Here is a 68,430-nt window from a genome sequence, read left to right as displayed (position 1 = left end):
TTCTCAGATTTGGACCCCCGGACCGGACGGTTTAGTTGTTTTATTCTAACAATAACACAACAGCGAGCTTCACGAAGTGGAGGGGAGAACAACACAAAAACAAGCTGTTAAACTAACAACGGGGTTTCCCGCCGGTTATGTACGCGTTTGTCTCCGACAGTAATCGACCTCTCTTTCTTTCTTTTCTATATTTTTCAAGCGAGCAGACTCCGAGCCAAATACACCCATTGCCCCTGAGTTCTAGATTGCTCTCTGCTGGCAAACACACACAGAAAAACACACACACACACACACACATTCCAGCAACTGCACTAAGAAAACAGCCACTGGTGTAATTCTAAGCCAGCTGAAAGAAGAAGAAAAAAATGGTCCTGGACCAGGACAGCGTGCCTGTGAGGAATTAAATTAAATTCTGCTCAATTCGATAATCGCTAGTCATCCATAGGGGCAATTGATGTGGCAGGCAGAAGAATCATCCTCGCCATCCAAAAACACATCTCAGGTTGTGTGCAGTGGGCACAGGCAGACTGTGGAGCCCCCTAACTGCAGGACTGGTGTATGGTACCACCTGAGATAACTGGGTCACTTCCAAATGTCGTGCTTTTGGTCCTGATTTTACTTCTTCTGTACAGGTGGATGCATCTTAGAGCAACCGCAAGGTGCTTTACGAGGCAGAAAGGGCAGTATGGAGGATCTGTAGGTGCTGAGAACATTTTCTGGAAGTTCCTTTGAGCAGTGCAAGAGGAGTTAACCCGTTCAAATCTAACAAATATTCTTTTTTACTTACTTTCCTATCATACAGTGCAGGGGAGTAAAATGCACTCGTGTTTGTTCTTCACCATTTAGCTTTTTAGCCTGGCACCATCACAAAGTGTCCGTCAGTTCGTCAGCATCTGGTCTGTCTCATATTGTTGATAAGAGGAATACATATAGAGTTCAGTCTTCATGATATAATCCAAATCAAGGTACTTAGTCAAATTTTTGTTTAAGTCCTGATTCAGTGTCTCCACTATTCCCACGCCAAAGTTTTTGCATTTTCTTTTTAGCTGTCTCAACAATTAAATGAATATTTGGATTGCAAATACATACAAATGATAGATGATAGATGTATGTAGACTATGTGGCAACATGAGAGAGGCTGATATTGTGGTTTACTCCAAGATTCTGGCCACATTCCTTCAAAGACAAGGTGTAGTCCACAAAACATTTCTGGAACTTCACAGCAAAATAAAAGTAGACGGGGACGGAAAAAGATAAAAATGCTCCATGCAGCTGGTCCGGCATAATCCAAGACTCCAGAAGCCTTCAGATCCCAGTTTGATTTGAAAAGACATAATTTACACCCTGGCCGCGCGGCTGAGCTCGTGCACCCACTTCAGACAGGGTGCACACCAATGTCTTGAACGTAGCAGCTACAGTGAAGACTGCAGCTTTAGAAAGGGTAAAAATAAGGTTGTTTCAAATCTATCTGGAATCTTGGGGCTTCCGGAGACTTCAATGACACCAGAAACAACAATTTTATTTTTTATTTTTACGTTTTGAAACAAGTCCCCATCCACTTCAGTTGTTCAGAAGAATCCCACGCCGCTGTTATACTGTGAAGCTCTAGATTTTTCTTGTGGATTTTCACCCGACTTTCCACCGGCATGACGGTGAGTAGTGTTGACAAAATGCTCTTTTTTTTTGGGTGAATCTATCCTTTAATCGCAAAGGAGAAGCTGTAGCTCACAGAGAAAGAAGCAGATGCGTTGGGTAAGGGCTTTTAAACAAGTTAGAAGTAGAAGAACACTTGTGCAATACGGGTCGACATTGCACGTTTGGGAGTCGTGTACCGTCAGTGCGAATGAAAAAAAAAAATAAATCAAGCTGATTCAAATAAATCTGTTAACAAAGTCCAAAGTGGGGCAACGTCGGTGACACATTTGGAGCTTTATAGACATCCAGTCACATTCGATTAGCCCTGTCGAGTTGAGCGGATGAGGAAAGACTGAAGGGAGGCAGATCTTGGAACAGAGATGCAGCTATTTCCCTTGTATGTCGGGGCCAGGCCTCCGCAACCACCAGATGTTTACCACCAACCCAGCTGCTTTCTCTCTCTCTCTCTCTCTCTCTCTCTGTCTCTCTCTCCCCTTCTCTTCCTCGTCTCTGCCTCTCAGATTTTATTTTTTTTCCCCCTCTCTCTGAGGCTCTTTAAAGCAAGCCCTCCCTGTAATCATGCACACTCAGTTCACCAGAGGTCTTTGAAGTGAGTGGAATGTGTCCAGCCATATGATAGTATGTACTGTATATTCTTATAGCACAGAGAAAGCAAAGCAGGAGAAAGCTGGGGGAGAAAAAAAAAAGCGATTGTTGGACCGCCGCCAGCTCTTCGGTGTGTTTTTTTCTTTCTAGATGTTAATTATGCCCTCGCTCTCGCTCTCATATGCATGTGTGTGTGTGTTTATGTATGTATTTATGTGTGTATGTTGTGTCTACATGAGTGCGTGTCTGCATATGTTGGCTGAAACGCTGGTTCTGAGACACCGGGTGATGATAACGGGCGTCTGGCAGCAAGAGAGGACTGTGGGATGTGGCATGATGGAGCGTGTGTGTGTGTGTGTGCGCGTGTGTGAGATGCTTCCTCCCATAGATGTGAGGATGGAATTTGGCTCATCATGAGTTCAAAGGAGTCAACCCAAAGCCCTCTGCACACCAACAAGAGCAGACATGCCTATCTCTCTCTCTCTCTCTTCCTCTCTCTGTCTGTCTTCGTCGACCTCTCTCTACCTCTACCAACCCCCTCATATTCTTCTTCTTTCTTCTGAGAGTTCTGCCTGGGCAGCTGGTTGGACCATCAAGCGTCGACTTCACCTTTTCCTGCGGTGTGGGTGTGTGTACATTTGAGTGCACATGCCCTACGCTGAAGCAGATAGGGGCTTACTGTATATGTGTGTGTGTGTGTGTGTGTGCCAGGAAAAAAACAGAAAAGGAAGCAGGATGTGATTAAGGATGCGATCACTTGCATTACCTCTCATTGCATAAAACGCGTTGTAAAAGACACATCGCATTACGTCACATCACACTCTCCTTTAGGTGACAAATGAGTTGAAAGTTATGAGGAGAAATAACGAAGACAAAACTAGACTAATATAGAATAAAATTGTATTTCCTTCAAGGGGCTTTTCAACCTTGCTTTTGTTAATCGGTGGCATGTGGCAGATTCGCGATGTAAAAATGTGCAATGTACCACTTCTTGTGCAACAGCAGATTTTTGAGGCGATACGTACCAAATTTCTTTACAGCTTCAATGATCTGGGAATACGCATAACTGAGCACTGTGTGCGTCAGTGAGTTGGAGAGAGTTGCAAATGACAAAAACCTCACACAGATCATTAATGCTGAATATACAAAAAAAACAAATTGAGGTAAAATCATGAGATATGTTTCAAGTTATTCTTAGTTAAAGCCACATGTGCTTGATTTTGAATCTTCTGCATCTGGTGCCATCTAGTGCTAGTCAAAATCAGACACTGCAGCAGAACCACATAGAAGTGGCGGCATGCACCTTTAACATCGTCGGACGACCTGCTAATACTGAGGCTGAATCCAAACGTAGTCCCCCCTCTGGACTTGCAGACCGAGCGCGCTCAGACTTCAGTCGTACGCACTGTAACGTGTTCACCGTCGCCACGTCAAGTCAGCAAGGGCCGTGTAAGCTGCTAGTAGGGGCTTAAAGACTAAGACAATAAAATGCGTTTTGATTACCTCTATAGCCTTTACGTCCATATGACAATGAATTGTGGGTAGTTATATCTGTGAAGTTCCCGGAAGTGTGCATGCAAAATTCAAGTCCGCTTGAAGGCCGTTGTTTCTCAGACTCTCCTTGAAAGTCCGTAAGCCTGTAAGGGCGGTGGCGTCCAGACATTAGGATGCAGCCTGAGATGAATGTGTACCAGGCAGAATGTGAGAATTCTCACCAAAACTGCTTCATCTTAAAGTTATTTTATCAGTTGAAACAGTGGTTCCCAACCTGGGTGGCGCCAGAGATCGCAGGGGGGGGGGCGCACAACTTTGTCTATTATGAGGTTGTGAGGTTAAAGTTATATTTGTGCAACCCTCTGAGGTCGATTGACGCGCCGGTACGTCAAAATCACGTGACCTATTTAAAATGACGTAGCAGCAAGATGGAGCCTCCCTGAGTCTCGGTCCGACTTACGTGTTGGAGCAGCCTTCAAGCTGTGTACCAGTTTTTAAATTGTGTTGATAGGCCAAGTAAAACCGGACTTATGATAAATAATGTACGGCACGCTTTTTCGTTAACATTACCGTCACGTTTGGTGCGCGTTTGGTGCAGGACGAGACGGTCAAAACGGACTTCTCTCACGAAAGTGTCGGCAAGCAGGAAAAGTTTGCGAGCGAAAAAACACGTTCCTATCCCAGCCAATCACAAAATTACATGGCAAGACACGTGATTTGGTTGCTGGGGTCAGGAGGAAGTTGTGGAGGGACCGACAGTGACGGTGAGAGAGCTGAGAGTTGTGTGTCAAAATGAAAAAATAACTGTACAGTCACACATGTGAAGTTGTGCTGAAAATAATGACACCAAACAAGGCAAGGTAAATAGTTTTTAAGGTGAAATATAATGGTAAAATCAAAAATAGTCAAAATGGCCAATTATACCCTGGACTGCATAAAATCCCAGTAACACACCCAATCAAAACTCTCTATAATCCAAATTGAAACATATTTCTTGGTCCACATTTAAATTCATTAAGCTATTTATTACCAACACCCCTATGAGGTAGGCCTTTTCTGCTCTCTGGTAGGCCTATTCTGGTCGTGTGTGTGTGTTTGTGTGTGATACACCTGATGACACAAAAAGGAAGGAAAGTATCTATATACATTGTAAAACTAGGAGAATATAGCTGTTGTTTATTTTTGCAAATAAAAGTTTGTAATTAACCACTTTATTCTTTTAGTGTATGCGGGTTGGGGGGGCCTGGCTTGTCTTGGACACAGGCAGGGGGGGCTTCAAGGAAAAAAGGTTGGGAACCACTGAGTTAAAAGACACTTTAATCACAGCGCGCAGTCATGCCTGCCGCTCTTCAAGGCTGCATGTGCCCGGCAATGCTTTAAACGTTAACGTCATAGTGCATCCTCAAGTCGGGAGGTAATGTTTAGCACGTTCAACATCTTAGCTTGGAATGTTAGTGTGCTAATGTTTAATGATTAACACTAAAGTACAACGGATGTGATTACTTTTGCAGGTATTTAGTCATTAGGCAAAAACTGGGTATATTTAAAGCTTTACCTGATGATGGGGCAATAAGAAGTGAGGGAGGATTATGGAAGTAACCACAATTCGTCCTGAGGGGGACGCATGTCTGTACTTAAATGGAGGCATTTCATTCTGAGAGGGTGAACAAACTGCTTTCCGATGTTTCCTCTGAGCAACATTAAGGTTGGTATAAACCAGTATTGGCCAGTATTTGCGGAGATATTTCAGGCTGGCCCAGACTGGTAGACAGACCAACAGACTGACTGCCTGAGCCAGCTCTACAGTGCTGCCAGTATGGCCTAAGTAACTACATAAGGTAGCTTTAAATGTTTAGCCCTTTAAATGTGGTGTGTCTGGAACAAGCAGGACATCTAATTCACGCTCCGCCAGTGCCCGAGTTCATCTCTCTGTCGTTCTTTGATAAGATGAATTGCTTCCAGTTGCCTTCTCGCTCTTTTCAGGACTTTTCCGTGCAGCCTTATGGGAAACTCATGTTTCTGGCATCACTGGTATGTCTATAACAAGCACGACTCTCCGCCTGACTCAAGACCCTTCAGTATCTGGACACATCTCTCTGTCTCCATCTTTCTGCCTTTAATAAGATGAATTGGTTCCAGTTGCCTTTAAAGAACCATGTTCAGAGGAGATCGGCGTTTGTTCCAGCTCTGCCAATCATGTCATGTGTTCCTACTTACAGAACACCTTCCAGCTATGACATCACATCGACTGGGTCACACCACCATAGGGTGGTGGGTGGTGGCAATTATGGCAGTGGAATGCCTACATGACTCAAAGAGGTGGGACTGCCATCTGGTTGGGTAATTGCTTTGTCCCTGACATTTATGGAAAACAAGCAGAGTGCCATTTCAAACAATGACCAGTCAACTCTGACCTTCGATGGGAGGCAAATTGCTCATGTACAAATCACAACATGGTGGCATGCCAACTATTACACCAGTCCCAGGACAATCCTTGTATTCAGAACAATAAACCCCCAGTAGGAACTGCTGCCTACGATCACGTTTGGTTTGCCATGGATTACATCCCTGAGAAAAGATGTAGTCAAAGTCCTTTTCAGTCCTTTGTGAACAAAGTAATTTGATGTGGGACGACGAGTGACTCCACATTTTTTAGACTGAAGTATGGGAACCAGAACATGTGACAGTTAGAGTAATCTATGCTTCATGAAATTCGTCCATCCAAATTCAACATACAAAGTCAAACTATTTTAGATGTTAACAGCTACCATTTAGCCCTGCTAGTTGTTCGAGTGCCGGGAACTAGCTGAACAACTATTGTACTATTGTGTAAAGACAATGGAGCCTACTGTCTTGTCATCTAGCACCACTAGTCGACATACTTGGACTTGACTGGATAGACTGCCATTAAAGCTGCTGTAAGAGTTATTTTTGCTAACTTCCTGTCCATTTAGCTGTTAGCAACCCCCTCCCTCCTCGATATGTCAGCACATAAACGTGGAGTGGTAACCACCCGACAGGGTGTCAATAAATGTGTGTGAGGGGGGCATCAAATCACACAAAATGCGAATTTCTACATACTGTTACTTTATTTCTAAAGTGTTTCATGGGCAGGAGCTAGTCTATCAACAAAGTTCTGCCATTAAACTACAATCGGGCTGGAGTTTTGACTTCTTCAGAACGTTTGAAGTCCAAAGTGTCGTCACAAGTGATCAATAAGTAAGAGGCTTGATAATAGGTCAAACACAGAAGCCATGCTCTGTTTTCTTTTGTTGGTACTGATTATGTCAGATACCGTTTGATCAAAAGGCTGTGGCGTTTGCCCACCATGTCATATCCTTGCCATCAAGACAAAAATGACAAAGACTGAACAATGGTCCTACGGAGAACAGTCAGGCCAGATGGTACCACTTGGCGAGCTGGCTCGTGGTGGGTTTGGGTACACAGCACCGCCCAGTAAGCTTACTGGTAGCAAGTTGTGGGTGAGAGGTATCCAATGGCAACTGCTCCAAAGTAGGACTAACACTGCTGATAACCCAGGTATTACTGCTTTCAAAGCAAGGGCAAACACCAGCAGAGATGTCACTGCAAGCTGGATGGAGAGGGTCATTAGGCCATTAAAGAGAATGGCAACCACTTGAACCAGGTTGGTCTCAGTTTAAGTGTGGAAAGTTACACAAGTTACTGACAACGTGAGCTGCATGATGATATCTGATGACGGGACTGGGTAAAATCTAGTGACTTAGGATTCTTAGTCAACTTGAGATCATCTGCTGTGGTTAGGCTGGGAATCTCCTCAATGTGTCCTGCCAAAAGAACAATCCACAATGTGCCACACTCGCCAAACGCTTCCTGTTTTGGTCCCCGTTTGTCATGACAACAGTGACGCCAGCAGTTGGTGACAGTGATTCAGTGCAGAGCTGCTTACGTCACATATGCCAGCAGTCCAGGCCAAGTGGGTCTGACCACCCTTAATGAGGTGAACTGGCATCAAAACATTTCCTGCTCTTGAGGAAAAAACAAACAAGTTGCACAAAGAACGGCAGATAAAAAAAAAAATAAAAAAAAAAGTCCTTATTTGAGTTTGAAGTTCTGCTTAATGCTGATTGGAGAAATGTTATAACACACATGTTCAACACGTGAACAGAAAAAGTAGGAATGTCAGAAAAAATGTGCCTACAGGTAAAAAGGTCACGGGCACTCATCGGTTCAAAAGACTGTAAAGTACTCTCTACTGAGCACCAGTCCAGACAAACAGACTTACAGTACACAGAGTGTGTACACAAGGAGGGAGTGATGACGAACGTTGGCGTGTGAAAGAGAGGTTTGTGTGTCTGAGAGGATGGGAGGAGGGTGGATGTGAGCAGCCGTGAAGAATCTGCAAGGGGAATAAATACTGTTGAAACATCTTTATTTAAACTTTTAAACTTCAGACAAAAGCAACGAATAACAGAGACGAGGGAAAGAGAAAAAGAAAGAAAGAAAGAAAGAAAGAAAGAAAGAAAGAAGGAAAGAAAGAAAGAAGGAAAGAAAGAAAGAAGTGATGGACGGAAAGTAAAACCATGCCAATACAATAACCATCAGGATTGAACACATCTCGGCCAGTCTCCTCGGCACCGAGGATGTCAAAGTAAAAGTTCTCTCTTTTCTCTACCTCTGGCAGTAGAGATGTAATTTCAAAATAAAAGTCTTGCATGGCTTTTCTCCTTGCCTCCTGCTTTGTGCAAACACGAGGGAACCGAACACAGAGCCACAAAGTCATCAGCCGGAGACGTCCCGTTGCCCTCAACAGTTCTTCTTAAATACTGTCCGGATGAGCAGGTTCTCCTTGAGAGCGTGTGAGTGTGTGTGTGTGTGTGTGACCACAGCGGTGGACCTCAGTCTCGGAGGGTCTCCATCAGGGATTTGTCTCATATTTCTGTGATTGTCAGATCAGTCCGCCAGAGGATTCCCTCGTCCTCTGCTGATGAAAATCCACCGTGCATCTAACACACAAACATACACACGCCCAACATAATTTACCCCCCTATCCCGAGCCACACAGTGGCACAGCAAAATACAAACCAGTAAAATACACGAAAGATCACAGCCGTTATTTCTATAATGGCTTATCATTACTGTTATTATTATAATAATAGAGTTTAATACACGTTCAGGCACATTTACAATGGCTGTAGAGCACAAGAAACTCAAGGTCGTCAAGGCCTTACAGCACCCTCTCGCTTTCTCTCTCTCTTTCAATAGCAACTATAGTGTAATGTGTGTGTGTGTGTGAGTACAGTAAGTGCAGGTAAAGGAGGTATACGCAAGTGGGTTTGAGCTCAGTGAGGACAAGAGCTGTCCCTTTTCCTAATTAAAGAGTTATACAATCAGCGCACACACTGACTCCGGGAACACGTCCCTATGGCAACAGCTTTGACATATAAACAGCCCCCGAAACTGAGAGCTAACCATCACACGCTCCTAAAACACACCCCTCTATCAGTGATTTATAAGCAAACACACACTCCGCGCAATTACAGGAAGGGCAGTGTACACACTCGCACCTGTCCCTGTGGGCGCAGCACAGTAAATAATGGAGTTAAAGGACGAGTTCACCCAAGTTAGAAGACAAAATCTCACTTAAGGTATCCATCTGTGCAAATAGTTTGGATTTGTTTTGTTGTGAGATATCCGTCTGAGATCAGATGACGATAAAGGTGGAAAGATAAAATCACATTTTTAAAAAAATTCCTCAGTAACACATCTTTTTATAACAGTTTCCCTGTCACTGTGCATGATTCACAGAATTTACTGTGAGGAGTTCACATAAAGACTTTTCAGTTTCTTTGTTATGTTGTGCAAGAAATAAATCAAACTTGGGCCACACTTCCTGCAGGCGAGACACCACTAGAAGTGCGAGAGTTTATGTTTGTCCGATGGGTGAACTGACCCTTTAAGAGGCATCGTTAGTTGCAGGTTTGGCTTGTGTGTTACAGGGAAAAAAGACACCACAGAGTTTCATAAACAAATGGTAATACGATGAGAATTCTACAGAGAAAAATGTTTTTTTTTGGCATAAATGACAAAAACAGATCGATAATTATCACCAGGTGCTGTACACAATCAACAAGGACGTGAGGAAACATACAGTGGGATGTGCTGGATAACTGCGTCAGACTCACAGTTCTTATATGTATCTATTGCGTCGTTACAAATGCTATGGGTGGAAATGTGCGGACAACTCTACCAGAGAGTCTTGTATGTTTTCTCAACATGCATCATTTTATGTGCATACGTCATAGTGTGACCTGATTGAGAATTAAACGCGATGAAATGGATGGCTAATGCAGACCGGAGAGTCCAGAGGTGCAGCTCTGATAATGCTGTGCTAATAATAGAGCAGCTCAGACTGTGCAGTGAACTAAACTCCCTTATGGAAACGGTGACCAGCCATTATGTGCCCTGTAATGGCTTGCAGTAGCACAGGCCGGCCACAGAGAGGTGCTGCTGGGACAACACAGACTGTTACATGATTCCTCCCTGAAGGAGCTGGAGGTTTAACTACTTCCTTTACAAGGAACACAGTGACAAGCTGCACAGGCAGCAGGTTTCTGATGGCAGTGTCTGTCTGTATGTATCATAATAGAGCAGCTGACTGTTTGGTGACTGTGGCAGTGACTATAATTATCTGTTTCTGTCTCCCTGTTTCTATTTGCGCAACTGACAGTCTGCCTGTCTGTCGACCTTTAGCACAGTGAGGATTAAAAATTCAGGTGATTGTCTTCTGGCAGGATTGTCAGTAGAGAATTCACAATTATCTTACAGTTTTATTGTTCCTTGTTTCCTTTTTAGAGCTTACTGTACACTTCTCCACCCATCGTTTGCTTTGTCGCTTTCAGACGGAGCGAAGAGCTGGAGGCAGTGACATTGTCTTCTGTATTAATACAGATGTGTTATTGCACCAGACGCAGAACAGTACTGGTTTACGGTCACACACACAAAAAGCTGAGGACTCCGTTACGAGTGAGACTCCAGAGTCGTCGAAAAAACAGACAGCGTGATCGCTTTGCTCTCTCTCTTTCTTTTAATCCATGTATTTCTGGATGCGTCCATCTAAAGTGTTCCAGGGCAGGAGTTCTATGCCGACAGGTCCGATATGACCAGCTTTTCCATTTTATTCCCGATCTCTCCGGGAACTTGAAGATCCTCAGATTCGTAGTCATCATCAAATGACCTACAGACGGAACACACATTGTAGAAGAGATTTATTTTTCTTGCAAACACCTATTTGCTGTCTTGACAATCAGTCTAATCAGTCATTAAAGTGTGTGTGTGTGTGTGTGTGTGTGTGTGTGTGTGTGTGTGTGTGTGTGTGTCATACCCCTCATGTAGCTGTTCATTTGCAGTCTCCTCCGCCACCAGTATCTCATACTCTTCAGAGGCATATTTGTCCCAGTCAGACGGCTCTGGACCTTCACTATCAATGTCCTGGAACACAAACACATGTCAAATATCAACTTTATTATTTGGTATATATTCAGGTACAAAAACAAAAACATCACAACCCAGTAGCCCATTTGTCTAGAGGTAATGGAGGAATTTTGTGTGGAGTAAATTGTCATTGAGAGCCCAGACAATATTATTTTGCCAATTCAGTAGACACTGCCCAACTACTACTACTAGTACTGGCTACTAGAGAGTATTTCTTCTAAAATACCCCGTAGGTACCCAGTCCTTACAAAAATACTTAAAATAGTATTATTTATTTCTCCTCCCCGCTAAAATTCCCAACTGTTACTTCTCTCCTTTACCTAAATGTATGTATTTTGTATGTACTGATTCACACAAAGAAAATACATAGAAAGTTAAGTACTACACGGCACAGTTTGGAAATCTGTAGTTCACACCTTTTGCACAGCAAATGGGTCTCTCTGTTCGTGGTCCAGGTACTTCTCCAGGTTGAAGAAGGTGTCGAAGAATATGTGGGCCATCCGGCAGCGCTTCAAATCGCCGAGGGTTATCTTACCTGAGATAAACAACAAAAAGCAAACACATGCATGTGTTAAGTTCAGATGGTAAAAAGGATGGTGGCAGGGTGCGCTTGTCTAATAAAAAAAGTGAAATAAAAGAAAAACCTTGGCTCTCAGGTTTGACCAGGTCGAGCATCTGGCAGAGCAAATCCTGGAAGGGCAGAGGTTCGATGCCCATCCGTTCCATCCTCTCACACTGCTCCTCGTAGAAATACTCCAACTCGAACATGGACAGAACACCGTCGCCATCTGTGTCCATGCAGCGGAACCAGTACTCTATACTGGAGAGAGAAATGACAGATGCAGAGAGTTACAGACACATCGGGCTGAGATGCAACATATTAAGCAGACACACCGAACCAAGCTGCTGTTTCTACCTGGTGGGATTTTTCTTGTCCTCCTCAGATATGAGGAACCAGACGAACTCGGCGTAGCTTATCCTGCCTTCTCTCTGCACAGCGCTGCCCCTGGAAAACAGGAGCGACAGATTCACATTCGCATTCACAACCGCCATTATGGTGAAGAAATCAGCTCCTCCGTGTTTGTTTATGTGCGCGTATATGTTTATGTGTCCACTTACCGAGTGACGGCCCCCGAAAATAATCTTTCTATGATTCTGTTTGAGGAGGCTGTCAGAGGAGAGAATGAGAAAAATAAGCAAAGGCCGAGAAACAAATGGATACTGTTGTAAAGTATTGCGTATACAGTAGAGTTGCTTGCGTAAGTAGTGGATTAAATTTTGCCTAAGTGGTCACAAAATGAAGTCAACAGTGCAACGCTGTTCACGTCAGACAGCATGAATGTGTTGAGCCTAGGAGAAACAGCTGCTGTGCTCTGCGCTAGCCCAAAAAATGGAAGCATATGAGTGTGACACATCCAAATACAGCTGAATTATGATCCTTTTCTCACGTCCTTAGATGATTCATGTCACGGACCATAAATGTGCTGTTTCTTAGTTTGAGATAGTATTGGTACCTGGTATTCACCCATGTGTCTGGTACGGATGTGTTCCAGGTGGGAAAATGAAACCCTCCTCCCTTTAAGTTGTCCTTACCGTGGTCATTGTATCTCGCCAAGTCTTTGGCGTCAATGTAGAGGTCGTGGTCGGTGTCCAGCTCCCAGAACTTGCAGTAGATGACGTAGAAGTGTTCGTAGGAGAAGTAGTCGGTGATCTGGTTGATGTCGTCCTCCTCCTCCAGCAGGGCAAGGGTCTGTAGGAAGTTGCTCCGGCGCAGCTCCATCATGGTGATGCGACCCGTCCACGAACGGTTCACCACGTAGAATATCCGCTGGATCACCTGCAGCAACGAGAGTATCCGAACGGTGCAGATCAGCATGACTGAATATGTTTTAGGCTAGGGGCAGTTGTTCCCACAGTGCAGAGCGAAGGTGAAAAGAAGAGCATATATCAAATTGAATAAGATACTGCCACAAAGGTCACAATCAACACAATTAGACAACAGCAAGCGGATGCAAAGGTGATTAGAAACTGCGTGTTCGAGCTCATTAATAACAGTAGTAGAGACTCACAGTCCAAATGTTTTACTAAATCAAATTAGGTGTTAAAGTACAAAATCTTAAATTTGGAATCGGGGTCCTGACTTGGTATAAGTGGTTTATATGTCACCTTCACAGAGTGAAGTTCATAGATGGAAGAGGGTACGACATGTCTGCTTTCAGTCCATGAAAATACATTGCATGTTGTGAAGCCCTGTCATCAGGACTAATTAAACACTTTCCTCATCGTATCGGACCTACCAACAGCACATCCTCTAACTGATATTTTTGTCCTCATTCATTATAGGGGTGAGCGGGTCTTTAGCATACAGTGGAAACAATGAGATCCGGGCCCTGTCCTGTCCCTGTAACAAAACACTCAGGCTTAGTAAAGAGCGGATTAGCGCCCATTTCCTGGTACACGGACCTCCCAGGGCTACTAATGTCTCATACAGTAGCGGGTCAGTCGGACCAAACTGAAGGAAGTGTCTTAATATGGGCATGTGGAGGGTCGGGGGGCCTCTGCTGCAGCCGGCTGTAGGGGGCGTCAGTGTTTCCGTGACGTCACTTCTCTGCATCTCTGCACTTGGACGCGGCAAAGCCTCGACTTCTAAAGCACGTGTTGCAGCTGTCTAGATCGCGCACACACACGCGTGCACACACATACAGTCTGCTGGTAAAGTTACTAGATGCTCACAAGCAGTTTTGCTGACAATGTAGGAGTGAATTGTGAGAGGTCACTGATATTTAATACGGATCTAATTGTGATGTTTCTGACTATCTAACTCTTTGTTCAGTGCAGCTGAAGAGACTTATTCAGATTGTTTACTCGGGGAAAAAAGGTACAATACACTATTGAATACACTATTGGAATAATACATGAGAAGCATATCTGGTATTATTTTTCAGGCCATTTACCGTTGTTATGTAGCGGGAATGGAACTCAGGTGCATCCTTCAGAAACGTGAGCCCCGGGTGTGTATCCACTATGTCCTAGGGGGGCAAACAGAAAAAGGACACGGAAAAAAGAAACATTTATGCAGGTTCGGGGTAAAGGCAGAGAAGAGGAAGTATTCACATCCCGTACTAGAATAAAAATACTAACATCACATTGTAAAAATAGTCTATTACAAATAAAAGGTATGTAAGTGTAATCAGGAAATTGGAACGTTATATCATTAGATGAAGGTAAAAGCAGCATTTGTGGGTTGAGGTTAAGATAACTGTAGCTGTTCGTCTATAGGATTTACACTGATGATTGTTTTCATTATGGATTAATCTCCTGACCATTTTCTCCATTAATTAAATGATTGTTTTCTTAATTAATTCCAAAAACAGTGAAACATGCAGTTTATAGCCCAAAGACAACCACAATATGTGTTTTGAAGTGATTAGTCAATAAAATATTTCAGCTACACTTTATTTTTAACAATGTCTTTTATAAGCTCTTTGCTTGATTAGGAAAGTGGCATGAAAAGGAAAGTACAAGTACCTTAACTTTGTACGTAATCTGGCAATAAACAACTCTTTTACATTCTGAAATAAATACTGATTGCGCAGTGTAATGGCTGTTGAAAAATGACACCATCCCTATATAGCCTGCTTGCCTATAAACTTTGCTTTGACTATCCAATTCGGTCTGCCAATCGAGCTGGATTTTCCCGTAGAAATTAAAGTCAAATTACGGCACAAAGGAAGCATGTGTGCCATTGCGCAAACCAAAACACAAAGAGGCATTGTCCTCCCTGGTTGTTATCCCCCAGGTGATGGTAGAAGAACTGGGAGGCTCTACACTGCGAAAGATGAAGATCCTCTTTCTATTGTGTCAGTAATTTCCAAAACCTGCCTGCTCGTTAACCCGACCCGATCATGGCGCAGAGATCAAGGTTTCAGGGTCAGATTAAGATTCTCACATTTGCTTTCTTAGCGGTAGCCATGTTGCAACACTGTCTTCAGACGTTGGAACGGAAGTCTATTTCCGTGATTGTGTAAAATTTGTGTTGCTCATCCGATTGATCCACGTTGGCGAGACGCTCACCTGCAATAGAGGGATGAAGTCCTCCTGCTCCAGGTAGTTACAGCCAGGTTTGGCTAGCAGGGAAATAAACCTTGATGAATCATCATGGCAACTGTGCAACAACCTGCAGTAGAGTAGAGTAGAGGAGAGGTTTCATATCATAACTTGATTATAATTACTGTATGTCATTTTTAATAAGATGACTTAGATGAACAAAGAGGTCAACGAGGTCAGTCTTACTTCCTCCAGGTTGCAACAAAGGAGTGAACGGAGACAAAGCCCGTCCTCTCGCCGCCTGCTGAGTAAAACATGGGCGCCTTCCAGTAAAGTGGACACCCGCATGCCTGCAGAGAAAGACACGCAGCACTGCCATTACCTTACCCTGCAAAAACAATCATGTACTGCACCTCACCGCAGTGTTTGTTTCCTAGAACCGGTGATCGCCCTGCTGAGAAGGGAGTGGCAGCACAAAAAAACAGCACAGTATCAACCAGGCTACTGAGTGAGTAATGATTTCTGGGGAAATGACAGCTTTGTGCAATAAATCAGTGTGGTAGATTCAAAATGAAACATGCAAACACAGATGTCAAAAAGGGAGCCACCACAGGTAAAAACATGTCTTTTGTGCACAGAATAGTGTAAAGAAAAACGTCCCAAAATAATGATGTTGGTGTTTATTTTGGTTCAGATTTCTTTTTATATACAAACATTAAAATATTGTCAAATATATTCTCAAAGTTTATACTGAGGGGTTTTTTCATATCAAAAGAATAACTTGAGCCCATGAGCATAATTTTCTGGTCTCTGGTTTAAAACTAAACACAAGTAAAGTATCAAATGTTTCATGTGACAACTGCTGACCTTCGCAATCTTGCCCATTTCATATATGTCCGCCTTCTCCTCCTCAAACTCAGCGAAGGCCGCCTCGATGGGAGCAATGGCCGCGTCGTGGTTGGTGACCGGGCCCATGGCAGGAAGCCCACGGGGGTAGTAGAACCTGGGAATGTTGATGGCAGGCGGAGGAGGGGTGACTATCACCGGAGCCGGAGGAGGGCTGGGCGAGCGCGGTGTGGGGGTCGGTGAGGCTGTGGCCAGTGTGGGGGCTGGAGGGGGTGTGCCGGGCTTCTTCTCTGGTTTGGACTGGACCTGTAAAGAGAGAGGGGGAGGTCATGTGTGGGAACGGGCGAGAGGCATGCTCGGGGGTGATTTCCTGTCGTGGCGATTTTGCACCTCGTATTTGCAATTCTTCTCATCTGTGATAACTTTGAATTCAAAATAGGAACATTGTTAATTTGACGTGTTTTTCCATGTTTGTGAATCAAATCATAATCAAAAATGTACACCACGTGCATAAAACACCAGGGACCAGGTCTGCCTGATGACGCTTACTATCCACATCAGAGTTCACTGTTGCATTGCATTTTAAATATCAGCTGCCGTCATATTGTTGTATGATTCTGACCTGAGAGCATGAATTACCTTCTTCTTTTTTTATGTGGGGTAACCGACTGAAGGAACTGAGTACTTTCCCCTCGGGTTGCAGACAAGACACTACTTCACTTTATGAGGATAAAGAGCCAATGTAAGAGATGTGGTGGAAACTCCCAGTGAGTCATAAACATAGGTACAAACAACAAGAGACTTGTTTTACAGTCAGCACCTTAGACAGACTTAAATGGCTGGAAAAACAAAGCTCCAGGTGGAACAAGACTTTGTTGGGTCTAATTTGATTCATCCTAATTTCTGGAACCCAAACAATACCAAGGCTTGAGTACTAAGATGTATGATGGTTCGATGAAGCCTTTGTGGACAAATATGCACATGCAGGAATTTACATGAGCGCTCCACAAATACCCGAACTGGACCACACAGTGGATTACAAAAAAAAAAGGTTTGCAGTGATGCATGAAGGAAAAAAATACCATAATGCGTCCGGAATGTGAATGATTGAGACTAGAAGTCTAGTTAATGTTTCACAAACATTTCCAACATTTTAAATTGCTTTGAAAACACTTTATAAGAAGCATCATTGATAAATGGTAAATGTATAGTTAAACTTCAGCTAATAGTTAGTTTACTGTTAACAAACAATGACATGCTTTATAAAATGGTTAATACTGTGTAGTTCATCTATAAACATCATCTGGATATCCTTAATAAAGTTGTGACTAATGTTTTTAAAGAATCTTATTGTTTGTTAATAGTAAATTAACTATCAACTAATGATTCATTACTACTTACTTACTAATAATTAGTTTTTACAATTCATTAATGATGGATATTATAAAGTGTGACTGTGTTCTCTATCTGAGACTTGACGTAAGACCAAATGCAGCCAAAAACATGGTGGACTGTCCTCAGGAGGAGCTCTGAACCCAATTATTTTAGTCTCGATTATCTGATTCGCGCAATGACAAGGTGAGATATTGATCGCTCAAGTTCAAGACCTGCAGCGAGAATTTAAAGAACACTGCTGGAATCAAAAGTACTCAGTGTGTTCAAGCGGGAGGTGGTGGGGGGCTCCCGGTGTGTTTGGTGTGCATCTCCTCAGAGGCATTCTGTGTGTACTGAGCAGGACAGCTGTAGCGGTCCTCCCCCGCCCGCTCTCCTTCACAGAGTTCATTCTATCACTCTATTCCTGCACCTCCTACACTATTAATAACTTGCTGGTATCTGCCTCAGAATAGTGTTGGTGTCCCTGGCATGTCACTCTGTGTGAGCAACAAGATGAATTTACTGTATGTTAGTGTTTGTAAGATACGAACATCTGCTCATGTGAGTCGAGGACAGAAGAGGAAAAGAATGAAAGAGATGAAAAATAAGATGAAAGTTAGATGATTTTTCATTAGTTTGCATTATGCATGTCCAAACTGGCACCCTCTCCATCCTGCTTATTGCACCGACTGACCTGCTGCTGCTGGAAGGACTTGAGTCTCTTCTTGAAGCGCGAGGGGAGGACAAAGTCACACCCCCTGGCCAGAAAGGCCAGTTCCCCCCTCAGGTCAGGGTCCCGGCGTAACGACGTCTCCTTGATCATCATGGTGGGGGCCGAGACACGCAACCCCCCACCAGACACGGCCACCGGTGCGGCTACTGACACGGCGACAGACCGGCTTGCCCGGAGAGCAAAACAAGGAAATCGTGTGGACTGTAGTAAATAAGTCCACCTAACAGCTTAGATATCCCGTAACCAAAAAAAAAAATTGCCAAACACTCTCAGGAAAGCATGTGTGTGATTTAAGGCGAAACGCCCCTTTGGCAATCACTCACAAAATTTCTCTCCTCCAGGCTCTACTCGTGTGCACACGCTCCCAAAGCGGTAATCCAGCAGTGTATCTGTGCAAAGAGATGTTCCTCAAGACTCTCGCGCTAACGTGCAGGCTGGGATTGAGAACCATGGCACTGGGCTGCTTAAGGGACCCAAACAGCGGCTTCCTCTCCGGGTTAGAAAACCTCTGGTGTCCCCCCGTCAGCTCTGGATGTATGTATTCGGTGTAGTCTCACTGGTGCCTGCTGCTCCAAGCTGGGCTCTGACAAACTGCACTGAGAAACATGAGCCATGCCGGGGTCTGGCAATACACACACACACACACACACGCGCGCGCACGCACACAGCAAACCGGCTGTCCTGAGCATTAGGGTGGGGGCGGTGGTGGAGGGGGTGGAGGGGGTTCGGACATGTTGCATATCTGTGCGTGGTGTTTTGCAGGATCTGAGCCCTTGTCGGTCGCTGCATTCAACTAATGTTAGCAAGTAGGAAGTTACAACTCAGAGGGAAATAAATTTTACCGCAGACCGGAATCTTAGGTCGGAGCTTCAGTGCGAGCGGAGCAACCTGAAGTATTCTCATAGGGGCAGTTTGGGATGGAGTGATGAATCAGCAGGCGAGCACCTGTTGTTATATCTGTTGACTTACAGTTATTCCAGTGGACGTGCTCTGATACTTAAAGCGGCGTTCCCTTTTGCTTGAACATTAAAAGCGTCGCAATCCACGCGTGTATGAAGAGTCACTCCTGATTGGAGTTGAAACTAATACTTGTTATTCCTATTGATTATATTTTTGATAAGCGATTAAGCTACCGGCCTGGCAAACGTCATTAAAATGATAAAAGATTTTTTTTAAAACTAATTACAGTCTACTTGCTGTTTAATTTTCTGTCGATTGATTGATAGGTGAATTAATATGTCAGCTCTCGGTTAATTACCAAAAAATAACCTTGGTGCCAAGGAAGAAATAAAGCAGATCCTCATGTTTGAAAAGGCAGAAACCAGGCAAGATCAAACTCCTTGCCAATTAATTTTCCTTCATTTGATTCACACCTATCAAAAGACTCATAAGCCATCAGTGGTATTCGGTTGTCTTTCCAGATGCTTCTGATATGAAGATGCAAAGTAGAAATGTATTTTGCTCTATCACCCTTTGGTACATTTGCATATAAGGTAACAGCTAATTAAAAGACAGCATAAATACACAAGTGTATAAATTGTCAATCCAAAATCCACCGTCTGCCAGGGCGAGTCTGCTCTTTCACCCGGGGTTGCCAGATCGGGCCGGTGCCACACCGATCTGAAGCCTGACCCAGCAAGAGGGGATCCCTCAGGAAAGACGGGCCTGATCTATTTCAAACTTGCCCAACTAAAAATCCCTCCGAGATGAAGACGCTACATTAAATGTCCGCCATATAACTGTTTGCTTTAGCGTGCATATCAATGCTTGCCGCTGACTGTCAAAGAAAGAGGAAACCATCAATTTCTCAGAATCCGTTGGCGCAGTAAACACAGATTCCACTGCGGTTGTGTTTCAGAGCTGCACAGATGGGGAGTCTAGCGCCCTCTAGTGCTAAACTATGCAACAGAGGGATATATTTAGGTGAAAGACTTCACTGTTGATGGATGAGATCTTTTGAGGAACCACCTAAACGATTTTTCCAGTTGAAGTGGTCTACTTCCAGAAAGTTTTTTTTCCCCCCAAGAGTCCCTCTTTTCTCGCCGACTCTGTTTTTCACAATGTATTTCATCACTTCGCAAAATGTCTCTGCAGCATTGACAACACGCCGCGTGAGTAACCGATGACTCTTTCCCACACAACATGATCTAATGCTCAGAAAGTGTCCCATGCGCTTGAGCTGTTTTTCACAGAAATAAGTGAGTCACCTTGGGTTTTTAGGGTAACTCCTCTCAGCTCCCTGTACGCCCTACTGAATTCTTTGGAACAACTGGACTCTGTACTAAAGCCAAGGTCACATACCGATCCCACACACACACACATACACACACACTTGCTCACGCTGACACACATTGTCTCGCTCTCTGGCCACTTCTCACCTCAGTGCTGCAGGGGGACACATTATACAATCACTATCTCACGTCTATCAACAAATGAGCACGATCCGAGCAAGGGCGGCCATCCCACCAGCCTTTCATGCCTCCCCTCAACCTCCCTTTCTGTTCCCCCCTCTCCCTCTCCCCACTCAGGCTGATCACTGAAAGTTAGTTCCCACCACTTCCTCTGCAGCAATGCACTTGTGAAATCATAAATCTCTGTATAAAGAGATACGTGTGTGCATGTAAATATGAGTGTGTGTAAAGGGAGCCAGAGCAGATGCCACTGGGCAGCTGTGTGCTCTTTTCCTGTCTGGCTGACAGTCGGTGTAACTCTGCCCTCGGTCAAAGTCTCCGCTCGGTCCTAAAACCAGCCTCTCATTCTCGAGTGTTAAACTCCGGCTTTTAAAATATCTCTCACTTCAGCTGGCAATGACTAAAAAGGCTATTTTACCAGGACATGAGTGGATGGTGCGGGAGCCAACTCCTTTAAAGATTCTGAGATGTTCCACTACAGTATGCGGGCGAGTCGCTGCAGTCTGCTCAGGTGACATGAGCGCGACCTCTGGGACAAGCTGTTCCCAATGGGAGGGATACATAAGGTCAGCAGTGATGCGTGGGTCAGTTCTGAGGCCGGCTCAATGCGTAACGACTCAATTTACCCCAATGCCTTATTTCTTGATATGTTACGGGTCTTTCCGTGCCATCTCACCCAGATTTTTAGAACTCTTACCAGTTCATGTGCAGCCCGCCTAACCAATCCAAGACACATAAGAAAACCTGAATGAAAATTGTATAATTCAACCGGATTTTTTTTATGCAGGACAAACTCACCTCTGGATGTGATAGATCTATAGTGTTACTAGAAACACAACTAGATTGCAACACAGAGAAGCATGGGGAAAAACGCACTTTTAAAAATGAAAGATTGTTCACTCAGATGAAAAAAAGATGATTGATTATTGTAAAACTCATAACTTAAGAACTATTTGGAGTAAAGTTAGAATTTTGCAGGATTGAAGGATTTCTGAGTGAACCCTTTATCAAATTCTACAAATATTCAGGGCCTCATTTACAAAGAACTGCCTATGAAGCATAACTTAGTAGAAAACCAAGGTTTTTTTTTTTTTAAATCTTCTGTTGAGGAAAATATCGTATCACTAAGCAAAGTTTACTCATGTAAGTGATTCTCCTGCTGGTGATGTAGGGTTATTGCAGTTTGGGACACGTAAACTTTGCGTGAGCTTTATGTTTTGCAACTCACTATTTAGTTCACTGTATAATACATGTTGCCTGGCATTCTCAGCTTTTGAATAGTTAGTTGATCAACATACTGCATAAGCTCCAGAAAATAACTGTATTCCTTTAAGGCGATGTTTAGGTGAGGACTGGGACACGGCAACAGGTGTCTGCAAGTGCTTTCCTCCACCCACCACATAAACATAGTCCAACCCCACTGTTACAGGAACAGGTGAGTTAGCAGCCTTTGCGGCATTGATCAAATACGTGCGCGGTGGGGGAAAGCAGAGGGACAGAAGGCAAAGGATCAGCTGTCCAACAACAACTGTCGCCTTCGTCCAACTGTTAAATACACAGTGGACGTGCACAAACGGCCTCCTTAGGGTTTAATTAGCACACAAGCACAGACACATGTGTCTAATTTGTCAGGCATATCATTTGAGTGAGTGTTTCTGGGTGTGCCCCCTATGCCTCGATGGATTTGACTAACAGGAACTGCTTCTTCCAGGCTTCCAGAGAAGTCGAATAGTGTGAACATAACAACTTCCTAAACACACACACACACACACACACACACACACACACACACATACACACACACACACACCTGCTCAGTAAAAGTGGCTGTCTGCGGGGTGTAAAATTATCTGTGTAAATATAGCAGCTGATTTCATGTTTATTCCTGCCTCAGGCACCAGGCAGACTTCAGACATGGATGAACACGTGGCAAAACACACACTTGCTTCAGGTTGTGAAAGCCTGAAAACATAAAAGTTTTGCTGTTACCTTGTTGACCTTGAGTTCAGGTTTTTAAAATTGGACTGCTCAATCACATTAAACCAATTACTAAGATTTATTGTTTAATTTCCTCTGTACAAAATTCCATGATATAAAGTTATTCATAAACAGTTTTGGAGCCTTTAAAAAAGCTAAATTATGAAATTATTGTTACATACATTTTATCATATATTTAACTATTTTTTAATAAGAAGATGATTACTGCATTGGCAAAGTGCGTGTTGTAATGCATGTCAGCCTTATATTTGTATGTAATGTTATTTTTAATACTTGCGCTGAAACGTACTGCCCACTGGGACAAATAAAGTTTAAACTTGAACCTGATCTCACATGAAATAGGCAACTCCTCCCCCTCCCCGGTCCCTGCGATTATACGCGCACTCGCTTTAGACCATGCCTGCCAAATGCCATCTCTATGGCGATAACCCTTTCCCTGGATTGAGTGGCGGGTGGAATGCTCCCAGGGTTATGGTGCCAACAGCAGGAAACGCAGTTCACATCGCCGCTGCCCTGTTCTTTATTCTCGCTCCCACTTCCTCTCAAGAAGGACACACACAGAGATAAACATAGACACACACGCAAAGTTGCCTCGGGAACCTCCTCCCTAAACTGCCGAAAATGAGCAGAGTTCAAGCGCTGCTTCCGTGATAGATGAAGTGAATCAGTTACCGGCCACGGTCTACCTCACATCCGAATCAGAGGAGAACAACATGGGAACCGTTAAAGGCACAGCTGCTTGAGCTGTCTGCGAGCAGAGGCTGTCCCTAATAAACGTCACAAGCTCAAGTAACACAGCAGCCAACAGCCCTGTTTTGAAGAAGAAGAAAAAAGTGTCTAGAATATATCTGGTGATATTCTTTAATGGTCAGGTGACAAGGAAGAAAGTAAGAAGAAGTATCAGGGAGACAGAACTGACCGGAGATGGACCTAAACACAAACATCACTAAGAATGTGTTGCAGGAGAGGACCAGCCACTGTCTGTATACACAGTTGATGTGACGAAAATCCTGCCGAGAGTGAATAAAGCTGCTGGGCCTGATAACACCGCTGGCCGTGTACTAAAAACATGTGCCAATCAGACACTTACTGTTATAAGTACTGACATTTTTTAACATATAACTCTCACAGGTGACTGTCTCCTCTCCCTCAAGACAGGGACCATCGTCCCGGTACTTAAAACGTACGCAGTGTCTAGTCTAAATTACAACCGCCCTGTAGCGCTCGCTCTCCAGCATATCAAAGACAACATCCCGAAGCCCACATTATATCTTCTTTATTTGATCCCCCCGGATTCTACTTTGTAACAAAACAACAGTTAACCGTTTTGCAGGGATTTATATGCCAGACTATTTATTGTTTCTGAGCAGTTGCCAAGGAGAAACTCCAGGAGGTTCCTGCTCTAAGCTAAGAAGTAGTCTGGCAGAAAACCCTCATGTAAAACATTTGAGTTTTGTGTATGGATTACAGAAATAAAAACGTTGTTAAGTACTGAGCTTTAGAGAGTTTTTCTCTGTTTCAAGTCTTCATGCTAAGCTAAGCTAACCAGCTGTAGACGCTATTAAGACATGAAAAATACAAGCATATTTTCCAAAATACCAAACACTCCTTTAAGACACAAATCTAGAACCATAATCAGAAATACATCCTTAAAACTGTTCTTTCACTGTTGATACTTTGCTTCTTCCTAGCGATAGTGCACAGAAACACTCCTTCATTGTGATCACGGGAGAAAACATATGTGTGAGTAAATATATTCTACAGATGAAAGACACAGTAAATAACAAGATTATAGTACAGTAAGGATCATTTAAATATCTATTCAATTCTATATTTCTAAAAGGAGATAGATGAAACTTGAACTGAGGTAAGTGACAGTTTGATGAACATAAAAGCGTGATGGTGGGTTTTTCTACCTGAAAGTTACTGTAAATAAACATTTGGATTGGTTTTATATTCACATTCCCAGTTCATCACTCTGAATAATTGCATGACACACAATCATAAAAAATAACCAAAAGTTTTAGGTAATAGAGCTCTCTCAATAATCACAGGGGGAAAAGGCTCCATGCTTTGAGAAGATTAATGGAATTCTCTACTTAATGTGTTACTTTACTGCCTATTTCTGGGAGTGTTGCCCGGCTACATCACCAAAAAACTGCCCAGTAAATCACCTCCTTCTGCAGGAACAGCAGCCTGTCAACAAGTAATCTTTAATAACAACAAACTGCAGGACTTCATTGGCCAGTGCGGCTTTTTTTATATTTATACACACAGCTATCAGGGCGAGTTTTGCGTTACCTTCCCATGGCTATCTTAAGAGTTAGAGTAAGTGAGCTAATCCTACATCAGCAGCAGTGATGGGGCTCAGCCTGGGGCTGCAGTGACAGAGCTGTCACTACAGTGCAGTGAGAGACATCACACAGCCAATGGTGGAGCAGATGAGCTCCTGTTACCTCTCTTTTTCAGAGAGAAGAGTAAAGATAGACAGGAATGTTAAGAGGGAGAATTAAGAAGTTGCTACTGCATAAGCCATTACCTTTTCAGATGCAGCCCTGCACCATTAACAAGTCTTTGTAGGAGATGGTCCAATAACACTGGAGAATGCACATAAATACGTTGCATAAGTCATGATCGTACCCTGCAGACCATTTAGAAGCAAATTAACAACCATAAAAGAGAAGTTCACCCAAAAATGATAATTCAGTCATTATCTACGTACTCACCTCCATACTAATGGAAAGACACAAAAAGATTTCTAGTCCATAAAAAACGTTTTTACATCTTTAACCTAGCAGCTACAGTGACGATATCGGCCTAAAAAAGTGTGCAAACAACTTTTGTTTTAATCAATTTGGCATCTTGAGGTTTACGCCTATGACTTGGACTATGTTTTCTACCCCATCTACTTCAGTTGTTTAGGAGAATGCTGCATCTCTGTTTAGCTGAGAAGCTCCAGAAATGTTTTGTGGACTTCATCCAACTTTCCAACGGCATGGAGGGTGAGCAGACAACGACAACATTTTCATTTCTGGATGAACTTCTTTAATATCCCAACATCTGCCATGCATCTTGAGCAACATCTTCCCAGCAAACTAAATGATTCAAGCATTACATAGTAGCCTCTTCAAACACTTCTGTGGTGCATCTTGCACACTCAAGATTCCAGCTATTCCGTCCTTACATTCATTTCATAGCTTGTCCCAATTCCTTTCATTTAACTGCAGAAAGCAGCTCATATAATAGAAGAACATGTCTATACCTGCTTAGGCGATGAAACCAAACAACTGTGTTAGTTCACAGATCCTCCTGTAGATGGAGCTACAGATCCTTTTCACATCAAAACACAGAGGCGAGCCTGGCCTAGAAGCACAACAGCTCCCTGTGGTACAGTAGGGGCTGAGAGTCACTAGAGGGTAGCAGCTCTCTGCTCATTATTACTGAACAGTCCAACACTCAAGCCTCATCTGACAGAAGATGCTCCCTTTGATCCCTTATCTCATCTTATATAAGGCCAAAAATTAATGAAATCACCTCCGCTGACTGAGTAAGAAGTTCGCAGGATGAAAGCTACGTACTCACAGATCACCAAAGAGGGGAAGCTCTTAATATAAGTAAAGTTTGCTGATGCTTTTGTGCATTCAAATTTAGGGAAAAAGGGGCTGAAAATGTTTACAGGGAATGAATCCCAACATGTCGATTAAATGGTGGAGGAAACCCCCGGCTCAGCTTAGGTGGAGCTGGGTGAAGGCTGAGATTAAAGGGAGAGGGAGACTTAAAGTAGATGGGTGGGTGGGTGGGCGGGGGTAACACACAAGCTTTTACAGACTCATGATGTTCTGGAACATTTGCAAACATGGAAACAAGCACACACACACACACACACACACACACAGCCAGCCACACCCACATGAACACATTCACTGTTCTGAAATAAACCTAATACAAATCCAGCCTTTACTTGATCTCTGCGAGGGAGCCCCCCAATCAGATTTGCACAAAGGATATTCTGGGGGTAGGGGAGTCCCACCAGCTACCTACTGCTTATAAACATGTTGTGGTGGTTTCCATGGTGACACACGGGAGGCGCAGCGATTACGAAGCAACGCCTCCCCACTGAGATAAAAACTTTTCAGATGAAAAGTGTCTTGCGTAAAAAAAAAAAAAAAAAATCTGGCTTAGTTTGCACACTCCGACGGAGACACACTGCTGGGAGTGGTGAATCATGATGTCAGTGCTGCATTTGTGTGTGTGTGTGTGTGTGTGCGTGAATATCTCTCAGCCAAATGTGTGAAGTTAATGAACGGCACCACTTCTGTGTGCGTGTGTGCGTGTTTGTATCAAAGGGCTGGGTTGTGAATATTTCATTGTCCAGGCTAACCTTGGATGGTATGAGCTGTATTGGAAAAGTCGTCTCACACATAGCAACACAGCCCCCGGTCTGGGAGTGCATTGTGTGCGTGTGTGTGTGTGTGTGTGTGTGTGTGTGTGTGTGTGTGTGTGTGTGTGTGTGTGTGTGTGTGTGTGCGTGTAAATGAATGCATTCATCTGTGTGCCTGTGCACCTAGGTTGAAGCAGGCGTCCTTCCCCGCTTGGCCGAGGTTCCTGCTGTGACCTTATTTCCTGTGGAAGCAGCCGAGGAATGATGTCACCCTCCGTCAACCCAGAGTCAACAACTGTATGCTTCAGGCCGCCCCCCAACCTCGCCGACTCCATCCCCTTCCCCCAGTACCATGAGCTTCTTTCCTCTTCTCCTTCAACTCCCTATGAATTCCTCTTTTCTCTAAGTCAACTCTCAGATAACAAAAAAACGTCCCTCACCCCTGCTGTCACACACAGACGTTCATTCATTCATTCGGCTTTCCTGTCTTCCTGTTATTTCCTTTCCATTTCCACACTTTTCTTTATGACTCTTTTTTATCCTTTCATCAAGGCTCACTGTGCCAAAACTTCACAGATGTAAGAGGTGAACTATTCCTTTTCTGAACTGGCTAAAAAAGTCAGAAAAGGGAAAGGTGACTCATGCAATAGGCCTGTTATTTACAGATGAGAATATGCTGAACTAGAATGGCACTCAGTACAGTGTATACCTCTGCCAAGGTTCAACAGCCCCCTTCAATCTCCATTACCTCAGCTGCACACTGATGGTAGTTGCAGGTTCTATCCCTATTTGATAGCATATAGCAGCTGAAAACGACTGCCCATACATACATTTATCAGGATCAGCATCAAATTGTACTCACTAATAATTACCAGCCATCTAACGACTACTGATTTTTTTCATCAAGATCCCCAGAGGAATGTTGAAAAACGATCACGCAATGTTAAAGAAAGAGAGACAAAAGTTCCTGGATAAATGATTTTATCCGGTTCTGCACCGAAAGTTAATGGCGGTCTGTTCTGGGTTTTGTGGAAATCCTTTCGGTAGTTTTTGTGTAATCCTGCTGACAATCCAACCAAGCAATAAACACAAAAATGGACACGGGTGAAAACATGACCTCTTGGCAGAGGGTAGCTATGACTGTTGAGCACAGATATAATCAGAAACTCATTCCAGCAGGACGATTGCACAGCTACAGGTACGGACTTATTATTCATTGTTGGTTCTGGGTTGTCTGTGTTTTCTGCCCATTTCCATTTGGGACCTAAGAAAGGTACCTGTTACTAGGAGACGGTGTGTTGCTTTGTTTTCTGACTGAAATATAAATGTATTAACAGTCAAATTGCTTATATAAAGTGAAATTAACTCTACTGAAAGACAATTTGTTAATGGACAAAAAAACCAGAACAGCAGAGGATTATGGTTAAGATCCAGGTGTGGACAACTACTGAAGTAAAGCTCTAGCAACTCCTCACATGTTTCCAAAAGGAAACCCCTCCAGCAAGTCCAAGTCCAAACTGTATGCCCACCTCTCCCCTAGCAACATGTCCACAGCAGTTGGCGTAAACACTCAAATCAGCAGCTTGATAATTAAGCCATCAGAATGGCAGCTCTGGATACAGCCATGGGTGTACGTGTGTCTGTAAATCATGTCACCGTTGGCTTTACTGAGACAAAAACATACAGGTCAAATTTAGGCGCAGGGAAACGACAGTGGAAGAGAAAGACCGACTGGAAGCCACTGGAAGGCCACTGACCTGAATTACCACTAACAGATTTATCCAGCTCCACTCGCAGCATCACTGCTGCCACGTCTCCCTGCTGATTTATATCAGCTGGCTTCCTTGTCTCCATGGAGATTAATGGGTCTGCTCTGACAGGTGCAGAAAGCCCTGTATTAGTCTGTCAGCAGCAGAATCAACAATAAACACGTGTGCAGATACACACACACACACGCAGATGAGGATGCTTCTGCCTGAGGCCACTGTCATCCCGGAGGGCTTAGCACAGCTTCCCATCAAAGCCACGGCAGTGCCAAAGGAAACACAGCTACAAATCTCCAAGGTGAGGTGTGTAAGACACTGTGCGTGATAGTGCAAGGGCATTTTCTCACTTGTGTGTGAGCGGGCTTGTCTTGTTTACAGTTTGATTGGCAGTTTAATGTGCGACTGAGGCAGGAGGCGGGGTTGGCGCTGACGAATATTAGCATAATTCCCAGAGTGCCAGAGTTGGTATTGGGTGTCGAGGAGCTATTCCGAAACTCAGCTGTGACCCACAGTAGCACTGGGTCAATTTACCCTCGGGCCAACAAACAGACACACACACACACACACACACACACACACGCTCGGTTACACTCACATTCATCACATCGAATTCATATGAATACACCTGTATCCGTATGCACATGCATGAACACATCTAAATGCACACGCATACACAAACATCTGGACGTGTAAGAAAGCTAGGATGCATGCACATCATACAAACAAACATGGACACCGTCACACCCCCACACACACATATGCAGATCCATTTACACTGTGGCGACAGTGAGTCTGTTAGCGGGATGCCATAGTACCAAGGGGCGGACAGATTTAGGCCTCCCTCACACCTAGCTTTGCCAGCGGCAGAGAGGGCCGGAGGGTAACGATACCGTTAACACTCAGTGTGCCAACAGATGCCCCCCCCCCACACCCTGCCCCACCTCACCTCACCCCACCCTCACCCCTACTCCTGCTGTGCTCCAATCAGCACCTTTCATTGGGCTGCTCTGCCCTCCACACGGCAACAACTGTTATTCACCGCTCCCAAAATAACACACCGGCCAATCACAGGGCAGGGAAAAGAAGCGGCGGTCAACGTGGACCGACTTTTTGACTGCAGGTGAAAGAAGGACACTAAGAAGGAAAACAAAAAGGGACACGGAGGCAGGAAAGAAAGGGAAAAGTAGAGAGAAAGAATGTCAAGAGATAACAAGAAATGTGTAGGCAGAGGAGCAGGAAAAAAAAACAAAAACAGAGAGGAGGGAGGGATGGCTAGGCAGACAGAGGACGGAGGAGGAATGAGAACGCGTAATGATGTGTTCGGGTGCTGGCTGTTCTGTTCTGACTGTGGCAGCTACCATGGTAACCTCATAAATAGGTGCCCTACATATCTTTAGGGCATAAGGTTACACAGCTCAGTAAATAAACACACAGACACACACACACACACACAGCAGCTGGAGGCTGGCGTGGAGAGGGATGATGGGAGAGCTGAGTAAAATAAGCAAATTACTAAGAGATCAAAAAATCAAAGTGAGCGAGGGAGAGAGACAGGAAATACTGACAACGGTAATGACTTGATACTCTGTGTAGGCGTTAATGTGTGTTTGTCTGTCAAATGTAATTACCTAAATCTACAACATGATGTTGAACACCCACAACAGATACAAGCTGAGGTGACTCCCCCTTTCCAAGTTTATTTACTGCAGTGCCATCGCCTTACGCACACCAATTCGCACACACATAGAAACACAAGCTCCAATTGCATCTCTCTCCCTCTGTAGCACAACCCTAAATTATCTTTAAATATTCCCCGGGGTGGAAAGGAGAGCCAACACACACATACGTCTGCACACACAAACTCACATATACACACTGACGGTTCAAAACACAGGTTAGAAGCCAGGGAAAAGTCAACAAAGAGCCACTCCTAACACAATGAGCCGTTCTTTTCCACGATTCAGAGCGCCAGCCTTTTTATTCAAGCCCAGATGGGGAAACTGTATCAGCGTGTTCATCGCAGTTAATGAGTACTATTCATCACGGACCATCAATTACAATGGCATCAACCCCGTTGTGTCACAGCGATAATGTTCCCGCCCGGGGTGTTTATGTGACATGTATTGAAAGCAAGGCTTCCTTTCAAATTGTATGTTCCCAGTCTAATGCTGTCAGTCACTCTGTTTCTTGGTTCTATTTGCCTCTTAAAACATTGCAAAATACATACTAAAATGATGCTGCTATATTGACCATGTGCAACCACCTTGAGTTAAATCAAAGCATGCAAATATCCTCCAAAATCACAAAATGCAAATTGTCCTCTGCTGATATCCGCTTTAAATGAGACGCTGCAGCAGATTTGTGCAGTACCGTAGTACAAATATCAGATACTGTTTTCTTCAAAGCAGTCAGCTGTGTTTTCATCCAGAGAAAGTTAGACTCAATAATGCCTTTTTTATTACCAGTCAAAAGGAATAAAAATTCAGCTCTGGGATGTGCAATTGATCACATAATTAAAGTTCTTGAAATTTCTATTCCTCTATGTCCCAGACGAGCTTTAAATTTAAAAGCTGATTGTGCACAATAAAATCTCAAATGATGTGTTGATACATGGGTAATCATACTGCTGTAATAGTGTAAAATTGTAATATATGAATGTCTGGCTGTCCATTGGCTTGTGCATGTGTAAGTGTGTATTTCACTTACTCTGATCACCTCTGGAGTCTGCTGGATGAGGAGTGTTGCACCAGTGTCCCTCACAGCAGCAGGGTCCCCAACGGCAATGGCATCATCTCTTGAAGCTACCACAACTGAGATGGCAACCGGTGCTGGAGCTTCAGGTACAGCAACAGGTGTAGGTTCAGGCGATTGTGTGGAAGGATGCAAGCTTGCAGGTTCAGGTATTCCAGGGGCAGAGATGGATTTTGGATCAGTCTCATCTACCGAGGCTTCTGAAAGTTTATTTTTATCCTCAGTTGTAGGTTCAGGTATAGGTATAGGCAGTGGTTTGGGGGTATTATCAGGTGTAGGTTTGGGTGTTGGTTCACACACCACAGGTTCAGGAACTGCAGTTATGGATGCCGGTGCAGGTAAAACTGTAGTTATATTTGCAGGGGATTGTTTTGGCGGTATTGCCGGGACTGCATTTGAGTGCATGGATGGAATAGAGGGAAGAGCTGGAGGGCTTGGGCTCTCGAGAGGGGTGTCAGGACGGCCGGTGGTGGCAAGTGTATCCTGCAGGAGCCTCATCACCTCCCGCTCCTTCCCACACTTCCTCTCAGCACTGCCTGTGCTCCCTGCACCAGAATCCACCAGCTCCTGGGCAAAACTCTCAATGCTCTCCAGGATTCTCAGCAGCAGTGCCCCATCCTCCTCCTCTCCCACCACAGATTCACTGTTCTCTATCTGGGGAGGAGTGAGACTCTGAGGAGTCCTAGAAGTAGGGCCATTCATGGTGAGATGGTTGTCTGGCTTCTGGACTTGGAATTGGGCCATTTTGGACTGATTGAGGGCTTCACTAGGAGTGATTCCCTTGCCTCCTTCTCTCTTCCTGGTTTTGGCTGGAAGTGGAGGCTCAGTGCCTCTGGGATGGCTCATACTCTGAGAAAGGTTCTCTAAGTCCATCAGCAGCTTGTCAATGTCATCATTCCTGTGCGAGACAGCTTTGGGTGCTGAGACTGTTTGGGAGGCAGAGGAAGACCAAGAGGGGCTGTAGCCAGAGCTGTTCGGCAAAGTATTCGAAGAGTTATGGCGTGTGTGTGAATGGGAAAGGTGTATGTGCTGACCCAATGTTATCCCGTTTATGTTCTGGGTAGTGTTCACCCCTCTGGTTGGAGTGTGTGTCTGTTGTGAGATTTGTTCTGTCGTGGTGTCCACATCTGCTTCTTCCTCCTCAATATAAAGAGCCTCCATGGGGGATGCTGGGGGAGTTTGTGTGTACGGTGGGGTGGGGGAGGTACGAAGAGGTGAAGGGGAGTGTGTTGGAGAGGTTCTGGATGGAGAGAGAGTGACAGATGGGGGAGAGAGTGTGTTTTGTGTAATAGAAGAGGGATGCAGATGTTGTAGTCCATTGGTAAGTGGCGTGGCTCTGGACGGGGAGCTTTGGACTGGTTTGGTGTTGATAGAGTCTGAGGAGGATAAAACAGAGGAGGGAGTAGAAGATGCAGAATGAGGAACAGTCTTCGGGATAGGCGGCGACTGCACCACGTCCTCATAGCGAGGAGGTTGCTCATTGCCAAATATCGGAGAGAATGGCCCCTGTTGGATGGAGTGCAGTGTGTTGACAAGCTCAGCCAGATCACTGTGCCCGCTTCCAGGTCCGCCCTGACCACCCTGCACACTGCCTCCCAAACTTCCAATTCCCTCCAGCTCCAGAGGTAGTCTCTTCAAATAGGAGCTGAGTCGGGTCATCACAGCCCGATACATACTGTCAGGACTGGCTCCTCCATCCTCTGGCCCTCCACCAGCTTTGCGTCTGATGCACTGCTTGATGATGTCAGTGCATTTCTTTAGGTCTTCAGAGCATTTAAGCAGGATGTCAAGGCAGGCACGAATGTCCTCCCCGCCTGCTCCCCCAGCGCCCGCCTCCGCTCGTGTCTTCTCCAACAAACGGGCAATTAGGTTCTCCTCTCCCAGGGTATTGAGGTACAGGGAGGCCACTGTGTTTAGACTTTGGTCCAAAGACCCAATACTCGATAGGCTGCTTGTTGATCCACCACCCACTTTGGTGATGGCTGACAAGGTGCTTGTGTTTCCCTTTAGCTTTGTCTCTTCCAGGCCTGCTCCTTTCCCTGGCACAAATGGTGGCAGGTTCTCGTCATTGGAAGTAGCCATTCCATTTGTTATGACATTAGTAGTTCCGTTTGTGGTGATTTGGGAGCTGAACTGGCCGTAGATAATCTCCAGGTCGGTGGAGCGACGGCTGAAAGAGTCAGGACGGACCTTACGACCTTTCCGGAAGGTGACATGGCTGGAGGAGGAGAGGCGTAGCTTGTCAAAAGAGAACTCTTTGAGCTTACCACTGGCCAGGTTGATGGCTTCTTCAGTAATGTCCTTCAAACTGCCAGAGGAAATCAAGTTCCCAGTCGATGCTCCAACACTGGGAGTCTTTTTACCACGCCACGTGGGGCTGTCCTCCCCCAAAGACAAATTGCCACTGCTGCCTGCCCTCTCTAGACCACCGTTATAACTAGTATCCATGGTAACACTAATTTTACCATGGTTAGGAAGCTGCTGAGTGATGATGTTGCGGGAGTGTATGAGTGAGCTGTTTGGGTCAGTGTATGTAGGGTCAGGTGCAATAAGCAGCTCGGAGCATGTGCCGCGGTGTGCAACAGTACAGTCCAGTCCTTGGGACAGGGCCCCACATGGCCCTGAGCAGTAGTGCACAGCATGGGAGTGAGTGCGTCGGTCCACAACCACACTGTTGTAGCAGCTCACACTGCTCACCACTACACGATAGGCTGCTGCCATGGTGACCAATTCCTTCAGGGCATAGGAAGATCAAAAATATTGAAAGTGTAAATGTAAAACAAAATATCTTTTAAAAAAATCCCGAAAAGTCTTTCAGTTTAGGGACAAAAACAATCTAAATTCTGAATCATCCCACTTTTAAATCCATGGTGACAATTTCCAAACACACAATGCTGTAGCAAATACCCGTAAGTAAATGTCTACAACAACAGCTTCCAAAGTCAATATCCTTTCATGCTTGCATCCAAAAGAGTTTTTAAGGGTTCCACTCTCTTGCAGAGGCAAAAGAATTCCTTGTCTGAGATCTCTGGGCCTCTTAATAACAGCTGTATGGTTCCTCCTCTCTCCACAGGCACCTTCTCTATTTCCTCTCTAGAAGCAGCTCATTAGCCACTAATGACAGCCGTGGAGGATGGCGACAGCAGAAGACCCAGCTGGGATATCACCCGTCCCTCCAAAGAAGCAGCCCCAGGGGCCTAATCCAAGGCCAGCGAGGCCTCAACATTGGCTCAACCTCGGCTCATCCCCTAGGCAAAGAGATGTTGGAAGAACCCCCTTAACTCACTCTGTGGTTTTCTGAAGTCCTGACGGAGCTGAGAGCTGTTCACTGATTCCAACACAGCTGCAGACTAGCAGGGGACCGACCGCAGATGGCCGAGTGCCTCTTTCTTTCGGTGCGTGTGTGTCAATCCCGTATTCTCTCTCACCCCTTCCGTCTCCCGCTGTCAGCCATGTGTCAGAGGAAGTGTGTGTTTCTGACAGGAGGACACCACCTGCGAGTCAGCACAGAGGGAAGGGAGGGAGAGAGGGAGGGAGGGAGGGAGGGAGGAGAGAGGGTGAGAAGGAGGGAAGGGGAAAACAGAGGAGGAGAAAGTAAATCATTAAGACAGTTATCAAGAAGTGGTTTCTTGTGAATGTGAGTGCACGAGAGTGCACACATGTGGAGTTGTTTATGAGTAAGACACTTTCCTTCCAGCTATCATCCAGATGACAGCTGATATGAGGGTTTAGCCCTGTTATCATCAAAAAATCCGCAAAACCGCACATAACTTCCTACCACATTAACCTCGATACACACAGATCAAAAGGAGGGGAGGAAGGTAGGCTGAAGCATGGACGGTTAAACAGGCTGAGGAGAGAGAAAAAAGATGTGACTCCCTCTCTACTCACAGCACGGCTACAAAGAGTTTTCTTTAACCCTGCTGCGGAATCATGACTCAGTAGCAGAGAGGCGGGTGTGTTGGAAGGAGAAAAACACCTGTCGCTTTCACATTCACTGCGCTCAAGTACGGATCCCATGTTTGTATGTTTGGAAGGTACTTTTCTGTTCTACTTCTAGTGCTTCAGAAGAAAAGATTGATGCAGACGAGCATAGACACACAAACAGAAATACACTGCCAGACACAACAACATTTGTGAACTGTGGTTACGTTGTGACCTTAATTACATACACAAATATGCTGCCAACTAGGACAGCAATCATTGCTCCCTTTATCATAAGCCTTTATAAATCAATTACTCATCACAGGGCTATAAAGTCTGACTTTTACACCTACAGGTGCTCTAAATGTAAGCAGGCCAAAGTCTGCACCAACAAAAGCTCCTCTCTTTCACATAAAACACTGCCCCTGAAAGGCCTTGTCAGCAGTCGTGCTTTTAATTCTGGGAATTTGTGAAATCATTACCTCATAGAGTCACACATACACATTTTCATAATCTATGCCTAGCAGCTAGTTTGGCATGTAAGAATTGATTTAGCACAGCTCTGTTGTTTTTAGCGGCACTGGCTCAGACATGCAGGAGCTGACCAATTGGAGAAGGACTGGGTATTCGGGAGGGGGGCTTTAAAGAGACACAAGCTAAAACAGAGCATTTCAGACAGAGTTATACACAGAGCTGTAGCACTTCACAGTAAGAAAAGGTGGTGTGTTTTTTAAACACTAAAGCATGTAAACCTATTATAGAGGGAGCCTTAAAATAAAATTATGACCTTTATAAAGTCACCTCTGTGTGTGATATGTCACCTTTAAAGTCCTTCTAAAGGAGAGAAAAGATTCGACCCGTAAGGATCCAGTTCTTTTATTCTTTTTGTTGTATCACTCTCGCCCTCCCTTTTACATTTCTCTGACATTCTTTACATCTCTCTCCCCCTCAGTCTATTACTTTTAAATGCCTTCTTGCCTCAGTTTTTGTCTTGCACCATTTTTTTCCATCTCTCCCTCTGTTTCCCTCCCCCTCTACAAGGACGAAGCATTCCTCAGAACTGTTCCCCTTGCACACATGCATGCTCGTTCGTACCGTTTAAACATAAATATACTGTACATTAACTGTACTGCGGTGAGATGGTATAACCACACACATGCAGTCTAACTTCAAGCTGAATCCAAACTACACAAACAGACTGTAAATCCACTGAAACTGTCAGGATTTCTGATGTAAGACTTTTTGACTGTGCAAATTTGAATCTACGAAGGATTAAAAAAGAAAACTGAAAAGTAAAATTTGGTGATGTACTCAAATAACTGATTTTGAGAATTGTTCAGAGTTTACAAGCATTCATTAACACCCTGCCAACGCAGACCAAAAAGCTGAGTTTGTATGAGTTCATCCGTGTGGGATGCAGGATGTTCAGAATAACCACAGGAAGAAAGAACAACATTTCAAGGTGATTACAACTAAGTCTGAGAGCACCGATATATGATCCGTAGTGGGTTCTCGTGGGAATTATGGAGCCGGAGTTGCCTGCTTAAAAGTGCGAAAAAAGAGCAACTGGGGAGAGAGGGAGGAATGATTGGTGGGCTTGTGGGTGGGGGAGAGCGGCTGGCAAGGAGGGGTTTGGAGGGGGGGGTGGGGGGATTGTGGCACCTGGAAAAACAACTATTAAGGGGTTGTATGGAAAAAACAGACGGTCACTTCATCTTACTGTCTCCCTTTCTCTCCACACAAACACAACAGCTGGATGCTGCTGAATCAGTCGCTCGAGCAGGAAATTACACTTCCTGGCAAGATGCACTTGAAATCTGGACAGACTGTTAGAAATAGACTATTACAGGATAATGATCACACGCACACATGCACACAAACATACCCTCTTCCTTGTGGCGGCGCACGCTCTTAGTATCTGTGTGTATATCCCGCTAAAGGACAGCTTCCCAAAGTGATACTGAGCATGTAAACAAACTCCGCTGGTGTTTATAACATTGAGCTCTACTCACATGCACGTGCAAACACCCACTCGTGAATGCCTACACATGCCTCACTGACACACATTGGAGAAAAAAGATGATTCACTGGCGAACACACACACACACACACACACACAAGCCATGCGCTGATTTAGTGGCAGCAAAGTGTTGGGGGATTTTTTTTGGTAATACTTTATGGGCGACTTAGCTGAGAATGTGTGGAGGTATCAGCTTTCAGTTTAACGTCAACAGGCCAAAGCTTACAGCTGAAATCGGGAATGTCTTTAGAGATGAAAAATGTGGGTTTATTTTTAAGAAATCCTGCGGGGAAATAAGCAAAACATGAGCGTTTTGCTTGCATGCTTTCATAACCTATCCATTCAAACACGCAGCCCTGTGTGTTATCGCTCTGCTCAGATGAGAAAAACTTAACTTTTCCTCAAATTTAAACATGCTATTGATTGCAATTTGCAGTCCCCATTATCCGTCGCCTCCTTCACTTTCTATTTCTTTTCACAGGATTTATTGCTCTCTCTTTCTGAGTGAATGGATTCAAAAGCATGAACGAGACGAGAGCAGCGGAGGAGGTAGATTGGTCGATTGTGCTCTTTTAGTTCCCCTGTGGTTGTTTTGCAACAGCCCTCTCTCTCTCCTTCCCATCCTCTCCTCCACCCTAAAAAAAAAGTCTTCAGCCTGACCTTCACCAGGAAGCACTTAATCACCGGAGGCCACTTCTGTCACAACCTCTAAAACCAGCCACTAAAAGTATGTCAGAGCAAACATGCACGAAAAGGAAGGCCGTGTACTTTGCGCTCGTTAATGCCTGCATGTTTGTTTGCGCGTGTGTTAATGCGTATAAAGCAAGGGGCCAGGGGGGCCCTCCCAGGGGAAGTGAGTCTTTGTGAGGAAGAAGGCCCAAATAGGAACCTTAAACATCCCCCCAGGGAAATAGGACAGGTCTAAACTAGCCCTTTCACTGTACACATACACACACACACACACACACACAGTTTGATGCACAACTTCAGTGTTGCTCCTGAGATCACACAGAACAAGCAGAGAGCTCTGCTACGCCATGCACATACTAAACAGAAGAACTAAGAGAGAGAGAGATACTGGAGGCTCTGTGGTTTGTGACTTCTGCCCTACAATGGAGGACAACAGAGGCCACAACAAGAGGGATTAAAGAGGGCTTTATACGATGTTGTTCTCCTCTGAGAAACACAAACACACATACAGAACAATAAGCACACAAACATGAAAAACTGAGCAAGTGTGTGCAGTCTTCATGCCCAATAACTACAACAGCATCGATCAGCTGTTTAAAAATGAAATTTTCCTTCTTTCATCGATCAATCCTCCCACCCCCTCTCCCACACTCTGATCTTCACAACTGTCCGAAAGACCTAACTGCAGTTCTGACCCACTTCTTTGCTCCTTTTCTGTAATCCTCGCATGAATTATTAACTCTGAATTTTAAGTGCCTGTTGCCTCCGCACACACGCGCTGCACAGTCATATTCTCTTGAAAATTAGAGTCAAACTTATTCTGTAGCGGCAGCAGTGGTTCGTCAGCTGCGCATCAATCAACTGTCTGGCTGTCATTTTGAGACGGAGGTTCAGACAGATAAGAAGACATTCTGGCAGACAGCTCCGTCCTTGTCAGGCCGAGGCCACACTTTCACAATCATCATCATCTTTTTTTTACGTCGGCTACGGCTGCAGAGAAAGTCGGACTGAGAAAAAGCGGGGAGAAAGTCGGCTTGGCTTGCAATCAGATCGTCTTAAATGGGAAGGAGAAGAACTATTGTCCTACTTGTGCAGGCAAAAGAAAACTCAGCACCAGATAACAACAGCAAACTACAGCAGGGAACTTACTGTTTGTTTTGTCTCTTTAAATATTAAATCCGCATCAGACTATTTGCAGAAAGTTCTGCAGGCCCGGCAGAATAAAAACCTCTAGGCTTGAATACCAAAATCATTTCCCTCCTCCCCATCTTTTGTCTGATAAGGCAAGAAATCCCCTAAAATACAGCAAGTTAAATATGTGACATTTAAAACACAGCAGGAGGTTTCTGTTGACTATGCCAGATGCACAAGGCTATCAGTCTTTTCTTGAGGAGGAGCGCTGGAGTTTTTGGAGGTCTGGACTGCAAAAAAAAAAACAAAAAAAAACACAAGAAAATCCCCCGCCAGGTCCCACACAGAGACGAGCAGGGAGCTTCTATGCAAACCAGACGTCTGTACGCGAGCCAAAACACAGGCTGGAGGAGGATCAGAGGGGATATCTGACACAATTAAGGATTAAGGGACGGTTAACGTTTGTTTGGATTCCACTAACGGTGGAAAGCAAAACCATTTTCTAACATCTGTGGATGAGGAACATCACAAAAATCAGGGATGACAACAACGCAGGTGTGCTTACAAACCCACACACACACATTCCTACAGTTCATTTTCTTTTGTTTCCACAGAGTTTTGTCCTTTTGATTTATTTACCCATTTATGTATGCCTCACACACTTCTACACACACACACAGACACATGGAGCCATAATATACTGTTGACAAGGCTTTTAACAGAGAAAATGGAGAGAAAGAGACAGACATGTAAAACTGATTATGAATACGAGGGGATGGCTTGTCTAATTGGGGACAAGAACTGCGTCACCAACTGGGAAACAACTGAGTTGTAGGTCAGTTGTTAAAGGTGCAATATGTAGTAAAAAAAAAAAAAATGGCCATAACTAATATGGGGCAGCATGTCACCAGGTAAACCGCTAACTGCTTCCAACTATAGCTGCCGCTCAGTTAGCCGTGCAGCTAGCACTCGAGCTGGGAGCACCAGGAAAGTCTTGGTGTGTACGGGTAACGGGGTTAGCTGGTTAGCATGCTAAACATCGCAACACAATACATAGACAACATGACATTCAACTGTTATTCCTCCACATTCTGTTGTTCATTTACTGAATTCCTGAGTGTTTTTCAACCAAAGTTCTTGTATTGCACCGACACTCAACACTCTGAGAGTGATGAATCTGCTCAGGCACTTTATAATGCCTGTTCTTTGTTATAGTTGGCACAACTCCCTGATATGCTCAAGCCCAAAAAGAGAAGGAAATAAGTAATAAAACATAAGAGAAGAGGAAAAAATAATAATCATGATTAAAACAGAGGGAGAACACTGATGTAAGGATACATTTAAACAATACTCAACTAAAAGTTAAGCTGAGGAAAAGGGGCTGGTTCAAATGGCAGAAATAAGGGTTAATTTAGGCAATGGTAGTTTGAGGGGTCAAGGTTACAAACAAAAAGGCGAGGGGAAAATTAAAGTTAAAATAAAAGTTAGGTTTAGGCAAAAAGAAAAAAAAAAAGATGAGGTTTTGAGAAAGAGGTGAAGGACAATTCAAGAGATACAGAAGAGAAACAAGTCAGAATTCTGGGAAAAAAGTCAAACCAATTCCAAGCCCAAATCCTCTTCTGTTGAGGTTAAATAAGGTAAGGGTTAGGGGGATAAAAGACAAAGGGCAGGACAGGCTACAAAAGATGGGGTTAGGTTGAGGCAATATTGGTTAAGGTTCAGGTAGTACTAGTCAGGGTTAGGGTGTGACTCCAGGAAATAAATGCTAGTCTATGTGAAGTCCCCAAAAGTGACATGAATTAACATTTGTGCATGTGTGCATGTGTGTGTGTGTCTGGCACTGAGACTCGGGGGTTCTCTAGTTATGTCTGCCAAACTTATTGTCTGGATGAGACCCAGGCCGATGAGAGCACAAATCACAGCACTCCGGAGACACACACACACACACACACACACACACACACACACGTACACACAGCTGTTCATGATGAAACCCCCGTGTGCAGGCTTGATAGAGCACGCCCCAGAATAAAAACACTGGTCTTTATAGGTCAGAAACTGCAGTCAGGGCTGAACAGGACTAAGCTGCGTGCGGGCAGGTTCGGGCCTATAAGGACGATCGCTGTGAAGGCATTTTAATGTAAACAGAGACAGGAAACACAGGACAAAGACAGTATTGATTTATGTTTGTATAGTTGGTATTCATCTTAATGTTACGACAGGAGGTGATTCATTTGTTTTGCATTGCTTTTCCACCAGGCAGCAGAGCCAGTAGTCTCCGTAGGCCAGCACAGAAGACAGGAGTGGGCTGTAGAGCCTTCCATAGTCAGCACGGATGACAATAGCTTATTAGTCACAAATATGTACAATGAACAAGGTGAACAGTCTTCTTGCCTTTCTGCTGCTACCCTCTTCTTATTCTCCTCATACTCTGGCCTCTTCTCATTATCTCCCTCCCTCCCTTAATTAATTCATTCCCCCTCATCTTTATCCAGCCGCACGCTCCTACTTTACAGGCCGAGATAGCGCAGGCGTTCCTCCACAGTTCTACACCTCCAGCGCTGTACCAGCTGTTCCCCCGGCGCTCTTCACATCTCTCGGGAAAGCGGGTTGTGTGAATAGCTCGGCACCTCATTAGGAGCAAGACAGTAACCCTGAGGACTACTGGACACACACACACACACACACAATATATATATATATCCCCTCAGGGGAGTCACCGGGGGCAGAGAAGAGGATGTTTTCGAGCCCCCGAGCAGATGAGGGAAAACAGTGACTCACATCTTTTCTTATCCTTAAATGTTTCCTGGTTGGCCTTATAAGGCTCGCACACAGTGGCGGGTCAAACACACACACATACACGCACGCACGGAGACAAACACAGATCCTGCTGTTCCCCTGCAAAGGGTGGAAAAAAAAAAACCTGCTGTAAATACGCAACACTGCAGGCCACAAGAGGCGACGATGATGAAAGCTGGTATCTGCTTCAAAACATCCAAACCTGCAGTATTCATTTGCAGATGTGTGCAGATCTGCACCACACTCATCTGATACAAACATGCACATGAATGCAAAGATACATAAGCGCTAATCTACACAAAAACAACAAACCCACACACACACACACACACACACACACACACACATCTGTCCATGCTGCCTCGCCTAAGGCTCACTATGACCCGGTCCGGTCTCCATCTGCATTGCTGCTAATTTAAAAAAGCAAATATTTGGGTGATGTCATGCTCGTTGGCCGTGTTGAGCGAATGCACATGGAGACACACACATCAGACATCCCGCACATGCACTCGAGCGCACGCTGGCACAGAAGACAAAGGACACACAAATAAAATCTAATGTAATGCGCGAAGACAGCTGACCTGGATTCAGCCAGTCAACAGTTTATTCCTGCTACCACCTACAAATCCAGACCCAAAGGCGACCAGCTCCCATCAACCACATCCAATATCATACATGAACATGAGGAAGATACGGCAGAGAGGGAACGGTTCTGTGTTTGGACCGGCGGAGAATGCCGAGAGAGCCAAAGAATGATTCAGCCGTAAACATCATTTCTACCGAGTCTATTTTAGCAGATCAGTGACACATCAGTTGGTTCATCGGAGCACAATTCAGTGAATAAAGAGGAACGTTTACACGCTGTTCGTTTGAGAATTTCGAAAAATAAATAATCGTCACATACAGACTAAATTAGTCGTTTATCCAAATGGTCAGCAGCTCTGGCTCAGTAACGTGTCTGGACTATTATTAGATTATTAGGCTGCGTGCCTGATTTTGATTTGTACGACTATAAAATTTTAATATCTAATATAACATCAGGAAATCCAAGTCAGTTTTTTGCCTCCGATTTCCATCATCCCTTAAAGTAGCATCCCATCAATTTAGCGTTGCACTCCTATCACAAATTCATGCATCCAAACCAACGATATGGTCTTTTTTATTCCATGTATTCCTCTCTCTTATCAGAACCTGGCAACCTTCATTACCCACAGTGAATAATATTCTCACAACGTCACGGTCAGGGTTGGAAGATCAAATGCTGGGACACTAACAATGCCAGTCCCATTTAGATTATATATAAAAGCAGGAAAACACATTCCTCTACAGTACAGCTCTTTTATGGAGTCTTAACTGATTATCATGGTTTCCTACAATACAGTGTATATATTTATCCTTGACTTTGGTCCTATAGCATCATCTCATAAGGATAAATCGCAGAAAGAGCAGTAAGAAAAGGGTGAACACAATTAATTATGAGCTCTTGACTGTTCAGGCACACTTGGAGCCCAAAAAGGAGAAGAAATAGACCAAAACTAGACAACAAGGAGCCAGAACCAGACCAAGTCCCAGACCCACTTCTGGTAAGAGCTAAATGGCTTCTTCCAAAAAATGTTATGGACCCAGACATTCCCAAAATACCACAGAACCGTTACACTAACAGACATCAGTCAAAGGGTAACGTCCGCTTAAAAAACTGCAATACACATAAATCCACTCACACACTCGCACAACACTTACAACAACCCAAGGTAATGAGCAGTAGACTGACAAGAGGATCGTGGGCGGCATCACCATTAAAGTCTTTAAATGTATGGGTGCCTGGTGGGCAGGTGTGGCACAACAGATTGTGAAATTACAGTATCATTTTTGTACACAAACACACCCAGACACACACACACACACACTTAAGGACTACCGAGGGTGAGTCAGACACAAGAGAGGGAGCGTCAAAGGAGCAGAGGAGTAAGAGAACGAGCAGACGGCTGCCGGTTACATGACATCCGATCACTTTCTCACATTTATTGAGGCAATCGGATGCAACAGAGGCCAAAATCAAAGCTGCAAACTGCCACAGCCTTCGAAGAGATTAAGTGTTTTCCCTCTTTTTTTTCTAAAAAAAGGAGGTATAAGATGTCATAAAAAGGTATAAAATGTTGTTGACTCTCTTCAAGAAGTCTTGAGATGTCACACTTTAAACACTTCTGGCCTTCCTGGAAATGAAGGCTGAAGGTTTGAAGGTCCAAAACAAACATCTTAAAGACGTCTCATCAGTGACGTTCAGTTTATCAGATGCAACAGATGCCCAAATCAAAGCTGCAAACTGCCAGTGATTTTCAGATTTTTCTTCATTTTCCTTATGAAGATGGACTAAAGAAAGAGAATGTTAAAAGACGGTATAAAAGGTATAAAATGTTGCTGACTCTCTTCAAGACTCCTTAAAGATGTCCTGAGTTCACACTTAAACATTTTTTTAGCCTCCCTGGAAATAATAGTTGAAGGTCTGAAGGTCCAAAACTAACATCTTAGAGACGTCTCATGGGTGACGTTCAGTTTACACAGTGTCACAGGACGACATATAAAAAACATTTATCCTCACTCCTCTAAAAGCGTCTTCTGAATGACTTTCGGACGTGTTTCTGCTCGATGGGGCGGATACATGTCGGCAGCAGCATTGCGTGTTTATAATGAAAGAAAGAGTAGAGATTTTAACAGAAATCCATATAAGAGCATGTTTAGACTGGAGAGCCGAAGCTAGACTAACTAGTCTGAGGGGCTGTCTGTGTGTAAGTGAGTGTGTGTAAGTGTGTGTGTATATGTGTGAGTTGACTGCTGTGCCTGTCCGTCAGAGGGTCATATGAGGAGCAGAATAGGGTTTCTAACCGCAAACCCCTGTCGCCATGGCCCGTCGTCACAGAGGAGGCTAGGGGGAGTCATCGTGTTCCGGACCGCCACTGACTCACGTCGCCCTTATCTCGCCGCCGTGCGCGCAAATACGCACGCGCACACACAAAAACCACATCTAAATCAGGACTTTGTGGTCGCGCATGTTCGTCATCCCCCTTCTGCAGCCTCGGCATCTCGACCAATCACATGAGTTCAGCCAGAGCAGGTGAATGCCATCGTCCAAATTAGGGCTGCAACTGTGGCTGGTTACACAAGCAATCATACTTCCCTCTAACCTGCGGTCATTACTTACTTAAGTACTTTGCTATTATTGTAATTATGAGTGTAATGAGAGGCGATGACAGGAGGGGAGACTTCAACTACTGTCCACCTCATGCACCATCCACCCACAGCCTCTTTCTGAAGAGAAAATACTGAACAATAATATATCTTTATTCCCCAAATGGCTCTGACCTGACCTCTTAAAAAGGTCCCTCTTGTCTATTTCAACTTCATATTTAATGGGAGTCTGTTCCCCATTGCAACACCAGTGTATTTATACATCAGACGTGTGACTCAAGTCATTTTTTCTAGGGCAAGTCGAGTCAAAGGTTAAGTAAATCAAGTCGAGTCTTTAATTAAGGGGAGTCAAGCCCTCCTCCACCGCCCCTGCAAGACGCTGAGCTGCAAAATGATTGGCCAATGCATCTTGTCCTGTTCAAAAAGCAGGAAAATGTATTGATATCACAGTAGAATTATGAATATTCAGTCAATTAAATGTAATCAAAAGACAAAAAATCAAAAGCTTATCCATTTCTTAACTTCTCCTCACCACCGTCCTCCCCCAAAATGTGGCACTGACAGCTTCTCTGCAACACATTTACTATTTCTTACCTTCAGTATACTGTTTGCAAAGCTGAAGATCAAAACGTCATCGCTTTGCATGCTGAGAAAGGCTGCTAAAGTCATTTCTGAACACCTCGTGTGGCTGATTCTCGCTGACCACCGGGCCCGTCCAACCCTGCAATCAGGTTTTCCATGATGCATGTTGGTGATCTAAATCATCCCTGCTATTAGTGGATTTCATCTACCTCCAGGACCCTGACTCAGTGTCTGCTTCTTGTTGTGCTTTGCATATTATTCATAAAGAGGCACGGGAGGCGTTGTGGGTTTCAAGTCTTGACTGAAAACCGTAAAGACGGAGACAATGTCATGTTTATTTTTTTTTAATTTGAGGAATGACTGGCCTTGTCAAAGAGCCTCCAAAATCCTCTGATCTAGTTTCGAAATGCTTTTATTGTACAGTACAACAAACCAGCTATGACAGTATGTGGGACCAGCTGCCACTTTAAGCCTGTTAGGGGGGCATTTACAACCCGGCATACAAACAAGACTATAAAACTGGACTCCCCTCACCTCTCCCTCAACTCTTCTCCCTCCCAACTATTAAACCTGCGGCTGTACACAACCTCAGCTGAGGGAAAATTAGTGGGAACAAGCAGTTAAGGCACAACACGACGATTTAATATCAATTAAATCGTCTTATGGGATTCATTACGGCGAGGAGATGAAAGCGAAAGACTTTGAAAGAGTAACTGGATTGCTTCATTTATAAGCTCAGTTAACCCCTACAAACAAATACATCTGCCTCTCTCACTCCCGCACACACACACACACATGTCACATCCTCTGTCGCTGGGTTATTTTCTTCCCCAGTGTTTGGAGTCTATTCTTGGAGTTGTGTTCGTGACCCCGCCGGTCGCTGCTCACGGTCAAATGTCCGGCTGCCTTTTCATCTCAGGGAACGGACGCGTGCACATGTTTGTGAGTCTCTGTTTGTGATCGCTTTAACACCTTCTGGTCCATCACACCCCGAAACCGTCCCTCTAATACTTTGCTTTTACCTCCCAACACCTGCCGACTACATCCACTCAGAATTTTCTTCGATTGTCTTCTTCCCCGAGAAATCCCCTCCCGCCGCCTCTTCTCCCATCTTTCATCTCTTAATCAGCATCTATTTAGTTATATCCACTCAGTGAATCTCAACCCCCCCTCCGGAGCCTGGAAGATAAATACAGACAGTTTCTCTCCTCTCCTCCTTTGTGTACTCGTGTTTTGCTAGTGCTTTCCCTGACATTTCATTTAATCTGTCTGAGACATCATCGCGCACCGGCAGGTTTTTTTTTTTTGTTTTTGTTTCATTCCCTCGCCCATAAACCCTCAGTGTACGCCAAGTGTAGGCCCGGGATGTGGGTTTTTAGCCGAGCATGCGGCTGTGGCTCTGCCGCTATAAGCCCAGGGTTTAGGTCTAGACTTTGCTAATGAGAAGCAGCCCTCTCGCACAGCACGCAGCGGTGGATGTCTGGGATATTACATACGGTACATGAGCCCGCATGGATCCGTGCGAATGTGCAGGAAAAAAAAAACATAAATAGATCTGCGCTTTAATCGGGTAAATCTCAAATTTGACTTGAGTCAGCGTAAAACATCTGGCCAGAAGCGGGTTGCGCCAGTTCTCTGCGCGTTCAAACCTAGTCGAGTTTAAACGAAAGTACTAAGTGGTGAACGGTCTTGCATTCTTAAGGCGCTTTTCCAGTGTAGTGACCACTCAAAGCGCTTTACAGTACTTGCCACATTCACCCATTCACACACACATTCATACACTGATGGCGGAGGCTGCCATGCAAGGCGCCAGCTGCTCATCAGGAGCAGTTTGGGGTTCAGTATCTTGCTCAAGAACACTTCGACATGCAGCTGGGGGGAGCTGGGATTCGAAACTATTTATTACTAAACATTTATCGTGAGTGTGATGGGTGTGTTACATAGCTAGCTAGCCAACTAACTGAGCCCACCAGCTGTTAATAATCAATGACTAATGATGAATTTTGGGATGATTTTTTGCTGATGATGGAGCATTGATTAGGTGTGGTTCGGTTAACATGATCAGATATTTCCGACTGCATTGACACAACTTCTTCAAGTGTTCTCATACAGATCTTTATAATATAAAGCAAAAACAAAGCACTGAAGCTGTGCTACAGTGACTTCCTGTTTACACTGTCGATTCTTTAGATTGGACAGAGCTACAAACGGTTCCTTGCAGTCGTTAATCAATTAAGGCATTTTCTCAGATTTTAATGTATTAGCCAATTAAAGAACACGTCACTTGTTAGAAACTATCCTCTTGAGTACTGAGGTTGGATTCTCTTTCAGAATAGCTTGTGAAACCAGAGCCAGGTGAGTACAAGGAAGAAAAATAAGAAACAAAAACAAATAATTTTTTGCTTCTTCATCCTCAACTATAAAGGTTTGGGAAACTCCGGTAAAAAATCAAGACGCGGTTGACAGCTGAAATAAAAGACAAAGAAGGGAAGCAAAAGTAAAAAGACAGTGTGAACAAAAGGACACTGGCGAGCAGAACAAAAACACAAGTAAAACGATGATGGTGGCTGGATGAAAAAAAAAAAGAGAATGAGCATAATATAATACGACACAATGAAAAGAGCTGGTTTGTTCAACCGGGTTAGAAAAGTGGGTTCGTCCTCAGCAGAGATTCAAAGCAAACATAAGAAAAGAAAGGAGAGACTGAGGGAGAGAGAGACTGTTTTTTCTGGCTTCCAAATATAGCTGCGGGCTGTATTTACGTGTGTCTACAGTGTGTGTGTGTGTGTGTGTGTGTGTGCGCGCGCACATCTGTTTGTAATATGGCAGCACAATGGCAAAGATTTACTACATGAGCTGACTCGCGTATGGCTTATTAGACTCCAATAATGTCAAACCAGGACTTAACTGAGAGCTGAAGGGGGGGGGGGGGGCTACCTGTCTCTGCTGTCATCACACACACACACACACACACACACACACACACGTTTTGCACAAACGCACACGCCGAGATTCTTGTCAGGCCGCCCGGCGTTGTCGGCCAAATCTTGCAAAGGAGTGGAACGAAAAACCGTGATCTCATGTTAGACTACATATATGACTATCTACCCTCGGGCGGCGTATATTCACACGCACACACATGCACGCTTGCCAGAAACACACACACTTTCTCCGGGTTTGTTTCTGTCACCTGGAGGGCCGAGGGAACGCAGCAAGGCCTCTGGTTACAGGCCGGCATGTAAAGAGTACAAAGACAATGGCCGCTGCACATATGACTCACCATTGCTACAAAGACACAAACACACACACGCGCACACACACACACGCACACACACACACACACACACACACAACCTCCCCTGGGTTAGGCTTAGAAAAGAACATTCCCTCATTATAGCAGCATAGCAGTAGTTCAAAGGCGGAGTGGGAACGCGGTGCTGTAACTATGGGTATGACTGGCTACACGCCTGGACCATCACACTGACTGCTGTCACTTTTTATCATACTAACACACTGACCGAACACACTGGCGAGTCACGCACACTAATCCTGACCGGCCAACAGTGATGTCAGTTCTCGGACTATTACGGGATCATCAGTAATGGACCATGTGAAGTCACGAAACCAAAGCTGAGAAGGACATGTTATTTATATACAGCGCGTTTAATAGATAGTACAGGTCATGAACTGCAGACATAATGTAACAGTGGTGAAAAGAAAGAAAAGAGCTCCAGGCTTATGGATTCAAGTCTGAAGGAAAACATCAAGTGAAGCCATGCTCAGAGGACATAAGTGTTGTGCTTGTGATCAGAGAGCTGTGGTAACTCAGTAACATACTGAAGGAGGCAGCCCCCTGCCAAGCAGAGCTCTGACAGTAAGAAAAAAAGAACTTTCAATTGAATTCAGAACTTGACAGAGAGCCAGAGGGAGCCAAGAAAACTTGCATTTGAGCATGGAAGTTCATTTTTGACCTTTATATAACAAAATGAACTAAGATTAGAGGTTCTAGCGAGCTCGCAGATCTTTTAAATCACATTTCCAGACCTTTATTGAGCAAACGGAGCTTGCTTAGGGGTCAGCATGCGACCCAGTTTCTGAATTAAGACTCCAAAAATCTCCAAAAGCTAGAAAGTGGACCACTGAGTTTAGATTATTATTACAGTGTGGGATTTTCTTCCTGCAGCAAGTTACCAATGTGTCTGTTTTAGCCATGCTAGCAGCTAGCAGCAGGTCTCTAAAGAGGAACTCAGATCACAGGCATATCACAACCATTATAGACTGAAATTCCAAGTGATATATATGTTGTGACATGAAACTACATATCTAATCAACAGGTTCCCGTTGCTATATACCTATTAAAATGATCAATATGATGTGTAGTTCTACTCTCAACACGCTGTGAGCTATGAACTGAAGAGGAACCGCAGTACGAACCTGAGTAGACAGCACTGACTGGATATCATCATCACTACTGTGAGTCGATATGAAGAATGAGATTCTCTGCAGCGTGCAGCTGTGTAAGGTGGGTCAGAGGCAGGGCCAACAGCACTAAAGCTGCCTTATCTGGAGTGGTGCAACACACACACACACACACACACATGCACACTCTGAGACGTAACACTGCAGCTCTCCAACAAAATCCAAGTCAAGTCCTCGTCTGCCTTGAATCCCTCATGCATTCGGTATGACGGCATGTCGTATACTGCTGGGATGTGTCATTGGCTCATATCTCAGCACTTAATGTGTGTGTGCGTGTGTGCGTGCGTGTGTGTCTGCGTATATTCCCATAAAAGTTGAGAAGGCAGTAAATGCTGTATGTCAAGTATGCATGTGGGTGTCTTGCGCCTTACCATTAGCTGCCAGTAAATACCTAATGTAAATGCGGCTGTGTGTGTGTGTGTGTGTTTCCACATAACATGAGCAGGCAGTGAGCGCCGTGATTCCAAACTTTTCCAGTCAGCGTTACTGAGCTCCTGGCAGACAAGGCAGACACACAGTCATCCCGTCGGTGCTCTGCCAGGTCTTCCGTGTCTCACATCTGTTTGCCGTTACGCGCACCCGCCCGCAGGTTGCACTGCGTTCGGTCGCCGACACTTGCTCGGTTTGGTGCGAGAGAGGAACGGCGACTCCCACGCAAACTGCCCACAGCAGGTTCACTGACGAAACTAAGAGTACGCAAACTGTGATTGGGTGAGTCGAGTGTTAAATGAGTGAGCTGGATAAATAAAGTGATGTAACACTGTCAATCAAACTGCATTAGAGCTCTTTCAGCCCCCTCTTTACTGCATTAAGTTGCATTTGTCTTCCTCTAGCCAGCCAATTAACGCCTGTTTTGCGACGGATGAAACTGCCATCACGCAATCGGTATTGATGCCTGAACATCTCCGCAGTTCAAATTCCCGGAAAGCCACAAGAGCAACAAGCCGACGTCACTGATTCGACCGTATGCTTGCCATCTTGCCTTAAGTATCCTCTTTCACATCAACAGTCTCGAGGTGTAATTCCCCACAACTGCAAATGCACACAGGCAAACGCACACACACACCCATGATCCCTCAGGATTTGGCTCCTCTCGCGGCAGTGACAGTGCGACTGCTTTCGGCCTTTGAAGTCAGGAGTCAGTAAACCTCTGGGAAACTGGCTTCGATCCTCGCCCCGTCTCCACCCCTCAGTCTGCAGCTAAAGAGCGGCTTCCCGAAAAGCCTCATTACAAAGTCAAGAGAGGAGCTTCTTGTTATAATGATCTATTCAAAAAAAAAAAAAAGGGAAAAAAAAAGAGCCCTGGGCCTTTTGTGTCAAGTTAAGTCCAGAGATTGCATCTTCTTTTTGGGGAAAAAAACTCGTTTTCAAAAAAAAAGCGTCAGTCATTCGTCGGAGGTTTCTCAAAAGCCTTTCCCGTCTCCTCGGCTCTCTTTTTCCTAGTGACACGCCGCACTGTTTGGGATTAAGGCTCCGGGTTTTAGCAAAGGAGAGAGTCTGACTTAAAAGAAAGAATGGAATTGAGGAAATCCATCACGCTTAGAGAGACAGAAAGCGCAGGATAGAGAGACTGACATTTTGAATTGAAACACCTTTTTCCCCTTACAGCTAACTCACATCCACACATGCCCGCTGAGAAAAAACCCTCCACAATGCCTGAAACACATCCACATGGACAAATGAAGAGACGGAGCTACAGAGGGAGAAGAATAAAGGCAGGGAAGAGTAAACATTTGGCTTCTCTTTTTGCCCCTTCTAATTCGCAATCCATCATTTCCCCCCCCTTTCATCGTGACAAAAAAGAAGGGATTTTCGAGTCATGGAGACAGTCATACAAACAGAGACAGACGACTTTGAGGGCACGCCGTAACAGCACGACTTCTGAGAAGATGGTCTGATGGTGCCTAAGTGTGTGATTAATACGCTGTAGGTGTATGTTGCATCCATAGGAGGTGGGCGTACAGAGGGAGACGCCGGCGTCCCGTGGATGTATGGCCTATATACTGTCGGCCTCCATGCCTCGGGATAGAGTAGCCTGCATTCCTCTGATTCAGCCTTAAAGATGGATACCTTACATATCTTTCCACACAGTCTGTCCCCCCTCCCCACTTCGCCCATGGGTGAATCCCAACACTCAACTCCTATCCTCACCTCATTTGCCCCCTTTATACTCACGCATGCCAGGAAATGTGTCACTCGATCCCCACATCTCTCTCCTCAGGATGCAACAGCAGCGAATGGAAACAGGACAACTGTTTGTAATTGCAGTCATACGCATTCTCAGCGCTTAAAAAAGTAGGTTGGAACTATTCTAGTCGGCGGATTATCAATCAATGATGAATTGATTTGCCTATAAAATGGCAGAAAACAGAGTTAGAAGTAGATGTGTTCATTTGAAGCGTCCCAGAAGCAGCTCTCTCGCCCTGCCTGTTGTCTAGTCTGCATTTTTACTTTTATTCCCTTATAATATTTTACCTGGTTTGTTTAATCAGCTCCTTTTGCGAAAACAGAGTTATCTGTTTCCATGCTGTATGCCGACTGTAAAAAAACAAACAAAAATACAGTCAAAGGAATCAACTATCTAATCAAAAACTCCCCAAAATATTCCCTGCGTGACTTGAAGGGCAGATGACGGAGCAGGAAGGAGGCTACAGTCGGCTTGTTGTGCGTTCTCTGGCTCCGATTCACATCTCTGAACTTTGGGCTTTCGTGTGTGTTTGGGAAGCATTCATACGTGTTTTGTGTGTATTCATACATGCAGTATCTGTTCCCCGGGGGAACTGGTGAACTTAAGCAAAAGAGGCGTGTGCCTGAGTGTTCCAGGATGAAAACACAAGGCGATGTTTTGATTTTTTTTTAGTTTCCTGAAAGTTTAAACTCTTACGCCCGTCTGTGATGTTACGTGATTTCCCTACGTGTGTTTTAAGCAGGATTTTTTTTTTTTCCCCCTTGTGTGTGTGTTTGTGTGCACGCTGTGTATTTTGGCCCTCGAACTGTGGGAGTGCGTTTATCAACAACAACAACACAGTCCCGGCTGTCCCCCGAGGACCCGAACACTAAAAAAGCCCCTCTGGTTCCCATGAGCGCCCGGGCCCACGCTGTCTGTAGTTGGATTGTGTTGGTTTTTCTATTATGAAACTCTGTACAATTGTTGCTCGAAATAAACCAGTAAATCATTTCTTAATCACAACGTTACTGCAATGAAATTACAGCGAAACTGCACGCGCGGGCCACATCAATGTAGTCGCCATGTAGCTGGTCCTGTGTCTGTGTTCCTGCGATGAATGCTTTAAAAACGCAGTCTCTAATCAGCACGCAATCAGACTGGGAAACGCCAGAGCATGCCATTGTACTATTATTCTAATTGTAGCTACTTTTACCTTGACTTCTAAACATAAACTTAAGCATCTATTTTCTCTCAGTTTCTCATGGTGGGGTTATGAGTAGAGAATGAAGAACCCTCCAACAAAAATAGCTTTCCCTTTCTGCGTCTTGTTGTCGCTGTGTGTGGCAGGAGATATGGGGCTGAAAGGGAGGACTAACAGGAAAACATAAGTCATCGTTAGAAAGCAAGATGCACGCCCTTCTATTATGTAACATCTAAATTCCCCAAGAGTTAAAGGAAAAATGAAAAAAACGTTTGTGTGACATGGGAAAAGATCAGAAATAGAACCAAAGAAAAAAGTAAGGAGGAGACAAACAAGCACCACAGAGCAGAATATAGTGCAAATGTACAGTGCAGATGAAACTCCTGAATCCTTGCAGTTTTAAAGAGAACCCTCTCATCCGAACTTCTTCACACTCGATAGTGCACTCCCCCCGGGCTCTCAGAAATACATCCACCTGGTGTGAAGCAGAGCAGATGAACGGTTGTCGAGAAAAAAAATCGAAGGTCAGACCACAAAGATTCTTTCGGCTTCGTTGGATTTTAAAATCGAGAAAAAAACACATTGACTCTTCCGCTGCTAGAGTCCAACACGTAGCTACTTCTGGCTTCTTTTGCAAGCTTTATTCTCCACGAGAGGTCGGAGCATCACGCTGTGAAAACTTCAAATTCACAATGAGTTTGTGTAATATGAGTAGGGTTTACATCTACAGAATACAGTGAGCAGGATAAAGCGACAAAGCAAACGCCAGGTGTTAGATAAATGCCAACCCTAAAGTGGAAGCCAATAAGAGTTATTTCCTGTATTAAGGTAGTTTAACAAGCTATTATCAGTTTCTGTAAAAGAGAGCCATGCACACCGAGGGTAACCATAAACAGAGGAGACGTCTCTTGAGAGGATCACTGCCCGGTGTTGCCAGTTTTATTGCCTACAGTGGAAGTGCAGTGTTGCAATAGCGGTCCCGGGCCCATGTGCATCATTTAGCCTTATCAGAGGTGCGAGTACAAATTTGCAATTGCACAACGGAAAGCTACAGGATGTCAGCCACTGGTGCAAAAATAAAGATGTGGAGTTAAAGGATAGGTTCGCACCTTATCAAATCTTAGAATAATAAACACATTCCCACAGCTGAAGGAGTTGCTGTTCTCTGGAATTGTTTCTTCAACAGTTACGGAGAGAGAAAAAAAAGCTCCACGGGGCCTTGTTCTGTGTAAAAAGTGGATTCCAAACCCCACCTGAAGCTTATTTTCAGTTGGACAATTTCACCTGTCATTTTTGTACAAAATTCCCTTTCTGTGTCACTACCACTCTACCTCGACTCAGCAAGCAAACACAAGTCTCCAAGCCTTAAAGAGAGACTTTTGCAAAAAAAACAAAAAAAAAACAAAAAAAACAAACTCTCAGCTGTGATTGTAATATTGGACAGATTACATGCTGTGGTAACTGCTGACTGCAGGGAGCGAGGCGGCGGCTGACAACAGACGAAAAAGAGAATTTGGCTTCTGGAGGCCACATCAGGCATCCTTGGGAAAAAAAAAAAAAAAAAGAGAGACGGCACAAGAAATTGGACAAAGCCCGGAAAGCTACAAAGGCAGCCGACAAAAAACGAAGAAGAGAGAGAGAGAGAAAGAGAGGGAGATGGAAAGATCCAGCAGATTTCGGTGTGCAGGTGATGTGGCCACAGCTGCAGCTGCACAACAAGCTGTCTTTGATTCTCCGCAGTTCAAACACATAGCAGGAGAATCACCTCACTGATGAAAGAATGCCAATGATATCAAACTACCACATCTCCCTTCTCTCCAGGCATGGGGTACGAACACACACACGCATTACGGGCTCTCACAGAGTAAAAGTGAGAGCGTTAAGATATTTATTCCAGCATGTACAAGGCAGTGGCTCCATGTACGGTACATGGACAAATACTTTACACATGTCACTCATTCAGTTTGGATGAGACTCTAGTGTCTCTGGTGTCCGCCCCCCCCCTCGAGGGTCCTCTACCTGGACAGATGAGAAGTCAGAGGAAGCAGATACTCGGGGGTTGAGGAAGAAAGTGTTGTCAGCATTGTCTGAACAGATCAGAGGAGAGATGAAGGAGATACTGAAGACAGAGAAATAAGAGGAGACAGAAAGAAAAGCAAAACTCAGACACCACAAAAAGGGCAGGGCGCAGGTTGTTGCTCGTGTAAAGTCGATCAAAATCAGTTAAAGCCTACCTGTCAGTCTCAGCCCTCATACATGTTTAAGGCTGCCTCCAGAAAAAGCAAGAAGTAGCAGAGAGGAGGAGGGGGAGGCAATGTTTCCATCTAACTGTCAAGGGGATTTTGAGTAAACTCTCAAAATGTCACAAAAAAAAAAAGCGAAAATGCATCATCCCCCAACAGCTGGGCTTAAACGAATAAACAGGCTTCCTGAACGTTAAAAAAAATAAATTAAAAAATCATCCGTGAGGAAAATGGAAAGAGAAAAGCTGTTATAGTCTTCACCGTCAGCAAATGTTGCTCGTTTTTCATCCTTTCAACGACGGAGGATCAAGAATAAAAAAAGACACGCGGTTATGTTTTAATGCTAACGTACGTTCAATATCAATAGAGCGAAAGCTGAAGACGCACGCATGCAAACAGCAACAGGTGTGTGGGAGGCTTTGAAAGAGTTTGACAGACAATATTAGCGGACATTTCTGGGAAACGCTGAACCGCGCAAACCGACGATTGCCAAACCCATGTAATTCTTAAATTGAATCCGCTTAAAGTCTGAAAATGTTTTGCATGATTGGTGAGATTCGATTTAAATTGTAGCCTTGTAGCTTTGACTCAGTGGAGATGAGATGAAATGTCTCTGATGTCTCTCCAAGTAATGAAAGGAGGAGAAAAGGAGAAAATAAAGACCGTGGTTTGAGGATTTTTCTTGGGTCTCAGCTCTCAGCACGACTCGGCTGCACCGGTTGAGGTTACTCTCATCTGTCGGGGTGTCTGTGCATGTCTGTCTCACGGCAGGGATCCAGCACTGTCTGTAACCATGGAAACCACAAGGATGTAGCGCCGACGATCAAAAGGAGGTGATGGCATATTATACAGATGCCACACACACGTACGAGAAACCATCCTCCCTCGATCATAGCGAGGGAAGAAGTCACACAACCCTGCGTCCCCGAGAGGCCGCCGGGAAAAGTCACTTTTGTCGTGAGGAGAGCTGAGAACTTCTGCTGCAGCCCTGCAGACGAAGCGGCTCCATCGGAGTTGTTCGAGTTCAACGCGTTGCTCAAGGGCAGTTAGGCCTGTTTACTTTACGCCTGTTTACTTTCCTCGCCCAGACTTCCTCCTGCCGTCCTCCATCCAGCAGTCTTGTGGTTACGAGCCTGCTGCACCAGCGGTTGCCACCCAACGCAAAACCACTGAGGCCTACTTTAGCAGATTAGCAACCACACCGTGTACGCTCGCCGCATAAGGTTGAATCTATTACAGCTCTCCTCTTTTCTACCTGTTATGCCACGGTGACTACCTCATTAAGCAGAAACGCTGCGAAAGCGGGGTGAAAGACAATAACAGACGTGAGCAGTGAAGCCGAATAGTTACGAGCCTGTGTGGAGGCAGATGGATCATTCAGATTAGGTCCACTTGGTTGAGCAGAGGACAGGTAAGTGGCGGAAAGGTGAGTCATTTAAGATGGCAAAGAGACATGTGGAGGGTAAGACGGAAACAAAAAAAGTCACGCTCTATAACGTGCTCTCACAAAGACGGAGGCAATTTGAACACGGCGTGGACTTTGTGCTGACAATCAGACGTTGCAATATCTTATTTCTTTCACTGCCGGCCACAGATATGGCTTCTCCGCTGCAATTCCGCCTCACATCATCACTGTCGACACGGAGACTGGTGTTTTGCGGGTACCATTTAATGAAACTGCCTCAAACTCCAGACTGTGATGTATTTGTCATCTTGCTCGGTTGTGCACCGGGGGCCTCCAGCTTCTCCTTCTATTGTGGTCGGAGCCAGTTTGCTTGAAGGCAGTGGTACACGCCATTGTATGAGATCTTTACTTTCGTGGCAATTTCTCACATTGGAATAGCCCTCATTTCGAAGAACAAGAATAGACTGACGATTTTTAGAGGAAAGTTGTATTTTTGTGGCCATATTGAGACTATAATCCAACCCACACATGCTGATTCTGCAGATACTCAACTAAGAAAGGCCAATTTTAGTGCTCCTTTAATCAGCACATCAGTTTTCAACTGTGCTGATATTATTGCACAGGAGTGATCTAATGATCAATGAGCCTTTTAACACAACACACTTGTATTAGCTAACACAAATGAGCCACTGGACCACAGGAGTAATGGTTGATGAAATGTGGCCCTTTGTAAGGCTATGTAGATATTCAGGGCTCCAGGGTGAGACTACTTTGGACACACAATAGTCCTGTATCACATTAATAATGTCAAAACTGTGTTGGAAAAAAGGGGCCTTTCTTTCAAAAATAAAGACATTTCTAAGTGAACCAAAACCTTTGAGTAGTAGTGTAATAGCTCTCAAATATGCCGATTTTTCAAATGTGAGGCCAAAATGTAAATATCCTAATGAAATAAAACACAAATAAGATAAAACAACACATCCAGAACAATAAATCAAATGCATTTTCAAAACCTGCACGTAAACACAAAGGGCAATGTTGAGGTCAGCCAACATAATAATCTAGGTCGTGTACATACAGTATAACAATAAACTGATCAGATAAGATGTGTGAAAGTCAATAACATCATTATCAAGAAAGGCCTATCCTCTTCTTAGTAGTGCATGACTGAACAGGGGAGTGGTTTTACACATCTACTAGACTGTACCATCACTGGATTTGTAACAATTATAAATTACTCCAATTATTATTTTATGACATTATCATCGCTATAAAAAACATATATCAGCCAACCTCCTTTGAAAAGAGTTCTATGCAAACACAGACAGACACGCCTGTCATGTAAAATATTCTCCAAGTATCATAAAACACACCAAATGAGCAACTATGAGAGCAAAATACAGAGCAGCCCCACACTTATCTCTACAGAGCAGTCAAACACACACACACACACACACACACACACACACACACACACACACACACACACACACACACACACACACACACACACACACACACACACACACACACACACTAGTGGTCAGACTGGCAGGCAGGAGGGAAGCTTGAGTGTGCTGGGATCTGACCAGTTCACCGTACACTGGCTGCCAACGATCCACCGCACACACACACACACACACAATCATCATACAACCGCCGCTTTACCCGACCACAGCCTCTGAGTGTGTGTCCATCCACGTGTGTGTGCGAGTATCCATGTGAGCTTGACCTTGTTTTTGTGTGTGTGTTTGTGTCTGTGTGTGTGCGCGCCGCAGGCCAGCGTGTCCATGTGTGCGTCCTCTTCTTGCGAGCGATTGTGTTACAGTGTCCTCTAAGTGTGTAGGCATTGGAGAAGGGGAAGTTAAAGACACAGTGTAAACAATGTAGGGACTCCCTCGGCCTGTGTTTACTGACCGAGATAAAGGCTGTCATTCCGCTCCCACCACCAACCTACTTCCTCCTCCCATCCAACCAGAAAGTGGGATAGATGCACTTAAGCCTTGGCAATGTCAGGGTGATCTTATCTTGCCAATAAAGCCTCTTGAATGGATTTAGATTAAACGGCGAGAGAGGGCAAAAAAACAAGAGAGGGCACACTGGTGCAACAGGATCATTTCTCCCCGCCCAAGAGATTCTGCTCCTCCTCTTCTCCTTCTTCTTCTTCTTCTTCTTCTTCTCCTTCCACTTCACATGTTAATGTACTTACTGCAAACCCTGCACTCTGCCCTCAGATGCTGGCTGGCATAACAAACATGAGCGAAGCCCGAAATAGTCCCTCTCCCTGTTTCCCATGCTGCACTTGAGGTATTTCCGTGGTAAAAGCAAATTCCCAGCTCACATAATTTAGCCGCTTCGCTGTCTTTCTACTTCCTCTCTCTCCCTCTCTCTCTCTGTGAGTCTTGCTGGATTACTGTCAGTCTCTTTTTTTCTGCCGCCCTTCCTTGACATCTCCTCACTCGTCTCTATCGCTCTACCTCACCGTTTTCTCCATCTTTTTTTTTCCTCCTCCCGTTCCGCCCGCCGTGTTTCTCCATCTGCGGTAGGCAGTGAGACGCATGGTCTACCCGCACTGACCAATAAAAAGCAGCCCCGTGCCTCTGTCATTTAGGCAGCCCGTCTGTTATACAGCTCAGGAGGTTGCTGGCGCAAACCGTCTACTTATGATGTCACGGGTCCGGATTCAACTCATGACCTTTTTGTGCGAGCCGTCCTCCCCGTGGGGTGTTCGCCAATCTGCCCGAAAAACACGATATCACAAACTTTTTAATCGCAATCACAATTCGTGATCTAATTATTTTAGAGTGTTAATTGGGAAGACCTCGGCAAGATGCTGACTAAATGCCAGTGTCTTGCCAAGGTCCTCCCAATTAGCGCACGCTCCTCACACTTCCTCTTGCCAATTTAACTTCTACTCAATGGGGCGACGTCTGCAAGATGTGCGTGCGCTATTTGGCGAGCTGTTTCACGGGAACTTTAAAGCACAATATTGCAGTAAATATAGATTTGTTTGGCACAAGCTCCTCGTGCAACGTGTTGCAATAATTAGCATATGTCACCCAAGGAAGAGCCATGTGAAGCCTTTGGATCTGCATTGCTATCCAGTTGGCTGCATCATTCAGTTGGCATGTTCCCGTGGCGCTGATCAGCCGGTCGATAAAGTTGTGTTACGTTTGGAAGCAAAAGTAAGATGATATTAAATTCCTACAATTCTTCTCACAAGTACACGCCCGATCTATAATCATCCGGTCCCCCACCCCTATCCTCACCGCTTGCTTGCTGTCTTTCTAATCTCCTGCCTCTGCTTTCCAGTCTTTTTTTTCACCCCGCGGGGTTGTTTGCACACATTTACACCTTGAGAAACTGCAACCACAGTCTGACTCTATAAAAATCAGACGTGCTATTAAACGCATCCTAATGCAGCGCAGGCTTCGTCTGCTTCCACTGTGAGAACACAACAGAGGAGACGAGTAATGAAAAGTGCAGGGAGAGTAACGGGAGCTTAAAAAGCAAGCAGTAAAAATATTTTTAGCTTCAGACCCATTCATGTCTCAAACCCGGGCCAGGAAGAACCGCACTGCCATGACTATGAATGGTACTGTTAGTTAGTTCGTATTTTCTTCCTCTTTCTTTCTTCCCCTCGCGCTCTCTCTTTCTTTCGCTCTTGGCAAGTGCCCTGCCACTGGAGGAATGCCTGGTTCAGATTCAGATGTGAGTGTGTGTGTGTGTGTGTGTGTGTGTGTGTGTGTGTGTGTGTGTGTGTGTGTGTGTGTGTGTGTGTGTGTGTATGCGCCGATTGTGTGTAGAGTCCGGACAAAGAGAGCCAGTGTGGACAACAGAACACAATCAACCACTCAATGGATAGCTATTAACTCACACAAATGCACACAAACACACACACAAATTCCAGAGTCCACACGGACGAGAAGCAGTGACATTCAGACGCGACCGGCCAATCAGCGCGCTTTTTCCACCGCAGCCATAATGGAGCCAGTCAATGAGCAGCAGAAGGATGATGGGGGATCTGTGACCCAGCTCCTCGTCCCTGTCTCGCTAATCTTCACCCTCTTTTCATTCTCTCCTTCCTCTCTTTTTTTTTTTTCCCAGGATGGATCCCTCGGTGGTTAAAAGGTGGTAAGAGGAGGCCGTCATGCACAGTGCACCTCCCACACACTAGCGTATGAATCACCCCATTGTGGGATGGGTTCGATTTCTCACACTGTTGTGTCCTCTGTGTCTGGCCTTTTATTTTGACAACAACACGCAGCTAACATGTTAATTTTCAGCCCGTGTTCGAGTAGGCACAAGCTAAACGGAGATGAGGTGATTCACAGAAAGACCCGACAACATTTACATATCACTGTTTATCGCTGTAGTGAGTTAAATATCATCTATAAGTGCTGCATTGTCACATCTCTCAGGGTTACCTGAACAATGAGGGATCGTTCTCAACACTGCAGAAACAATCACTTTCTGCTTGAATGAAAATGAGCATGAATTTGCAATAGCCGGCATCGATGCCTTCATGCATTCAAACGCACACAACCTTGCAAACCTGGCAAAATGATGTTAGTGTCTCCCTACAAAGTTTTGTCATGCTGTGTGAATCCATTTAGAAGTTATGCATTTTTTTGTTATGTGCCTGATAACAGAGGCCAATTCTCCTCCGACATCACACTCAGGGTGGGAAGCCCAAGTCACACTGCTGTATTCCCGGTAGCAAGACGCACAAACGTTGTGAAATTAACAAATCGTTATAATGTCACTGCCTCCTGATCAGTAACTGAGAAAATGATAGACAGAGAAAATCCAGGGGGACATCAGGACCTGTTTCAAGGTGTAAAACCCACAGCTATTAGCTAAAGTTGTAGAACAGCTAATCGGGATACATTTATATACAGATAACACATTTAACTTAACTTTAAATTGTCAAAACATCTTATTTTTCCTGCCTCAACTGGCTACATTCCCAGATTTCAATGACTTTTGCCACAGCTACCTCAAAACTGCTTTAGGCTACGACAAAAAAATGACAAGCAGCAACCCAATCCGACCTTTTCCCCTTAAAGAAATCCCGTTTTTATGGTTTGCCACAAACCACAACATGCAACAACACCAGGTGAACGGCTTGTAACTCCTCTTCTCTCCGTCTTTGAATTTCCTCTCGATGATTTATCGGTGACACGCTTCCCAAATACAGAAAACAAGAAAAGAACAGCTGCGTTCTCCCCGCAAAAAGGATTTATGATATGAAAGCTAAGGTTATGAGTCTATCTAAAAAAAAATCTGATAGAAAAGTCTGTCATCTACTGTGTTTTGGCTTGAAAAGAGCACCTGACAGCAAAAAACTGCGATTACCAAGCAGAGCGTGTAACATCGGCTTATTGAGACGCAGCTCCCAGTGGTGCCCTCGCGCACACACACACACACACACACACACACACACACACACACACACTTCTTACTAACACACTCACACTTTCCCTGTCACGTCTTCATTTTTAGCAGCCGGCAGTGTTACACGGAATATGAGACGACCACCCACGCACACATATGCTGCTGGGAAATGTGAATGACTGTGTCACCAAAAGTGCCATGAAGACATTAAACACAATGGTGCCTTGTGCTGCTGAGATGAGTAACTTGGAGCTTTTGGGTGTCTCTGTGTGTGTGTGTGTGTGTGTGTGTGTGTGTGTGTGTGTGTGTGTGTGTGTGTGTGTGTGTGTGTGCCTGCTTGTGTGTTGCACAACCAAGGGCAGGCGAGCACATGTGGGTGCAGGGAGCTACATAAATCACACTCTGAATCAATTAGAAAGCATAAATGTGAGAAGTCCTACGGGAGCCTGGCATACAGTCTAACGCTGGCTTGACTACAGACACACACCACACCCATACAACACACACACACACACATATAGACCAACAGCCAGACAAACACCCACACACACACACACACACACACACACAGTGAGGGTGTGGGTATGTTGTGACTCATAATTACGCATGAAAATAATCCAAAAATGAAACTTAATTAAAATTTGGGGACTCTACTGGAATGTGTCTGCTCTTTATGTGCATGTCTCTTTTTTTAAGACACACACCCGTGCAGACAGAATCCTTACTCACACACAGTAGCTGTCTGACAGACATGTAAACACAGGGAGCTGCCCTGACTTAACCAAAGAGGTGTGTTTTGACCATTTTAGCTCAAAGACATTTTCCACCTCAGTTACTTTATTGTTATATAACTGATTTATTGACTGCACACCTATTGTTTATCACCTTGCATGTCTGTGCTGGTGTTGCATTGACAGGATCACAACATCTGTACCTGTTGAGTTTATATAACTGTGTGTTGTTCCTGTTGAGACGACTTTGGTACAGCTAGCTTAGCCTACTACTGATGTTTCTTTGGCAATTAGGCAACTATTTATACAGATAGAGGTCAATAAAAACAGATAAATAGAGGCTATTAACCAAACATTAGGTCTTATGCTAGACTTAAGTGTCTATGATGCTAACAGAGGTGGCTGAATTAGTAAAGACAGAGGAGCTATGCGTAGTTAAAGGTGTAATATGTAATTTATTTATTTTTTAATTAATTGAATCTATCAACAGAATGTGAAGAAATAACAGGTTTGACATTATGTCTTGGGAATTTATGTATTATGTTGCAGAGATATCTGTTGAAGTTAGTCTGCTAACTCGCTAGCACCTCACCAGTGCCACATATTGCACGTACTGCCCCTTTAATAGGTTGATCTGTTGAATAAGTGATTTACATTGCATTCAAGTCAATTAAATAACATAAAAATAACTTGCAAAAGTACAAATTAAAGCAGCAGTCTGAGATTTCCTAGCATGATCCAATGCCCGAAAGTAGATCCTACATATAGTTAGCAACCAGAAATGTATTTATATGACAATTTTGAAAACAGAAGTTACAAAGTGCGTCACATTAGTTGCATTTCCTTTAATGCATGACTCAAGCGGTATACACCCTGGTCTTTCAATCACCACACTGACATCTTGCAACAGAAAGCCTGCTGTTGCAAATTCAGTTAACTCCTGACGACATCTTCAAGGTTATCTTGTCAGATTTTAACAGACTGAAGCTAAAGAAGTAGACCCACAGCAGGAGGAGTAGTAATTATGTGTAAAACCTCTGGAGTTCCCCTTTTTTTATTTTGGTGGACAAATGAGGCTCAGACTGGTATGCAGTGTACCTTTACTCACTAACAACAAACTTTCCCTGAACTCAGTACCTGCTCCAACCTGCTCCAATACAATCCAACATCCTCAAAGGGCTTTTCAACTGTACGGCATACGATACGTTCTATTCTTCGGCTAGAGTTCTACAGTTTAGGGCAGCAACTAATTCTTATTTTGATGTTTGATATAATATAAGGTCCAGTGTGTATTGTTTGTCTTATCTAGGCTACTGTAAGGACATGGCAGACTCTGCAGAGGGGGCCCACTCCTTCTGTAGATATGACAGGCTTCTAATGTAATGAAAACAAAACAATTCTTGTTTTCAGGTGATTATACACGGTGGAAACAGAATAAGGATTATCATTGTCTTGGTTTTGGAGTTTAGTTCAGTCATTTCCTGTTTTATTTTGTAGGTTTTATCCTCATGCGTTATGTTTTCCTTTACACTTCTTGTTTTTTCTGCCGTCATTAGTTTCACCTCTCCCTTATCAGGATTAGGATTATTTTGTATGGCCTACAGTCCAAAACCAGGTATCACATCTATTCCCATTAAACACCATGTGTAAAAAAACACAGCAAAGCCTCCCATTTAAGAACCTTTCACCATCTTCTATTTAGCATTCTTTGCTTGAAAATGGCTTAAATGATATATTAATCATCATTATAGCTGCAGAATTTAATTATGTCTTAAATTGTTGCATCTCTGATTCTAATCCTTATTAAGATGAGTGGGTATCAGCCAGACGTTTGGTTTTTTAAATTATCGGAATGAAAGAGGGCGTTGTGAGGATGCGTTCTGTGACTCAGCTCACTGAATCAAAATCTACATCTGTCTGCACAAAACCAACACAACCACAGTCATCACCCCATTACATAAGGACACTCCCAGTGTATTCCAGTGGGTCATTGTTGCTAGGCACACACTGTCCTTCCACACCTATGTGAGAAATGGATAAAACCCAGATTAATATCACACATGCGTGCACACACAAAACTGTACACACAAAGCTTGGGAACAACAAGCACCTGTGAAAAGACGCACATCTGTGAGGGGACTGAGAGAAACCGTGGTTCGTATAAATGCCGCTCCGAAGCGGACACAGACTCTGTCGCCCGTCCGCCCACCCGCCCGCCCACAGACCATCCACTCGAGCTTGGAAACAACAGGCCAAGCAGATGAACAGGCAACTTCTCTGGAAGTTAAAAAAAAAAAATCATAAAACAACCTCCTCCGCAATGTGTAGATGAAGGGAGAGGAGAAATCAAGTAATGGTGTGAAAAAAGAAGAAGGCGAGGGCTGCGGTTATCAAAAATGTTCGTCTTTTAAATGGTTTCAACTGATATCTGTGGCCCTTTAAACACAGACAACGATGGGAAACGGCAGCATCCTTTGATATGCTCTCATGATTTTGGCTGATCAGTGGAGGAAGGAGGATGCAGACCAGCCTCCCGAGCTCCCTCTACTAAAGTGTGAATTTGCTAATTTTACTCCTGCGGGCTGAGACTTTGGATACATTTACACGCAGTGAAATTGTCTGGCAATGAGCTAACTTAATATCATGTTTCACACCAGTAAAGCAGCCTTCTGCATCAGTCCCTCCGTGAGGAAAGGTGAAAAACAAACTTTACTTTCTCTCGTCTTGTGCAGGAAGTGTGATCATCACTTCCAAATGAGCCTCTCTTTCTCTTCCAAACACATACCAGCATCAAGCCATGCTTTAGCTAGGACTGCAGCTGATGATTCTTTTCAGTAAATTAATATCTCGATGATTCTTTCAATTAATTCTTTATAACATGTCAAATAACGTGGAAAATGCAACACACATATTCCCAAATTCCAAATCAGCACGTATTTGAGAAGCTGTGGGGTAATTTCGTCTTCAAAATGACTTTAAAGTCTCTGATTATGATCGTGGTTGATACATTTAAAGTCAATCAACTAATCTTGTTAATTAACTAATAGCGTCAGTTCGAAGCCTGTCACTGATGTGCAGCTCTCTCTCACACACACACGCAAGCACACACAAACTTCCACATTCCCCACCGTTCATGCAGAGCGGTCTTTGTGGCCTTCCAAGAGTCAGTGTGTCCAGCCAGGCTCCAGTTACAGCAGACAAGATCTTCTCTCACACACACAAACACACACACACACACATACACACTGACATTTTCAAGCATCCATCATCTGACAGACACTTCCACAGAACAGGCCAGAGAGCAACAAGAGAAGCACTGGTTTGCTGCTCCTCCAACGTATCCCCTCTGACTCATTCCTGTCACTCTCCGCTGTCTATAAGTAACAGAGGAAGAACAGCGGTCTGTCACGTCGAGGCCATGTGTTTTCTGACCTGTCCGGCGTCCTTGAGCAAGACTTTTCTGCGGTTGATGCTGTGAGACTGGAGACGAAGAAGAAGAAGAAGAAGAAGAAGAAGAAGAAGAAAAATAGGAAAACTCATCTCTGGGCATGAATGAATACAACACAGAGAGGTGATGTGACTAATGGGCTCTGAAAGCAAATAAAAAGCAGTTCGGTTCCAACAATAGGTTGAGTCACGCACCTGTAACACAACAAAGAAGGGGACCAACACATCCAAACACAAACGCATCCACACACACGCTGATTTAAACGGACTGCACGGTACTGGAATCTAATGATGCGTTTAAAAAGAGACTGAAATCAATGTCAGCATCAAGGACAACAGACCTCGACTTGAGAGCGCGGCGTCACAGTTGTTGAAGACCATCTATTTCTGGAGCTCTGAAATAAAGTGAGTTTCAGGGTTGTAAGCTGCAGCGGCCTCGCACAGTGTGAAATCAAAGCAGGGGGGTAATTATTAGACGAAAAACACGTTAAGCTGACAGAAGATGTCGTTTAAAGCGCGCGTGTGTGTTGGTGTGAGTGAGAGTGTGTGTGTGTGTGTGTGTGTGTGTGTGTGTGTGTCACATCTATTCTAGGAGAATTCCAGAGGGGAGACCCTGTGACTGACCCCCACCTCACAGGATCTGTCAGGATATCACCACACGGGCACACACACACACACACACACACACACACCGAGAAAACAAACGATGGGAGTGTCGAGCGGCGTACACACACTCGCACACACACCACATGTGCGTATACAGACATTCGTGGATGTTTTTCTGCTATTTTTTCCTGTTTTATTGTGTTTTTTCAGGTCAGTGAACGCCACTTTGCAGTGCCTTCTGCTCTTAAAAAAAGCCGCTAAATAAACTTGCCTCGGATCAGTTCCAGTAAATAAAACTTCAGTCACAGCGCTTTGAAGTCTCGGATGGATTAATAGGAGACTTGCACTGCAAAATATGCTCATCTCGTGTTAAAATTTTGATAGTTTCACACTCTGGTGAGAACATTTTCTTGCACATCTGCAACAAACTCAAGTGTAGATCTGAATTTAGACAAAACCAAGTCTTTTAAATTTAGAGAATCAGCTTACAGCACAGAGTTAAGTGGACTTCATGAAGTTACCTGAGTGTGTACTTCAAGAGCAATCAGGAAAAATCAAGACACACATGAGATGTTCTTGCAGCAGGCAGGTTACCCCCCACCCCCAACTCAGTGATCCGCTACAATCTGCGCGTGCAATCTCCAAACTTCCTGTGACACAACAGGAGGATCCCCCCCGCTAATGTGAAGGAGCACCCCCCCGCGCGCGCACATACACACATACACGCGCGAGCGCCAAACAGAAAATACTTCATTAACACGCCCTAGTTTACAAAAAAAAAACACCATGCAGGTGACGACACGCATGATATTCCTCCACCGCACCACCGGGGAGAAGGACGGCGAACACACGGTAAAGTTTCCAAACACACAGAGAGAGAAAACACTAATTTTTTTTGACACCATCT

At 44.4% G+C, this 68,430-nt stretch overlaps 1 protein-coding gene across 2 annotated transcripts; it reads right to left on the bottom strand.

Moving 5' to 3' along the window:
* Window positions 1-8,330: 8,330 nt before the first annotated feature.
* ppp2r3a (protein phosphatase 2, regulatory subunit B'', alpha) lies at window positions 8,331-35,009 on the bottom strand. 2 transcript variants are annotated; one of them, XM_030391577.1, is made up of 12 exons: window positions 31,471-35,009; window positions 16,123-16,407; window positions 15,502-15,605; window positions 15,283-15,385; window positions 14,163-14,237; window positions 12,802-13,045; window positions 12,328-12,376; window positions 12,125-12,214; window positions 11,853-12,028; window positions 11,625-11,743; window positions 11,099-11,205; window positions 8,331-10,951 (listed from the first exon to the last, which is right to left on the bottom strand). In XM_030391577.1, exons 1-12 carry the CDS (start codon window positions 34,234-34,236, stop codon window positions 10,855-10,857), a joined length of 4,215 nt encoding a protein of 1,404 aa, XP_030247437.1. In that variant the 5' UTR covers window positions 34,237-35,009; the 3' UTR covers window positions 8,331-10,854. The 2 variants fall into 2 exon arrangements, with proteins under 2 accessions (XP_030247437.1, XP_030247438.1); XM_030391578.1 differs by lacking the exon at window positions 31,471-35,009 and adding an exon at window positions 18,170-18,775.
* Window positions 35,010-68,430: the final 33,421 nt, after the last annotated feature.

The sequence above is a fragment of the Sparus aurata genome, chromosome 16 (genome assembly GCF_900880675.1).
Source record: "Sparus aurata chromosome 16, fSpaAur1.1, whole genome shotgun sequence".
NCBI classification, from domain to species: domain Eukaryota; kingdom Metazoa; phylum Chordata; class Actinopteri; order Spariformes; family Sparidae; genus Sparus; species Sparus aurata.
This window is presented reverse-complemented; position numbering and strand designations above follow the sequence as displayed.

What these genes read in the sequence shown, in the direction of transcription:
- ppp2r3a (XM_030391577.1), bottom strand. Translation starts at nt 34,236, where the DNA reads ATGGCAGCAGCCTATCGTGTAGTGGTGAGCAGTGTGAGCTGCTACAAC. An exon ending in ACTTCATCCCTCTATTGCAG is followed by an intron (nt 14,238 to 15,282) that starts GTGAGCGTCTCG and finishes TTGCCCCCCTAG; the next exon opens with GACATAGTGGATACACACCC. An exon ending in AATGAACAGCTACATGAGGG is followed by an intron (nt 10,952 to 11,098) that starts GTATGACACACA and finishes TTCCGTCTGTAG; the next exon opens with GTCATTTGATGATGACTACG.